Genomic DNA, 72,089 nt, shown 5'->3' with positions numbered 1-72,089 from the left:
ATCGTCCTTGGGCCTTATCGTCCCGGCGTTCACGTCTTACAAGCCGTCAAAGTAGCTCGACCGTTTTAACCCCTTGTCGTGCTTCAACGAGTCAGACTCGTGGCGGAGATTTCTAGCGATAAGCCGATGATAGGTATAATTAATAGTTGTTCGGTTCGTTTCAGTCGAAATCGAACTCCGTTCCCTTGTCATCGATATTTAACCATTTGCACTCGACTGGTGACCGCGAGGCACCACTAAAATTGTTACATCACGTTCCAAGAGAAATTTTATATTATAAAAGCTTAGATATAAAAAATTATTAAAAGTCTAATTGTTGTATGAGTCACAAGACTAAATTTTATATGCACAAAATGCACTTTGTCGTATAAAATAGAAATACCATAAGTCGGAAGAATGAATTTAGATTTATAGTCAAAATGGCTTCGAGTGCAAAGGGTTAAACGTTCGAGTAGGTGTATTATAAATACACGATAGATGTAAAGTTTCCTTTTTCTTCGAACAAATTGTCGACAACTATGAGAAGATCGAGCCACGATGGGACTCCAATAATCGTATCAGCTCTCTCTCTTCCCAAGATGTCCATTGTTGTTTCCAAGTTGACTCGAGAATTTATTGTATCTGTGATGAAAATGGTACGATACGGGGATAAAATGTCTCTGATATTGTGTCAATTTTTGGGAACGTGCATTTATCGCGTTAAGAAGGTATGCGGATCACGAATAAATTCTCTTCCACTAAGAAGACATGCAGAGTGTCTCAGAAATGCCTCGCAATCCGTAAATGGGGGGTTCCTGAGGTCAAAAATGTCTTCGGGAACCCTTCACTTCCACATTGCGAGATATTTTTAGGACACCCTGTACATAATAACCTTACCATTTAAAGAACGATGAATCGGTCGAAAATTTCAATTGCACAGATTTCATCTGGACTTTTGGGTGCCATGGGTGGGGCGCGTGGTCCCCGGATATGGGGCAGCGGCGCGGCGCGTAACTCTCGATCGGGCTCGCCAATAAGTCACCGGCTGAGTTAGAGTCGGTGTATGCATTTGAATAACACGCGGCCCGACACGACCTTTTTTCCACGAATGTGTGCCACGAAATAAATCGACGGCGGAACGGTGAAACTGGGCCCGGACCACCGCGCCGGCTGCCTAACGACGCTCGTAAAGTCCAAATTAAAGTTGGATTAAGCGGCACGGACGGGATTCGACGATCGATCCTTACCGGCAACCCCGCGGGAACGATCTCGCTGTTCTCCTTTTCCGGGACGAGGACTGCGCCTCGTGAGACTCGTGACGGCCGGTCGAGGATCGATCGCGAGCTGGGATCGAGCGAACATTCGTTCGATCGAACATTCGTTCATCCCTTGGAGTTTATAGCACGGAAATTTCTGAAAATAACTCGTATTTATACGATAAGAAATCTGTTAATCGATCAACAAAAATTGATCGTTACCTTTATAATTTTATATATTAATTAAATAAAAAAAATGCTATTCTACACGAGCCACTTCTTCTTTAAATAATTCAGGTACGAAGCGGTAAAAAAAGTTCGACGAATTCAAGGATCATTTCCTTAGATTTAGATTTTATGTTCTATTCACGATTATTTATAGTCGACGCGGACAATTCGTGTCTCATCCTTTGATCTAAAATCCTTTGATCGAAGAATCAATTTTCCCGTATCAATTAATACTCCTAAAAGCAGCACACCCTTTTTTACGAATCACGAAAAGCGGATCCAACGAAAGTACGACAAAATGAAAGCTTCACGATTACACGACGAGGATGGTCGTCCACAGGCGATCATTCTCAGCCGAACGTAACAAGTTCTCGAGCCACGATACCTACCGGAAGCTGTGGCGCAGATCCATCATCAACGCAGATCATAGATCATGGAGTATCGCGCGGCGGTAGTACGCGGGAATCGGTGTTAGCCGGACTGGTAACGCGTTTAAATCGCGAGCAAGCTGGATTCGAGGTTTCCGCTGGTGAAACGATCGCGTTTCAGGGAGCACGGGGTGGATCGCGGTGGATCGCTGTGGATCCAGCGATCCCCGGAATCCCGGCGAGAGGCGGCGCGGGGTCAAGCGATCCGCGCGGATCCGAGTCACCGGTTGGATCGTCGTTCACGGTACGGTGAGCAACATCGAGGAAGACGTTAGCAACGATATGATTAGAGGCGAGAACTCGAGGCACGGAGATCGATAGGCGAATGCTCGCCGCGTGGAAATCGCGGCGCGGCGCTGCGCTGCGCGGCGGCCTCTGCAATTTCCCTTGATGCTTCCTGCATTAGGGAGCCGCGTTCCAAAGCGGATTCCCATTGGCGCCTCTTGCTCGTCGCTTTTTCGCGCCCCCCTGCGAAATTGATCCCTCGGGTCTATTGATTCACGGCCTCGGACCGCGCGAAAGGAAGCCGGGCGAACGGCCACTTTTTCCGCGATTATTAGCCAAGCCGATGGAATCCGCGGCTGCGCGCCGCGCCGGGAAACCGCGATGGCGGATCGTGCAGGAAATTTTGAACTTTTCAGCCGGCGGGATAACGCGTTTGTCCAAGCGGGAAACTGCGAACAGAAAAAGCAACATATTTGACGTAATAGATGCACCGCTGACAGAAATTGTAGGGTTGTTTTTTGGGGGTTACTTGAATGCGCTGTAACTTTGCGGGAAAAAATCGCAGCCCCTTCTCCTTTTTTTTAAATTAAAGAGGAGGAATCGTTCTTTATTACGGTGGAAACGGCATCTTCGAAAAAAATTTTGCGAAGTCCGGGCATTTCTTCGAAGTCCGTGCATTTTTTCGAACTTGGCAATTTTCAATATAACAAACATGGCGTCGCATTCGAAGGATTACAGTGTCAAGAATGCATCAAACTTAAAATCGAGAGAAAGTGTCTTAAAGTAGAGGTTTCAAGCTTTAATTTAAAAGCAAAGTCATCGTTCTACGATAATTTTTCGCAGAGTTACCGTCGGTCAAAGATGGCCAATTTTTATCCAAAATTCTTCTATGCCATAAATTTGTCGAGCAGCGTATTTATTAACTGAAAACTGCAGAATTTATGCATTCGCGGCAAGAATGAACCAGCTGCAATTTAATTGCTGAAACTTCGACTGCCTCACATTTTCCACGATTACGATCAGCTTGTCCCTTCACGCCGGATCAAACCGGTCGATAGAAAGAAGTCCGCACAATGAAGAGACAAATTGCGCTCGTAAAAAGTAATCGCATCTGTAAAAATAATAGCAACCGTTAAAATAATTGCACGCGCAGAACTAATTGCAATCGCGAAAATAGCTGCGACTGGAAATGTGATCGCGACTGTGTAAATTCCCTTGCTCGAAGATGGAATGCCGCGGCGAAATTAGAATGATCATCCCGGTGCACGCGTTTTATATCGTCGAACGGAAGCGTGGAACGGTGCATTATCGAAGGCCGATGCACGGCAGGATTTTCCGGGAGTGTCGGAAAGAAGCGGCGAATCGAAGCAGAATTCCGTCGTCGGAAATTCGAGATTTCATGGGGAAACTTTCCGGCTTACCTGCGCGCTCTTCGGGAACATGTGTTTCATGTTTTTACGACTAGAGAGATCGTTTCCCGGGATTGCCCGGGATTCCCGTGCTGGGTGCTCGCCGGGCGCAGTACCCGAGGACCCATTTAATGTTGGGTCATCGGGGTTCAAGTGTCTCGTCCGCTCGCCAGGAGCGAGATCGCCGCGAGTTATCCGGCCCAGGACGAGATTACACGAATATTGCTTAATTCGCGACTGTTGATCTGGAACGTGAACAGGATGCACTTTGCCGGCGCTTCGTTCTCCCGGAGTATCGTTCGTTCGAGGAAGCTAGTTGCAACGTTAATGAAACAGTATTGGCATGCTTGTTAAACCAGCTTTTAATTCCACGGCTGCATATGGACGCGGGAGATAATCTGTTGCCGGCGTCGCTACGTTAAAAATCGTAATTATTATGTTTGCACTGCGCACGAACTATCGCATAAATTGATTCAATAACATTACGCTATTCGATTGTATGTTATATAATTGAATGCCTGCTCGGCCGATACTTTTATTCCAACAAAACCGTATAATCTTCTACGTTCCTAGAATCGTGCTTAGAAGACCGTAATTAATCTATTATCGTTATTATTATTATTATTATTATTATCATTGTTGTTATTTATTAATTAAAAGGGTAAAATACCATTTGGATTACGGAACTCTCGGGAGACGACGAGACGGTGTCTAATTCCTCGCATTTCACCGTTCAAAATTTCTGCATCGCTCGCCCCGACGATCCGGCCGCCTCGTTCCGCAACAAATAGCTTCATTCCGCGCGAACGAATGAATTCGCCGACGTGTACACGACTCGAAAGTTCCGAGCGGACTCTTGTCTTGTCGCGGACATTGTGGGCCGATCGCAATGACCGAACAAGAAGAAAAAACGGGCCGGAGGGGAGGGGGGGAGGAGGAGAAAAATTATCGACAATCCGAAATGAAACGAGGAGCGAGTAAAGTGGACCGTGCACACGAACAAATCGTTTAATCGAAGTCGGTGCCCGATCGAGGTAATGACGGCCATAAACTGCAGCAACAGAAGGGCGCGAGGAACAGAGAAAGCCCAAGGTTCCTGGACCCGAGCGGAATTGGGCCTGACAGGCGAAATGGGTTCCGTAGTCCCGGGCCAATGTATACCTGGGCCCCGCTCGTTCCCTCTCGCTCGCTCTTTCCTCTCTCTCTTTTCTCTCTTTCTCTCTCTCTCTCGCTCGCTCTTTCTCTCTCTCTCTCTTTTCTCTCTTTTTCTCTCTCTCGCTCGCTCTTTCTCTCTCTCTCTTTTCTCTCTTTTTCTCTCTCCCGCTCGCTCTCTCTTTCACTCTTTCTCTCTTTTTCTGTCTCTCTCCCTTTCTCTTTCTCTCTCTCTCTCTCTCTCTTTCTGTCTCTCTCTCTCCTCGTTTTCTTGCACCGTCCTCTCCGTCCCGCTCGCTCGGCTGGTTCTCGCTCTGGCCGTTGCAACGTGCGTGTCTCTTTCTCTCGTTTCTCGACGGACGTGCAACTCGGATGCCGCAAGCCTGGGATCCCAGATGGAGAGGATCCGGTTCCAGGAATCGAGCGTGTAAAACATCGGTTAAAGCCGTGCTTTCCGAGCCAGAATCGATGGGAAAACAATGGGCCGACAGGTCCTAAAGTGTCTGACAAATGTTCCACGCGTGTTCGCCGCGACCCCTGCTCCGGGGACAACGCGTCGCGGTGGGCCCGCCGGAATCCTAGCTGGAAAAAGTAACACATTTTCACAGGTTAGCATATCTGTCGGTTTTCAATTTGCTCGCACCTCCCCCACACGTCGAGACTATTCATAATATCCACGCTAAAGTTAACACTGCACTTTGAACATTCATGTACGTTCGCATAAATAAATGTCTGCGATCTATCGATCAGGTTTCGAACTTGTTCGACGTTCTTCGAACGGTTCGCAAGAAATCGCGACAGATCGTTTCACGTTTCCACGTCGTCGAAGCTAATCTCTGTGTTCTTCGACGTTCGTAAATATTGAATGGCTGCTTTATAATGCATCGTTACAGCATACAGAACACATTCGAGGCGAACATAACGCGAACGATTCGCCGAGGTAGGTCACAGAGGAGGCGCACTTCGGCGTGGCGTGGCGTGGCGTGGCCTGGCCTGGCGTGTCGATTACTATTATTCTAAACAAAAGGGGCGCGTATAGGGCGCGAGGAAAATCGATTTCGCCGAGGTTTCCGTGATCGTTCGCCAGCAGGCGACGTTTAGGAGACATTAGCAGGCATCGGCGAGCCGGTTTCCACGTCCCTGTCCATCTAATTACGGCCCGGAGACGGGAGCGTCGAATAAGCGTTCGCGGCACGTGAAAACGGCACGTAATAGTTTCAGGGCCGTGATCCGCCGAGATTCCGTCCCGATTATCCCCGGCTCTGCTCGCAGAAGCACCGCGGAAAGCGACTTTCTGCAACCGGAACGCGACTCGTCCGCTTAAACGCTTCGAAGGAACATCTGAAAATCTCTGAAATTCTTCTAGAAATATTTCGAAATTTCGCAATCCGATGGTATTACTCGTTTTAGACAGCTGTTCGACCAACGCCAAACCTACCGAGGTATGAAATTGACTGGCTCGCATTGTCTTGTAAAAATGAGAAGATCCAATTCGCTTAGATTTTGTACAGTCTTCTTTGTAATAGTTGCCGCGATAATGCGATTTATTCAAGCATTTCATTTTAAAGCATTTTTATAATATTTATAATTGCATAATGTGGGACCGGTAATTCGACCGTCGTAGATTCAACGTTAATAAACTGCAGTTTTCTATGCAAAATAGAAATTTGTTCGACGGTGTATAGAAAATGGAATCGCAACCAAATATATTCTTTTTATCGGCGGCCGTTCTCCGACAACCTTACGCGAATCACGAAATAATTTAACCAAAGAAAACGAGTTTTTGCAATAGTATCATTTTCGCGAGGACCAGCAGCGAGCAAGAGGGTCGAAAGAGCGTTCGATGCGATGCGCGTTCGCAATTTTCAATTTCTATTTCGTCGAATAAATCGCTTTCGTCCTGTGGGAAGTTCCGTGGCTGTTGCTTCTCGAATAAAAAAAGGTATTCCCGCGAGTCTGAAAAAAATAAAGACCGCTTTTATCGCCGAGGTGTGTTCGGAAGGGTCCAATAAAATCTCGTAGCTATAAAACATCGGTTTCGAGAGCACACGGGTGCGTCAGCATGCAGGAACGCGGCGCGTCGGGACGCGGAATCGTCAATTACCCGCGCATCAAGCGTTTCCTGAACGAGCCGGAGAACCGAGAACCGCGCGCCTTCGTGCCGCGAACTTCTTCATCCGACCGCCATGGACGGCGTACGCGCCACTTATCCACCCTAATTTACGTACGGCCCCGAGAAAACACCGTTTCGTGTCGCTAAATACGACCGGCAGGCCACCGGCTCTATTTGAATGACAATGACAACCGACTGTCAGCTTCCGCGGTGCCTCGGAACACCTCGACGACCCTCGGCCGCCGAGGACAATTAAGACGTCCGTCCCCCCCCATCCCCCTCCCCTTCCTCGCCGAACGATCAACTTCTGCGTGAAACGCAACGCGGCGATGCACACGTGCATCGCGCGAAATTGTTGCCGGTGCTCTCGAGTCGAACATTTTAACCGGTTCATCGTGTCGCGACGAGTATACTCGTCGTGGAGGAGCCGCGGTGTACTTTGCGTCGCGACGAGTATACTCGTCGTGGAGGTGCCGCGGTGTACTTTGCGCCGCGACGAGTATACTCGTCGTGGAGGAGCCGCGGTGTACTTTGCGCCGCGACGAGTATACTCGTCGTGGGTAAAAAGTGGCGAGCACTGGCTATTTAAATTGCGATTTCAGTGAAAACGATATCATCAGATTCGCAAATTTCAAGATGTTTAGAATATTTTGAGACCATGTATGTGCACGAAGGTGTTTGCATTGTTATGAAAATAAGATTGGAAAAAGAATCACGATATTTGTATGATCGACATGCTTCGTCTCTTGCTTTGCCGAATACAGTAATGTCTCTCTAATTGACGCTCAGGTTGTCCGCAAAAGTGAACAATTTGCGAAGAGGAACCGCAAGGCTCGAATAATCGTATCTCCTCTCCCTAAATTGTCCATTTTTCCGGACAATCCGAGCGTCAATTAGGGAGACATTACTGTGCCAGTCTACAGCAGCAATTTGAATTTTTAACTTTGACAAGTATTTGATTTGACAAGTATACGAGTAAATATCAGTAATAAAATGGTCAATTTTATAAAATAAAACCATCCCTTCGATCCAATATTTCAACAGCGACGCTGTGTTTCGTTTAACCGGTTACAGCCGCAAAAAAGCGCACGGCCCGATCGAAAAAAAAAAGATCAAATCGATCTTGAAATATCCTCCGTCATTATACGAACGAAAGAATTTTTAATACGTGCCACGTAAGATACCGTTACGCGCCGAACAGCTCCTCGCATAAACATTTTTCTCGTAGCTTCAGCCCATTCCGAGATACTTCACGGCACTTAATTAGACGAAACCGGCTGTATATTGAATAAATAGCTCGTAAACGTATCCCCGCGAACCGAATAACCGTGATTGAACGAATTAGCGTCCCGTCGTATCCACGGATTCCGTGAATCTGGCGTGAAAAAATTCGACGAACGGCCGCTTAAATGGCTCGCCCGAACGTCGGCGTTCGCGCGACCGTCGGTCTTTTCGAGGTCTCTCGCGAAGGCGAAGCGGCGCGCTGCCGCGGCTCGGACCATTGGAAATCATTATCCAGAAGCAAAACCCGGCATCTACGCCCATCGAATCCAAGGTTACGAGAAAAATCGTTCAATCGAGCGGAAAGCACGCGGGGCTAAGAAGGATCGTTACGGCGATCCGTGTTATTACAAGCAGTACGGCCGTCCGTGGAACGAGCGATGGCCGGGCGCCCGGTTCAGGGAACGCGGATCGAGCCCTAATGAAATTCAGCGTCCTCGCGGAATTAATACGGCCGCTCGAAATGCTATATCATTAGCTCTATTTTGGTGGATCGTCGGAACCGGGAGGGAATCGTAGAAACCGGTTGGCCGCCGCCGCCGTGCCTGCGCGGCCCTATTAAAGAACTCATCGTCGAGTCGATATGATTGAGTGGAATACCGTATCATTACCCCCGGTGGTAGCAGCGAGGAATTCCTCGGAGCGGCGAGCAGTCGTAGAAACAGTTTGGCGCCGTCGGCCAGCGAGAGGAATCGCGTGTACACCTGCGAGCGTATCGATATCGTTTAATGCGACCTCCGGTGGGTGCCGCGCCACGCCGCGCCACGCCGCGCCACCCCGCGTCGCGTCGAGCACGTGACTAGCTCTGTTCGGATAGCGGAGATGAAAAATGCCTTCTTCCGTTGACGTTTTAATAGCCTTCAACGTGACAGGCGATGGACATACCTTGGAACTTCCTTGGTTTCGCGCCGGGAAGAAGACGTTGAGATCGGATGATTTTTTTCATTTTTAAGTTATTTTATAATATCGAGAGAGTCGCGCGAGGAATTTTTAGAACTCTGCGTTCTTTAACGCGATGGAAAATTTACCGCGAAACCCTCCGTTTCTTGTCGACGGCAAAGTATCGACGCGCGCGGGGGAAGATGAATTTGTCAATCGATAGAATTAATCTCGAATTATTAATCAATCGAGTTGTACTATTTGTACCATTTGGCGAAGATTCGACACTGTACACTGCACTTTGACAATTACGTTAGCAACAAAAAATAAAGAACAAATACCGAGGAGTAATTTTAAAGCTTCAGCATGTAAGAGTCTCCGCGTAAATGTTTTCTTCGGAACGACAAATCGATGCAGTTGATATTTTTAGAGCACCGAAAACTGTTAAAGTCATCATAGTAAACGAGCACCCGGTTGCCATAAGGGTTAAATTAAGTACTCTTCTCTATCTAGCCAGCGTACAGGAGTCATAGTTCTCCGAACGAAATATGTTCAGCACGTGGAAAAATCGTGAGAGACGGTGAAATTGGCCTGAAATACCTTGGAATCGGTGTCTAAGACGGGGCCCAGGCTGCACCGCGGGGCGAGTGTCATCGGGGCCCGGTCGGCAATGAAAATATCCATCAGAGGCGAAGTTTTCATGCGGCAAAACACTGTACCCGGGGTACACGCTCGTCGTTGAGTACCGGTTATGACGAACGACCGGCGTCGGCAGGGGAACCGGGAGGATCTCGTTCCGTCCAGAGGGGCCCGAGGATCCTCTGGGTCCCTCTGGGTCCCTTCGGGCATCCCTTTCTCTCTCTCTAGCTCTCTCACTGTCTCTCTAGTTCTCTCACTCTCCCTCTAGCTTTCTCTCTCTCTCTCTCTCTCTCTCTCTCGCGCGCTCTCTCTCTCTCCGTCTCGTCCCGGTCCGCGTCTCGCCCGTCTCTTTCTCGAAGGAAGTAACAGTATCCGAGTGGATGGATTCCGTTGCGAGGTGTGCAGGGACCCGTGTGGATTGTGTGCAGAATGAACGCAAACTGTGAGGGTAATTTGCAACACCGGCAATTTACATAATTAGCAGTTCTGAACTCGCGGCCCTCGACGACCCCCACCCTGCGGCCCGACCATCTCCCCCCTCCCTTCCTCTCTCTCTCTTTCTCTCTCACTCCCTCGCCTCCTCGAACCCCTTCTCACGTGCCTCGCCAACGAGCACGTTTACCTCCTCCCTTCGGCTCACCTGTCCTCTCTCCCTTCGCCGCTGCGGATCCTGTTCGCGGCGAGGTGTCCTTATCGGAGGGACAGGGACGGCCTGACGCATCGCGCCGCGTGTCCTTATCGGAGGAGGAGTTGCTCGTCCTTCGGTGGAACGCTCTCTTCAAATATCGTCGGCAAATCGCGCGATTTTCCGCTCATCGGAAATCGCGAGGGACACTCTTTGAAAACGATGAGAATCACGGAGACGCCGGATTCGAAGCACGCGGAATAACTTTTGTCAAAACTGGTGCACATGATTCGAATTTTTGTGAAATTGTTGGATGGTTCATTGGACAATCGGTGAGAAAGTCTGTTGCGAGAACTGCGATCTTCGTTGCCTTCGACAACAGAACTATCAAACCGAAATGATCGGTTTTTTATTTATTCTTTTTTACGATTCTCGATGCTGTACCAATATTTTTAGGAGACATTTTTAGGCGCGCTTAAGCGAACCCAGTCTTGGCATTGTTCTCGTAGTGAACAATTCTAGTTTAGACCAGTGGTCGATGCAACAAAAAGAAAAAAGAAAATTCGAATCTCTTGCTCGAATTTCAAGGGGGTTGTTCTGCCTCGAAATTTCTATTTTTCTCAATCCTACCCTCTCAACTTCTTTCTCCGATCGTCGCGACAGATCCCGAAAACATATTCACGTGTCCCAGTACCTTCTGTTAGGGCACAAACTTTAAAATGACAGATACTTCATATCGGTATCGAAACGTACGATTCGCCCGAGAACATTGTAACACATCGAAGTTTCTTTGCAGGCCGTTCCAGAAACGGCGGGAAACGTGTTCGCGGTCTCCGATTCGATCGTTCCGAAAATTTCGGGGCAACGGGTAATTACGGTGCCGATATGCGCACGCAGAACGGGATTGTAGACACCGGGTTGGTTCCCTCCTCCCAATTAAGCGAGGCCGTCGAACACCGTGTTCGAGCATCGGGATTTCAACATTCTTCCCGCGGACCCGTTACTTTTCAGCGCCCTTCCAACGGAACAGTACCACCGAGATTACCAGCAGATACCAGGGGGGGGGGGAGGGTCCGACGGGGACCGGGCACGGCGCTAATTGCCAGATCAACGGGTAATAATCGATTACGTACGCCACGCCCAGAAATATTAATGAGCCGTTTTCGAAACGGGGCGGTCGCTTCGGAGTCTCCGATCGGGGAAACCGACGGAGAATCGGCGGAGAACCGGCGGAGGACCGACGGAGGACCGGCGGAGGACCGGCGGAGGACCGGCGGAGGCCGGTGAACAATGAGATCTATTAATTGCCGATCGAGGGCCGCGTCGATTTGACACAACCCCCCGCTGGGTTTAATTACCAGCCCTCGGTCAACGTTCCAATTAACGCGCTTAATTATCGGCCCGCGGCCGATTCTACCGGAACCCCGCGGTAACTCGCGGCGATTAATCGAACCGCTTAATTTATCGGCGATCCTCGCGCAACCCCGATCTACTCGCTGCCGCTCCGCTCCGCGCCGCGCCGCGCCGTGACGTTTAATTATTTCCACGGTGACGTTTAATGGAACGTTTAATTACGTCGCGTCTTACCGCCGCGGCGTAAAAATTTCCCATCCGGTTACCTCGAACGAGAACCTGCTTTTTCAGAAATTATTTGCACTCGCAGACTTCGGTCGAACAATCCTGCAAATTTATGTTCTATTTATTTATATTCTATTATATCTCTTACTTATGTTCACGTGTTCTGGTAGCTTCTGATAAAGCATAAACTTTAATATGACAGATGTTTCATTAGATTTTCATTAGTCGGCCATTAACCCTTTGCAGTCGAAGCTATTTTAATTCGAAATCGAAAAGACGCTTTCTGATCTACGGTACTTTTATTTTATTATTATTCGAGGCAATTTTGCATATGAAATTTAGCCTACTGGCAAGTACAATAGCTGCAATTTCAACGAATTAATTTTTAATATAAACAAATCCGGTACCGTTAAAATAACCTTGAAGAATGGTATAACGCGATTTTTAGTTCGACTTTTAGCCTCGGATTCGCCACTCGAGTGCAAAAGGTTAATGAATTACGCAGCAGCGATTTCACGGAACTTCGTAGCTTCGCGAGACAATCCGAACATCAATTGTATTTTGCCATCGAGCCGCAACTGTGTACGAAGTTCCGACCGAATGCGCGCATTCGTCTCGAAGTTATGAGATATTTAGATCTCGAAGCGGAGCGTCCGTCGAACAAGATGGCGGCCGCGCCGTTTCGTTCGCTCGGTCAGGGTGTTTCCTGCACCAAGGGACCGGCGGGGAGAGGCGTCCGACACCGTTGTACACGGAATCGAAGGATGGAACCGGCGAAAATAATGACTCTTTGTAGTCTCGGCGTGTCTGCATATCCGTTGTTTCGGCCACGAAAACAGACACGGACCGGTTAATTACGGGGGAGTCGGCCGGAGCCGGCGTAATTATTCGTCTCGAGAGCGGCGATTATAAAGCGATTATCGACAAGAATCGGCCGGCGGATTGCGAAACGGTGGCCGGGCCCCGCGAAGGGACACTTCCGTGAAAACGATTTGTCGGAAGGGGGAAGGGGGGGGGGACTAATAGCCACCGTCGAAAACGTTTTGCATGCTACGATCATTATTCCCGGCGTTTAAATAATCGCCGTAGAACCGACATCGAAAGTGCGATAAATTCGTTTGGTAATTCGCGCTGGAATCGTGGACGGTGAACAAAAAAGAAGAAATGGCGGTGAAATAAATAATGAAAACACGTGTGGCAGGTGTATCGTGAAGAGATGATATAATTTATTTCGCTATATCGTTAGAACACGAACTGAGTCATCCGATGATCGTACAATCCTACGCCTTTGCACGTCGAGTAAAATCACAATTCTTTTATATACAATCTATGTACAAACGGAGCCGCGCGCGGAGCCGATCGTTCCGCGAGAATCGGGCGACGTCGTTCGATCCGAGGGAGCTTCGAGATGTGATCTCTTGAATCTCGCTCGGATCAATTCTCGCCGGCGAAAGAGAATATTTCCGGGTCCCCTCGGGCCGGGATCGTTCGCGGGGACCGGGAACGATCGGAGAAACGGTGTTTGTCCTCGGGGAACGATCGCCTTCGCTCTGAGCCGCCCTCTAACGCTCTATCGATACAATAATTTAAATCGTCAGTACATTTTCGGAGACATCGATCGACAAAGGGAATACTGGTCGCTCGCGGGGCAACGACGTTAAATACAATCGCAAGTACAACTCGAGTTTACACTGGGATGATCCCTAAGGGTACGAAATTTGGCACTCTGTCCTCCCTCTTCGCGACACAATCGCACCGCCGACGGTCACGCCGACGCATACACACACGCACATACGTACTAGCACAATCACACGTTCGCTCTCTCTCTCTCTCTCTCTCTCTCTCTCTCTCTCGTCTCTGTCGTCATCATCAGCTATTTACACTCTCTAACCTCGGATTAAAAGAGATCCCTCTCGTCCCTCGCGGAGGACGCAGGATGGCCGATCCATGGGTCACAGCCACGGACCACAGTCTTCGATTCTTCTCGGTTATTTATTTACACGATCATGGGTGGGACGGGGGTGTTGGGCAAGGGTGGAGGGGGCTAGGGAAGGGGTACAATGTGTTCTATGGCAAGATGCAACTGCGCGGACGCGTCGACAACGATCGAACGGCCGGAAGACGCCCCCTTTTTTTTCTACTCTCGGGCTGATTGTGTCCTTGACGGGGCTCGAAAGCTGCTTTTTAACATCGATTTGCGTGAACGAAAAACCCTTGTCGCGTGCAACTACTGTGCGGAGAACCGAAAATTTCATCGTCCGTTTCGATGCTTCGATTCGCTGACGGCTCGCTCCGATATGGCTCTATGGTTCTTTCGATTTTTCCATCGATTTTTCCATCGATTTCTCGGTGATCGGCACCGTGTGATAATCATCGGAATTGCAAATAACGCGCACATTTCTTACTCGTAAAATACCTCTATCGCGCTTTTGGTATCGCTCGAACGAATCGATTCGATTTTATCCCGCCGACTGGCTTAATAATTGCTTGAAAAAGAATTGCCGCGATATTCGATTGATCTCGTCGCTGTAATTTAATGCGGCTTACTACCGGTAGACCGTGGATCTCGGCGCAAAGTAAACGTTGGCGCGAATAACCGTGTCTCCTCTTCTCAAATTGTCCATCTTTGTTTACAAGCTGAAGGAAAATTCGATAGAATTTGCTGCGATTCCTCAACGAAAAATTCGGGAGAATTTACTGTGCTACTCGGAATGATGCGTTGGACAAAAAAGCATAGATAAATTCATTGCGGAGCCATTTCGGAGTTAGAACCGAAACGGACAATGGTCTTTCGGAACAGTAATCGAAAATGAAGGTTCTTCATAATCTGCGTGAACCGGGATCGCGTAACAGTACGGAACGGTTGTTTTTCGGGGCCGTGTCAAGCCCCGATCGAAACATTCCCGGTGTCTTCTGCGCGACTGAGGAGAATTCGACTGAGGAACTATGGTAAAAGCGAAGAAAGGACCGGGCGGCGATTCCGTCGATGAGAACGGCGCGGCGTCCCCGTTTCCGCCGGAAACTCTGTCCATTTCGGTTCCCGAGGAACAATGCCTCCATTAGCCAGCTTCCGAGGCTCCCCTAACCTCGCGCGATTGCAGCCGGGGGTGTTCCTTTCCAGAGGACAAGGTCAGCGTCCTTCGATTCCGGCAATTCGAATCGATTTTTTGGAATTGCTCGTGCTCCGCACCGTCGCGCTCCGATCGTTCGAACTGTTCGAATGGATCCGATTCGCATCCGATTCCTCCTCGATTCCTGCTCTTCTTTGGATTTCGCGCGCGTCTTCACGCTCCGCGAGACCTTTCTTCCGAATATTCGAGAAAATCGAAGCTTCCACGACGTTTTGGTATCCTCGGAATTACCGCTCCTCCGTCTTGGGTCACCCGTGCGCCGCGGTTTTCCACGGAGTTCGTCTCGTTCTGGATATCAGAATTCACCGAGGAACTTCTGTAGTTCTCCGTAGTTAGCAGCTCCGTAGTTAACTCTCCGTATTTGGCAGCTCCGACGAGAAAATCTTCGATCCCGAACGCGACTAACGTCCGGGGCGAGTACGAAAAATGAAAAGTGGCACGCGGCGCGTTCGACGAACAAACGGTTCCAGAAGTTCGACGTTCGGTCGTTCTTTGGAGAACTTTTCGCCGAATGTCGAATTCAACCGTCGCCGTACCACGTCCGGGTTCTTTCGGACCCAGAGGCACGGCAAGACAACGGTAATAACAACAAAATTTTAGTTCGAATAGTTTCTGGGAAGCAAAGGGACGCGATCGTGGGGCTTCGCGCGAGCTCTTAATCGCTGCGAGGATCGAACAGCGCGACGAAGCGTCGGAACGTTTTTGAACTGCTTCGAACGACGATCGAAGTTCCGAAGAAATTTTGCTAATCGCTCCACAAACGAACGTCTAACCTTCTGTGCTTCGCTCTCGAGCATTCTTATGCGCCGAATCTAGGCGACGCGCGCAAAACTCTGAAAGAGCGAGCCGAATTTTCGACAATCGGAAACAAGCGAACGCGCGTCGACTTCAGTCGAGTGTTGTTGTCGTCGCATTCGCGTGTCGACGAGACAATTCTCGAGAATTCGAACGATTTACTAGGAACGACGGATGCGCCCGATCGAACGATTGTTGCCAGAACCGGCATGCGTCTCGTCGCGAGACGACGATGCTCCCGAATGTGTCCGCCCGCTTTCCGTAACTGTCGCGCGATTCCAGCCGTTCTCGCGGCTCTGTTTTCTGGCGTTGGTCGCCGCTGGTTCTCTGCCAGGATCGCGATCCCATCGATCCGCGGTACAGTTCTCGACTGTATCGGGGCCGATCGGTCGGCGTTCTCGTCGATCAGACGGGACTCCTGGCGCCTTAGTCCAGGCAGAGAACGTCTAGCTACGCCTCGGAGCCGCTCGAGCACTCCTCCGCCTCCGGATCGATGTGTTCCTCTTCCTCCTCCTCCTCGTGGTGGTAGTCACCGGTCTCCTGCTGCCACTTGCTCACGTGATGCGTGTTCTTGTTGTTGCTGTTGTTGTTCGCGTTCCCACCTCCCCCTCCGCCGCCTCCGCCACCGCCGCCGCCACCGCCGCCGCCTCCGCCGCCGGATTGCTGTTGCGCCTTCGCTTCTTCTTCCTGCTGCATCCGCTTGTGCTTCGTCCGTCGGTTCTGGAACCAGACTTTCACCTGGAACACGAACAGATTTACCCACGGTTACCTCTCTTGTCTATTCTTTTCCGTTCTCGAAACGTTAAATAATCGTTCTCTCCGCCGATTCTCTCGAGCGGTTCCGAGCGAGTCGTTCGCACCAGGTTTCTGGTACTCGTCGGAACGACGGGTCGCTGATCCTTCAGTTTTACGATTATTCAGATTCTAAAGGTACATTTGCGAATTATTCGTTCAATATCGTTGCGACAAATATCGCGACAACATTGGCTCAAAATCGGTACAAATGTCTCAGTTATTTTTGTTGAGGTGCTCGATTTCTTCCTTCTATGCCGGAATAGATGATTCATCGTTACTCTAATAAATTAATATGCAACAGCTGCTTCGTAAATCTAGTGTCAGACTTTGAAGTCGAAGGGTGGCTCCCGTTAACTGACGAAATTCGAACGGAAAATCGCGAACAAACCGCGCGACGATTTTCGCAGCTCGTCGATCGGCGACGCAACCGTCGCCGAACAGAATGGCGGCTCGAATCGAACCGTTCGTTCGACGGAAAGAAGAGCACAAGCAACGGCAAATCACGGCAGCGATAAAGCGTAAACGGTCGAGCGTCATTTCGTTGGCCAATCGATTCGCCGAGCCGAGCGGAGCCGAGCAGAGCCGAGCCGAAAGGGTCGCGCGACGGCGTCGACCCTCGATCTTTGCCAAATTAAGTGGCAACTAGTTAGAGAAGCCGGTCCCGGGGTTTGTCTGGAAGCCACCCCTAAGCAGAGTGTATCCGGTTACAATGGTCCGTGTCGATGACGCGGAACCCCGCCGCGCCGCGGAAAAAAAAGGGGGATGAAAAGGAAGGGCTGATCCGGCCCCGGCATTGTCCCCGAATTGACTGTTAGATACACATTCTCCCGGCCCCGCGCTTCCTGCGAGAGAAGGGTTGAATGGACTCCATTTTCGAGCTATCAACGCGTGAAATCGGCATTGTCGGCGACGTATGCGAAGGGGGTGGCAGGCGGGCCGCGGATGTTTGGCTAGCAGAGGATCCGACGCGGTTTTGACAAGACCCGGATTAAACGGAGATCACGCGTGCAGCGTCGTCGACGATCATCCTGCGACAGAAACTGTTTAGAAACACGCTTTGTGTGCTGGCTCGATCGTGGAATCGAATGGGGGCGAGGGTGGGTCCGGTTAGGCTGGCCGTGGGGCGCTAACCGTTCGGCTAATTCGCCTTTTTCGAAGACCGTTTGGCAAAGAAGAATAATTTGATAAGGAATAATTTGATAAGGAATAATTTGATCGAAGGGAACACCGCGCGTTCGATAAATTTCGAATTTAGGAGGAACGATTTTCTTTGCGAACGATTCTCCGGAAATTATTTATTATCTGTTTATTATAATAAGTTATTATATATATCTACCTCCTTTAGACCGCGGATTTTTGCGCGAAATTGTCTGCACGAATTGCAAGAAATAAAGACTAAATAGCAAGCTCATTCTTACGTTAATCCTTTCAACCCCTTGCCGTACTTTGACGAGTCCAAATCGTCGCGAGAATGTCTAGGAATAAATTATTGAGCACAGATGCTGTTCTGTCCTTTGAAATTGTAATAAAATTCTAATCTCTTGTCATCGATATTTAATCATTCCAAGAAATTATTGCAATCGAGAAATTCCTAATCGCAACGACCGCGAGGAAACTTGTACATCATGGGGTTAATAGATTAAAAATAATAAATCGACATTCTTAAATTCCTACAATCTTTCTAATATTTTAAATCGTAACTCCCCGATTTTGCCACAAATGCATAAAATCCGCGGTCTAGCGAAGCTGATTAAAACCTCCATGGTCGTTAACAATCTTCTCGTTACTATTTAACCGGTGGCTAAGTAAATATCGTCACCAGAAAACATAGAATCCCGCTTCGATTCGAACGAGACGTCCAACAATCCCGGACAAAGTCCAGCATCGAATACACAAAACGGATCACAATGCACCATGACCGTCGTCCGGTGTTCTTTCCACCAAACAAATCACCCCGATACACCCAGATACCTTTGTGCCGGCCACGTTTCGCTGTCCGCCGCGTTAAAAAACTGATTTGACTACATAGTATCCCAGCGGCCCGATTACCATTTGTCAGACGCCGTGTGTCCAGCCCGGCTGGAAAAAACGGACCGAACGAAATTCCCGGTGTTTCCCCGTTCCGTCGAAGACTTGGTTCCCACGATCCAGTGGACGTTCCTCGTTTCCGAGAGCGGCGTCGCGTCGCGTCGCGTCGGCGTGGCCGGTCGAATAAAATCGGTGGTCGGTATCGCGGCATAAATCGTCCAAGCTGTTCGAAGCTTTTATGCGATTTTTACAACCCGCGCGCCCCCGTAAAATACTGTCGTGGATCGCGGGTCTCACCTACGCGCCCCGGTGACGGAGGGTAAACTCGGTTAAACCGAGTGTAAATCCAGCTGGCTCGAGTGTGTAAATCCACCTTTAGCTCGTTCCGCGAGCCTGGAGAGAGCCGGATGGACGGAAATGCGAGACGGAGGGCGACGGGGCGAGGGTTGGAGGGACGGGGGCAGAAAGGGAGAGGTTGGGAGACAGCGTCGGGGAGGCAGAAACTGGCAGAGGGCGGGAAAAAGGGATAGGGGTAGTTAGAACACAAGGGGTAGAAGAAGAGAGAGGCTCGGAGAGAGAGAGACAGAGAGTTGAAAAAGAGATAGGGGTCAAAAAGAGAGAGAGAGAGGGAGAGAGAGAGCGATCGAGAGAAAGACACAGGGGACAGAAAGAGACCTGGGTTAGAACGGGACAGGGTGTAGAAAGAGGGAGGGCGCAGAAGGACACGGGGCGAGGATGAGACAGGGGGCGGAAAGAGACAGGGAGAGAAACAGACATTTGGAGAAAGCGGGGAGCGAAGGGTGAAGGGCGAACGCGGCGAAAGATAGCGGGATGAAACGGGGAGGGTTGAAGGGTCGGCCGCCGCAACGCGAAGCGACGAGCTGATCCTGGCCGGTAGGACGCGGCAAAGGGGTGGCCCAGGGTTCTCGCGTGCGTCAAGATCCGCCAATCGGGTTTCAGGACCGCTCGCGGTCACCATGGCAACCGGTGTCGGTGTCGGCGTCGGGGACAGAGGGCGATTACGAAATGGGGGTAACTCGATTAAACCGTGCTCCGAGGGTCCTGCTGGGAGTGTTAGGGAGCGGGTCGCGGCGAGGGTTCCAGGGGATGGAAACTACAGCGTCGTTAACCGGGCCGCTCTCTATTTGCCCTCTTAATCATCCGTTAAGTGCCACAATCCTCGAAAAGTTCCCCGGGGCACACGGAACCCCAGAAATTTCGCCGCGGTCTCTCTCGCCGGTGGCCCGGTTCGCCGCCTCCATTAATTCCGCGGCTAATTGCTCGTGGTATTTGGCAGACGGTTATACACCCCGGCCGGGATTAGGCGATCGTTTATCCTACGGCGAAGATCGCCGATGCCTCTCTGGCCGGCGAGGGCCACTCGCGAGGAATTCTTGTATCGATCCCGGGCCGCGTACAGTTTCAATTGCTGCCGATGGCTTGTTCCGGCGACGTGCTCTCCGACCTCCGAGTTTACTATATTCTAGTCAGACCTTCGACGTTTATCTGCAATTCACATTTTTTTGCGGATTAGAGGATTCGTTTCGGCGAATCTTGTGTCTTCCGCATATAATATCGTGCCGGTTCTCGTTACGACGACGTGCAGAGCTTACCGAATATGTTAACAGGGTTATATCACGGTTAAAAATTCTTCTTAACCCCTTGCCGCGACATTTTCTTCGTAGTTACAACGATTAGAAGTTTTTCGATCGCAATCATTTCTGAGAAGAGAAAAGATTATTTTTATTTATCGCGTGTCTACATTTACTTGAATGTTTAGACACTGACGAGAAGAAATCTGAATTTTATTCAGGCTGAAGAGAACAGAATTGCATTCATATTTACTTTGTTACTAGAAATTTTTATCATCAGTCAGAGTCGTCAGAGTATGGCAAGGGGTTAATTCGAATAACATTCTACGTTTCTGTTGTAGATGTTTGACCATTAGAATAAAAGTAGACACACAACAAATGCGAATTCTCTTTTACGTTCTGGGAAATATGCATTTTGAATTATACCTTGTTCAGTGTATCGAGTACTTAGACTATTTATTCTTGTGTTTATATTATATAAAGATTCTCGAAACCTTTTCGTACTAAGAATAGAATTTTTCGCACGAATATTGCTGTAAATTCGCGATTTTTCATCTGGAATTTTCATAGTGTTCAGAATAATAATGACGGACTCTGCACTTCTCTCTGAACCTTCTAGAGAACAAGATGCGAACCTTCTAGGTGCAATTTTTAGTCGACATTGAAACGCTTTTCGGCAAAGCACACAGTTTGTAGAAAGATCTTAGAGAAGATTCCCCTACGAAGACCGAATCCCTTGATTCGCCAACGGACCAATTACAATCCGAGCGGGCCGGTGAAAGGATCATTAAGAAGAGAACAATAAAACGAATGATAGGAGATCGTGCGAGATTAGAGATCGCCCCGGAATCGTCGGTTTCGAGGGGGTCGTTAAAGGCGCGTCCGTCGGATTCATAAAACCGGAGGCAGAAATAATTCCGGCTCGATTAACGCAGGGGACGATCATCTTCGTGTAAAATCCCGGCCAATAACAAGGCCCGGAGGACGCGGAGGACGTTGCGGCGCGATAAAGCCCGAGCGGCGGCCATCTTGGCCCGATTTATGGAAACGCGGTTCAATAAATTGGCGACAATGTCCACCGTCGGTTTAATTACGATAAAACCCGGCGGGTCCCGAGCGTCTCGAGGACCGGAGCGGAGCCGGGCATTTAAGATCGACGCCGAGAGAAAACTGCCGGCCGGGCACAATCGCGGTATTAATTTCCATTAGCGTGTATCCAATTTCCTGCGCGGCGGCCGCGGCCGCGCCGGCGAAAACGGCGGAATCGCCGCGCGCGAGCCGCCAATAAACGTAATTATATTTAACAGGGGACGTAAAAGGCTCCGATAGATTAGGCCTGGATACCCCCCGTCGTCCTTTTTCCTCTCTTCGTTCCCTGTCTATTTCTTTTTCTTTTTTTTCCCTTTTTTTTTGTTCGCGAACGCCGCCGCTCCGGCTTCGCGCCGCGACTCCGCGAGATGGAACGAGACCGACCGGACGCCGACACGGACGCGGACGCGGACGCAATTAGCCTATGAGTTATTAATCGGACTTAATTGAATCCTGCGATTAACTGGGAGACACGCTCGTTTCGCAGAATTACTTCGCTGTTGGCGGGAAACACCGCAATCGAGCTTCCGGATTCGCGAGCACCGATACACTTTTTCTTCGAGCTTCAGCGTTTATTTCAATCATGCGTAGCGCGATTATCGGACTCGGGAAGCTTATGCTAATTCGGTTCTTATACACGATCGTCCCGCCGCTACAGGAACAACGTAATTTTCCTCCGGCAACCTCAAAACTGGCTATTAAAAGGTCGTACGTACTTGGTTAACTGCCGGGCACCGACGCGATCCTTCTATTTCGTGGAAAACTGTGTATTTATACCATAAATGATCCCCGGTAACCAGCGAATAAGAGCGGAAGCAAAAATTGTCTTGTTCTAATAGGGAAATCATTGACGACGAATTACAGGAAATTCTCCCTAATTGATAGTTTTTCGATTTTATAGTTTCCAATTTTCAGCAACTATAAAAACGGGCCGCGAGAGGCTCGAATAACCGTATCGAATTTACTGCAGTGCTGATTAACGCAGCTGCGAAATAAATCGTAGCGTAAGGGGTTGACTATTTCCATTCGAAGCCGTTATAAATATAACGACTCTAAATCCGAAATAATTTCTTTTACGTGGCGCATTTTACGCGCACGAAATTGAGTCTCGCGAGGAAGAATGTTAAATACAAACAGATTCGACAGCGGAACGTTATTTAGCGAAAGATGCTGAGAAATGAATCCCGAAATTTCCAGATTACAGTAATGTCTCCCTTACTGACGCTCAGATTGTGCAGAAAAATTGACAATTTGGGAAGAGGAGATACGATTATCAGAGTCTTGCGTCTCGTTTTTATAATTGTGGATAATTTATAACTATACAAATAAATCGCAAGGCTCGAATAATCGTATCTCCTCTTCCCAAATTGTCCATTTTTGTGGTCAATCTAAGCGTCAATTAGGGAGACATTACTGTACTTCGTCAGACGTCTTCCACGCACGTGCTAATCTCTTTTGAACCATAGTCGAGTTTGATATTTGCAAAATTGATCGCTGTGAAACTAATCAATTCGCCGAGTCCACGATGCTATTATATTAATTGTACAGTAATTACTGTACACTCTCTAATTGACGCCCAAATTGTGCACGAAAATGGACAATTTGGCAAGAGGAGTTACGATTATTCGAGCCTTGCAGTTCGTTTCTATAATTGTTGATAATCAGTAACTATAAAAGCTAACCGCAAAGTTCGAATAATCGTATCTCCTCTTCCCAAATTGTCCATTTTTCTGGTCAATCTGGGCGTCAATTAGAGAGACATTACTGCATTTGGAACGAGAGTGTTCCACAGCGGTCAACCACCCCTAACTCCAGAGGTAAACACGTTCGCCGAAAGAACACGGGAGCAAAATCTCTCCGAAGTTCCGCGTCGCGCGGACTTAACTTTAATTAAACCGGTCGGCAAGGGTAAGAGAGTCCTAAAACAATCTGCCTCGTCAGATCGCACGAGTTCTTCGATGCTCGGCGCGGTCCGCGCGCCACGTTCTCTCTAAAATCCCCATCAAAGGAAGTCGCTGGCGATTCCGCACTTCGGTAGCGAAGATCGAGCTCGAAGTTTCCGCAGGTACATACATCAGGTTCCACGGTCTCTCCGTGGAGATATCTCTGGTCGGCGTAGTTTCTCTAAACAGGACCGGCATGGGAACGGCCGGCGATTCCGCGGCAGATAAACCGATCGGCAACGGAGCCTTCGCGGCGCGGCATGCCGCGGCGATTCGCGGTTCGGCCGATCGATCGAATTACCAGGAGGATTACGCGCGCCTTAATACCGATCGGCGGCGATCGGCCGCGTTAAACATCGAGCTTCGACGGAAAAGCATCGCGATCCCCCCGGAGATCGGTCAGAAAACGCCTGTCGATCCCGGCGAGCAGATAACGAGCGCGGATAACGCGCTGCACCCGCGGATCGAGCGGCTTGGGTGACGCGGGAGGGGAAAAGCGATCGCGTTCCCGGCTCCAGCGGGAGCCCGCGTAATTGAAGCTGTTCCCGGAACGCGTCTAAGTGACAGGCGAACACCTTATACGCGTAACCGGGGAACACGTGACAGTCGTCGCGGCTTCTAGACCCGGTGGAACGTCCCAGCGTCGCGTCTCGTCGCGTCTCGTCGCGTCGCGTCGGTCCGCTTTGGGCGCACAGCTGTGCCAGAGAGTCCGTTCTCCTTCTCTCCGTTTCCCGATTTCTCTCTCCCTCTCCTCACTCTCTCCTCTCTCGCCGTCGCACGGCACCTGCCCGTCATCGGGAAAGGAAGGAGCCGCCCGAGAATCCTCGAACTCGCGCCATATTTGCGTTTCGGATGCGTTTCGCTCCGTTTCGCCGCGACGTTCGATAACGCTCCGGGCGTAATTGGATGCTCCGATTGGACCGGACCGGCTCGACCTTGGATCCATGCTGGTTTTGAACCCGTCCGCCGACGGATCATCCAAACGCCGAGGGTTGTACATCCGCGGTCGCGATGATTTTGCGGGCGAGACACTGCGTTTGTCGTTACTTGTTCGGAATCGTAGGAAGAGGAATCGTTCGAGTAATTTCTGAGTGACTTACTTTTAACGTAACTTGCTCAGGGTCGTATGAAACGCAAGTGTTTGAAGCAATTTCGAGATTGCGAGGGTGCATTGAGTAAGTAACATAGAATTATAGCAGAGAAACATTTTGGATAAAAATTGGCCAACTTTGACTGACGATAACTCCGCGAATAATTATCGTAGAATGATGACTTTGCTTTTAAATTAAAGTTTGAAACCTCTACTTTGAGACACTTTTTCTCGATTTTAAGTTCTATGCACTTGCTACTGTAATTCTTTAAATGCGAGGCCGTGTTTGTCGTATCGAGAATTGCCAACTTCGAAGAAACGCACGGACTTTGCAAAATTTTTCTCGGAGATGCCGTTTACAGAAATATAAAGTTTGATCTTTTCTCTTCAATTTAAAAAAAGAGAGGCGCGGCTGCGATTTTTTCTCGCAAAGTTACAGCATTTTAAAGTAACCCTGCATATTCTTGAGGACCGTTGCGAAAAACCACCCCTTCCGAGTATCGGAATAACGCGCAAACGTCGTTCCTCAGTTAACCCCTTTCGTTAATCAAACGAACTAGATATCTTGGAGATTTTCCGGGTTGATTTTCTGCCTTTAATGTGCGCGAACCATTATTATCGTTTGTATATATCATATTTATTTGTATATACTATATTTATTTTTGTATATGTTACATCTATTTTTATATACGTTATATTTATTTATATTACATTTATTATGGTGAAATAACCATTTTTGACCGTACGGTGAACCGCTCCTACGGATCTTCTGGACCATAGAGTCGCGACATTCTCGAGCGCAAGGGATTAATTGACCATCCGTATTAGAGACATTACTGGACAAAGGGGCGAAAGGAGCGTCCGCAAACTCCGGAAGCGGCGCAGGAGGGAAGAACAACAGGGGGAGGAATTTTTTCGACGCGGCGCGCTCGCAGTTGCCGAGGGCCGAATAAAATCTCGGGGGTTGCAACCCCCGGACCAATCGCGGCGTGCTACGCTGACCCGTAATCCTCCGGGGGTTGGTCAGTCACGCTCGAAACATTATTTTTAATCCCCCGCCGTGCGTCCTCGCGACTATCCGCAACTCTCCGCGGCTCTCCGCGCGCGTTCCCCGTTCCGCAATGCCGCGCGCCCTCCGCGGCACAGGGGGTGAGAGAAGCGATCGCCACGGCTAAATAAACCGGAGGATATTATTTTTCAATTGTCGACGGGCACGCGGACGAACGGCCACCGGCGCCCGTGTGTTTTGTTAGGACGAAATTGAGCGTGATCGCGCGGCGAACGCCAGACAATTTCGCCCGGACGCGCCTCTCCGCGCCCGCCGTTTTATTACCGCCACCGAATCGGCCGGAATCGCTGCTTCGAGAGCGGAAAAAATCGTTCCTCCGAATGTTAAACGCGCGGATATTTTTCGATACAATCCGTTGTCACGATTATTTAGCCGCCGATCCGGCACGAATTTTCTATCGTAGCCGGAGTTCAACGATTTTCCATTCTCGAACTCGAAGCACTCGGTCTTCGACGGGGGGTGTATTCAGGGTTTAAGGGTTTAAGTATTCAGCGATTAAACAGATTTTTTTGTTGATTAACAGTGATTTCGTGAAGATGATTCTGCGAATGATCACTGGTTATATTTATTCGGAGCAATATCTAGATTAATACGGTCCTGTTATTTTTACAATTCGACGCAGATTAGTCGCTTTTGCTTGCACAATCTTGAAATTTATTGCAAAATTTGAGGCATCGGAGACGTCGATTGCAGTCGAATCTGCTTCGTTTCGTTACAGAAATTTGTTGATCTCCGTAAGCGCATAATTAAAAGACACTGTTTCTTTCTTCGGTCCCTTTTTAATCGAACATTTTCAACTGCTCCCTTGAACCCGAATTTCCATACAAAATAAACGAAATCTTCGTCACAACATCCTTTTGACCGTAATTAAATATGGTAAAAGATTTATTCGAAATGATCATTTGTCATTTACTTGACGTACAACTCGCCAATCGGATTCCGTATTTTTCAACAAATCATTGTGAACAATTATATTGCGAGAAATACGTTTCACTCGTCGATCCAACGTCATGCTAATACATACGGCTAACAGATGGATATTCGCCGGAAGTTTCCTTCGGGGAAAAATGTTCGCCGTGGCCGTCGTCGTACGTCCGCCATAGAGGAACGATTCGCAGGGGTGGAAGTCACGTTTCGTCCAATCGGGATCGAGCGTCGCGACGGCAGAAGGGGACGCCGATTCTCTCCGTCGAACGCGCTTCTCCCGACGGCCTGTATTTACCGACGACTCGTTTTTTTTTATCGCCGCGCCAATAAAACGGCCGGATCTCATAGGAGGATTAAAAATAGGGGATGATATTTTGCTAACAAAACGCGGAGCGTGACGATCCGGAGCGGGTCGCGACACCTGCGCGGATTTAGCCAGGTAGGGCATTCGTAGAGAGAAAACAGCGAGCCAATAATGGAGGAGGACTGATCAAATATTGGTCCCCGAGGCTTGGTCAATAATAATGTCAATATTTATATATACATATAGAAAAGATGATGGAATGGACCCGTTCTCGCGCTCGACGGGATAAAAAGCTGCGGAGAAAGTTAATCAAAAACTGCGCGATCAAGATTACTTCAGTGTTTGTCGCATAAACACGTCGAAATACAATTATTGTACACGGCTGTAATTTCATTTAATTTCGAGAATCCTGGATGTCGTTCGCTGGATAGAAAATTTCAATCTTCAGGAGCAAATCGCTTTACAAAAATCTCTAAATCGAACTACGATTTCAGTTCCGATAATAAGAATTCGGTTCCCTTTGCCAGTCGTTCTGACCACGATTTTATAATACTGATCAAATTTGCGTACACACAGACTTAAAATAATGCCTCGTCGTCGAGGAAAATGGAACAAACGTTCTCACAATATTTCTTTTCGCACGCCGGACCGAGAGAGTCGCAACTTCCGCGACTCTTTTCCGCAATCTTCAGGCACTTGCGCGACAATCGAACTTAAATAATCCGACGCAGCATAAGAGTTAGCAGTATTTCTGCGTCGCTTCGGACACGGAAAAGATCGTTAATAACTGGAAATTCGTGTAAGGATCGGCAACCGGACGGATCAACGATCCTCCGCGCTCTGAAATCGATCGTTTCTAAGCAGGGCGGCGGTTGCGAAAATCGTTTCGGCAATCGATGCGGCCGTAGGAATAAAGGCTCGATCGACCTCCCGCGAATGCATTCTCGTCTCGAAGTGTAACGATTTCTTCTCCCGATCTCGAATCGGCTCGAGGGAGCTTCCTCGAGAGTGGCCGAGGCCGACAGTATGCACACGAAGTCGACGACACACGACAGTGACATGCCGGGATCGTGACGAGAAAACCAAACCGAGGACGGTGGCCTCCCCACCCTCGCCGCCTCGTCCCATGCCAAAAGGGATGAGGAGAGAGAACCGAGCAGGAGAGAGAGAGAGAGAGAGAGAGAGAGAGAGAGAGAGGGAGAACCGAGAGGGGGAGAGGGAGAGAGAGAGAGAGAGAATCAGCATCATGGACGAGCCACCGCGCCTATCGTTTACGCCGATCGTTCGAATCGGGAATCGTTCGCGGTTCGGTCCCCTTTGACCAACCGGGGTCCACCCTTTGAATTCGCCGATCGTTTGGAACCGACCATGCTCCCTACGGGATATGACTTTTTCGAAAGAATGTATTTGGTATTGGGAGATCGGCCGGTGGCCGCTGGCTCTCTTCATTCGTGCGTTAACACGTTTCGCTGACGCGTCGGCCATATACGGCATACACAATGCTCTCTGCCCCTGTCGGAATGCTTGTACCGAAAACGCGCCACCTAATCGCAGGATTTCTCCTCGACCGTCCGAATTCTGCGCCGATCCTGCCGCCGCGCCGTTCGCCGAATGTCCGCTCGCTGAATTTTTATTTCGCAATTCAGAGCGCAGCGGCGTTACGAAACGCGGCTCTTAAACGCGTCCATTGATTTGCTGATCGAAAATTTAACCACCGTTCTGCACTTTCGACGAAAGTCTATCGAATTCTCAATCGATCTACAGTAATGTCTCCCTAACCGACGCTTAGATTGTGCAGAAAAATGGACAATTTGGGAACAGGAGATACGATTATTCCGGCTTTGCACCATCGTTGACAATCGATGACTATAAAAACGAGTCGCAAGGCTCCTCTTCCCAAATTGTCCATTTTTGTGGACAATCTGAGCGTCAATTAGAGAGGCATTGCTGTACCTATCGCTCTAATTTATCGAGCGAGATCTGTGCCTCAAAGTAGTTCGCGATAAGACGAAGAGATATTGCAAAAGGTCCTGTAAAATGTTGGGAGATTTCAGAGGTTCTCTCTAAAATTCAAATCCGAATTTATTCGCAATGGAAATATATCATCGCCGAAGCGGGTGCGTTAACTCTGTGCACTCTGTGAAATTTGTCTACGAGCCAGCACCCTTCTGCATTCCTCCAAGCGTACAGATTTCCTCAAAATCCCAGAAATCATTCGCATCGCAAAACATTTAACGCTGAACCTGCCGAGACGCTTGAAACGACCGGTTTCGTGTTCTCTCTTTTTTACAATCGTTGGATTTATAAAGAACAACTTCCATAAATAGCTAATTTCAGGTTCGGCGTTCAACGAGAAAACGCTGCGAAAAGAATTGCAGAAGTCATCCGCCTGCTAGGATTATCGTATCTTCGCTGTCTACAAAAAATCTCCACAGATATATATGTATATATATTTACACATAAAGACACGAAAAAACCGCGTAGCTAGGAATGGACGAGCAGTTTCCTTCGAACCGATATCTGCTTTATTAATTTCAGCCGGTTGTTTCCGGTTGCGGAAAGCAGGCCGGGAGAAGCGGGGACAGTCGATCGAGATCCGAAACGGTCGATGAGATCGGGGAAAGGAAAGAATAACTTACCGCACGCGGTTGTGTCGTCTTCCGAGCACCGATAATCGTGGCCGTAGAGCCACGGCGCGCGGCGCTGCGGACTCGTTCGCGCGGAGACTTTAATGCCGGCAGTGCTCCGATCGAGCGGGAAACGATTACCGTCGCCGCGGATTTGCATCCGTTCGCGACTAATCGCTACAACGTATTTGCCGGGGCATTATCGCGGCTCGTTCGGAACGAGTTACCGGTCCTCCTCCTCCTTCTCCTTCTCCTCCTCCTCTGTATCGGCTCGCGGACAGTTTACGAGCTGCTTAACGTTCGGCAATAAAAACGGTATTGCCTGTCTCGTTCTCTACGGTCCGCGGGACACGGGAGAGGGAACGCTCCGCCGAACAATGGGTAATTAAAGCGGGATTTGCATGGCGGACGCCGTCTCTCCCCCGTGACACACTTCCGATCCCTATCGGCCGATCGGCGAGGCGCGAGAAAAATCGTCGGAAAGTTCAATGCTACATCCTAAATCTTTTCAATACGAGTCGTTCTTCTTTTTCTTTTTTTTTTGCTTAATCGATTTTATTTCGTTGTGCGCGCGTTTCTTCGTGTCCATCTTTTGTTTCTTTTCTTTTTAAATTATGCCCTTCGTGGTCCTTTTGTAAAACCTTAACTTCTCTGCTCTACCAATTTGCCATTTTTCGTTCTACCTGATCGACGCTCAGATTGTCCACGAAAATGGACAATTTGGGAAGAGGAGATACCATTATTCGTTTAAATTTCGATCAAAATGCCCATTTTTGTGTAAGCTGAGCGCCAATTAGGGAGAATTTACTGTATTTTTAAATATATGGGACATCGCGTGCCTTTTATCTTCTAAGCGAAGCTAGAATATTTTATGCACTTCGTGGAGTGCCAAATGCAATTGCGTTTATTTATTTTTCAGCTATTTAGTAATGACTTTATTAATTCGAAGCTTCATCTTTTGGATGATCTAACATTTCTAACTAAAAACTAACATTTTCGACTAAAGGGCTGGGCAGACTATTTCGTCGTTATTTTCGACGATTAAACAAATTCGACTGCCGTGTAAAACGCATCTGGCAATCGTACGATATCAGCCATTCGTTGAATTCAATCTGTCCCTCGTTTCGGAATTTACAGGATGTAGTCGTGCCTATTACGACGGCGGCGTGGAATGTTGAGGATGACTTCCGGTTTGACCTGCGCAACGTTCTACGAACGTCTCTGAAGAATATTATACCATAAAACCGCGGGTCACGGTGCGAACATTCTTCTAAATAGATCCGATCGGTCTTTAATTATTCTCCTAAAGTCTGACAAAGTACCAAGCATTTCTAACAAACTGCTATAAAATGGTGGCCTCGAACGAAGCACGGATTACCAATTCGTAAAGCAACGATATCAACATCCCGATAACTTTCTGTCCAATCCGAAACTGCGAATCCGAGATTTCGCCGGTATCACTTTTGCACCGCGAAGAAAACGCGAAGCGATAGTCGATCGTTGAAAACGCCCGAGGCATTACAATACAAACGCCCATTATACCCACGCGTGCAACCTGTCGGCTCCGATAAAAATGTAGCCACGTACTCTCGGTCGCCGGTAAAAAAGAAAAGGAAAAATCGGTCGAGTATCGCTGTCGAAAAACGTGCGAAGCACGATCGGGCTGTCGAAGAGTTCGCGAATCGGCGTGTAGAAAAAGAAAGAAGGAGAGGGAAGAGGAGGAGGAGGAGGAGGGGAAGAGGACAGTATTAACCGACAATTAGCGGATAGCAGTAATTAACTTATTGGTATGCGACCCGGCTGAAACGGTTTCGCAGCGCCGATCGTTAATTCCTGTTGCGCCGAGGGCGTCGTGACGCTGACGATCCTCAAGGTGTTCGCGCGAGCGCGCCAATCGAAACTATAATTAGCGTGTAATGGTGGGGGCCGGCAGTCCGCGGAATCGGTCGCATAATTGCGGCCAGGAAGAGGAGGCCACGTTCACATACAATATATCGGATGACAGCGCATTCGCAATGCTTTATTCTTAGTCCAGCGACGACACGCCTCATTATGCATAGAGAATCCGCACGCGGCCTGCATAATATGCAAAACTCCTTCCATTACCGTCCACGGGCGAACGTAATACGCCGGCCGAAAGGGTACACGCACGCCGGATTCGACGGGAATAACAGGTCTTCTCCCGATATTATATATCGCGTTTCTACGTGTACGCACACCGTTCCTTCTCTCACCCTGCCCCCCTCGTTCCCCCTTTCGCCCCGCGGCCTTTTTCTCCCCCCGTCCCCCCGCGCCCCGTTCGCGTCGCCGCGCCCCGCGGGAACGCGGAATTTCGAGAAACCGAACGGTACAAACTGTGATTCATCGAGCGGACCAAAGCGTATTCCGCGAACGCGTGAACCTCTGTGTCGCGGCCACCTCTTCCTCTCGGCTTCGTTCGCTGAATTTCGAAATTTAACCCGACCCCTCTCTCGCGAGCATCCGCCAAGATTACCTCGCAGACAGCGCCGCGAACTTTCTTTCCAACATCGCCCGGCCGCTGTTGCGTAATCTGATTTTATTTTAATTCCGCTTGTGTCGCTTTCTTTCCTGCTCACATTTTTTCCTGCGGCATCGCAATCGCGCGCTTGCGCAACGAGCTCGGCCTACGGAATGAACGCGACAACTAATTATTATTATTATATCGACCTTCGCGCGACGAGTTCTTGCCGTTTTGATTTTTTTCTTTCGAAATTCAGCGATTCGCCAGCGTCTCCACAAATTTGACAGCAAATGCTTCCTAATCGACGCTCGGCTTGTAAAATGGAGAATTTGGGAAGAGGAGGTACGATTGTCAATGACCATAAAAACGAGCCGCAAGGCTCCTCCCAAATTGACCGTTTTTGCTTCCAAGCCGAGCGTCAATTAGGGAGAATTTACTGTATTTCACGTTTTCGCCATATAGGGTGACGGAACCGGTTGCTGCACCAATTGCTGCGCCTTTTGTTCGTTTCTCGCGCACAATTGACTTTCCATTTGCCAAACGAGACACGTGAAATTCTTGTATTCTTTCTGGATTAAATAATTTCATGTTTCTTCAGTCGATAAATCGAAAGTTAACTAACTTGCCCGAGAGCAAACCAAAGGCACAGTAACCGGCTCAGCTAGCCCAGCCGTACCAGAATTTTTCTTTTACCGCTCGAATCTCGCTTCGATTCCCGATTCTATTTTTTCCTGGGATCAAAACACGCGTATGAAATTCGTGAAAATATTTTCGTGTCCTCTTCTTCGACCGTCGACGAGAGCACGCGATTCGGCGCGGCGCGGCGCGACAATAAAATTGCGTCGAGGTATTTTATTTCGCTTGGACCACGCTCGTGACTCTGCACAACGGAGCAGCGAGATATTTCCCGCGGAACAACGATCCGGCGAAACGATGGATATCGTTTCCTTCAGTTTTACGAGCGGAGCGAGCGTTTAGAAATCACGCGCGCGCGTGGCAGTTTAAAGTAATAAAGCAGTCGAGCGATGTATCATTGTTTTCCAGTTAGCCGGCCGGCTGCTTTGTATTCAAGTAATTCGCCGGCGTTGTTGTGACATTGTTTCTTAACGATACGGCTTACGCGTTCGGCTCGAACGTAATCCGAGAAAGATCCCGGCGAACGATGTGGTTTATTTAGTTGCGACTGGCACGAGAAAGAAACGAAGAAGCGAAGACCTGCGGTATGTATGTATGTATGTATGTATGTATGTATGTATGTATGTATGTACATACGTAAGATATGTATGTATGCATGTATGTATGTATATCATTGCTTATTACAGCTACGATAGATACGGCCACTAAATCGTTCCTTTCAATAACCGGTTAATTCTTCATACCTGACATTCAATTACGGTATAATCGCCGCAGCGAACAACGAACTATAACGTAGGAGTCCCGAACGAGCGCACACCGTCGAGCATCTCCGAATTATTACGTACATTTCTCGACCGACTTTGAAACGTTCGCCGTTCCGTTGGTCCCTCTCGCACGAGTGACACCGATATACGATTCTTTGTTCGCGATCGACAATTCATTTCTGGCGTATAATTTAGGCCAGAAGATCGTTCGTTCGATCGCGTTCGAGAAATAATTGCTACGACTACTTTTTATACCAGGTTACCGTTTCGTAGCTCCCATTACATCGATGCCAATGTTTCGAGACTGTTAAAACAACTATAAAATAATCCCGAGTGACAGCAGTTATTATTTAAATTACAGTCGCAAGGACAAATGCATCGTTAACACGTTCGCTACCGGCGCGGCGCGGCGTCGCACACGCGCGACGATTTTTTTTTATTTAGCGTGAAAAACATCGAACGAATTTCGCGAGTGGAGTTATTGAAAATTTTGACGCATGGCGTGATACAGTAAATTCTCCCTAAGCGACGATAAGCTTGGAAACAGAAATGGAGAATTTGGGAAGAGAAGATACGATTATTCGAGGCTTGCGCCTCGTTTTTGTAATTGTTGACGATAGGCGACTATAAAAATGAGCCGCGAGGCTCGAATAATGGGCTCAAATAAGCTCTCAAATAATAATAGGCTCTTCCCAAATTCTTCATTTTTGTTTACAAGCTGAAGAAAAATTTAGGGAGAATTTATAGCTTCTTTTTGACAACGTTTTTCTCATATTTAAGGATACGATGCATTTAACACGATAAATACAGTAAAAATAAGAACTATTCCGGTGACTCTGATTAACCTAAATCAATCTAACTTGCTGAAGTACAAAATGAACATCGAAGACGTCGTTATTGACACAGCTGACGGCCACCAAACCTCTCGAATAACTTCTCAGCACGACGATTTCCTGCGCGCCTCTATGCGTGCAAGTTCGCACGTGCCAATTTGCAAGCTGCGTTGAAACGTGCGAGCAAATTTCACATTTACGGAACGGTAATTCTCTAGCCCGGAACGAAAAAGAGGAGGATTTATGGAAAAGAGGCGACGATCGTGACGCCAATAGCCGAAAGCTACCGTCGGTATGCACGCCCTAAGAAATTCACTTAAAAAACGATGAAACGTTCCAGCACCTAATCCGGTAAATCGTCTGGAAACGAGATCGGCGAGGGAAGCGATACATTGTATCGACCGGGATCATGAACCGCGTCGCCGCCCAGCCCCCGGCGAGCTCGCGCAAAAAACCCTCGCCACCCGGCAAACCCGTTATCATCGCCAATTTGCACCACTGTGTTCCACAGCCGAATTTTATTAGATGCGTCTCGGTGATCTGGCCGGAGGTGTTGGCAGAGCCGAGAACGATAAGAGCCGAGGGAGGGCAGAGAGATGCTCGACGAAGGATAAAACGAAAGGAAATCTATTCTAATTTCTACACTTTTTTCTGTGAACGGGCAAGACGGCGCGCGGTCTAATTTTCTGTCAGCAATTTTCTTGCCGATAAAAATTCCAATCACGAGCAGGAAAGCCAATATACATATACAGGTATGCAACAATGTATAATGTTATCGCCGGGCGAAAGAGAGCTCGTCAATTCCGCCGTAAGAACGCGTATAAAACGCGGCGGCGACGTGGCGCGGCGTCGATCGTCCACGAAGATTTTCCATCACATTAGGCGCATTGAAAAAGAAGAAGCGTCGCCGGCCGTGGTTCTCGCGGGCAAAATGAACGCGTCCTCGGCAGGTATTCCCGGCGCGGATCGCTCGGTGATATTTACTGGAACGTTATTAGCATGCCGGCCTGTATATTACGCCGTAATTTGCATCGAGTTTCAGTTGGCAGAAAACAGAGCCGCGCGCGTCGTTAACAACCTTATAATCTCGCGGTCCGCACAGCCGCGGTTCTTTTCTTCCTCCTTTCGTCGCGGCCCGCCGTAATGCTGGGTCCGCGCGGACCCGCGAGAACATTGTTTCAACGGGCTCGCGGCGCTATCAACTCTTTCCTCCGGCTTTTCCTCTTCCGCCAGCTTCCCGCTCTTGTTCCCGATTCTGTAAACACGGGATCGACGAAACGCATCGCTCGCGCGTCGGGTTGCCGATATTTGAGCCGTTTATTTTGAAAGTGGCATAAGTCACTTTGTTTTTAAGTCGATACATTTAAGGGTTTGCGTTTTAACACGTTTCAAAATATGGATGCTAACTTTCGAGAAGATTCACTTGTATTCGTTATCTCAGGATACTGATATTTTTCTCAGTATAAATAATTTCGTATAAACATTAAAAAATCACCACTTTTCATCACGGTAAAGTGACTTATGCCACTTTCACAAAATAAACGGCTCATTTAGTTGGCTGACTATTTATTGCTTGCGGCATTATGCTGGTAGTCTCTGATAGAAATGACATTTTTACACCGTTTCGTGGTTCGATTCGTCGAAATTGTTACGTGCAGCAGAAATCTTAACGATCCGTGACACGGTTTTATCCTCGTTAATGATCTCTGAAACCGGTGGCGAACGAACCAAAAGAAAACAAAAGAGAATAGTCTCGCGCATATACGTTGAAATTATTCGACGATCAAAGTATTCTAATAAAAAAAGGAGAAGAAACGATTGCGCCCGGTTTCCGAATGCAATTACGGGGTACAAAACGATCGTTGATCTGTACAACTTCTACGGGCACCGATGAAGACGTCATCCTGCTGGCGATATGTCTCCTCGTTTATGCGGAGCTGAATAATCGATTTTCACCGCGCAGCTGCAGTCCCGCCGAAGAATTCCTGTGTAAAGCCGAGGCAGAAAATTGTGTATCCACCTTAGAAATTAGTCGAACATATAAAATGTGTAACGAAGGTGACACGTGCGAAACGAGTAACGTCCCCGGTTGATACTGGTACCTTCATGACGCTGTTAGTAGCATTTTAATTGCTTTTCATTTTTAATTGCTCATTGATTCTTTTAATTACTCCGGTATGGTGCTACGTTTAATACATGCAGGGTAATTAACGACACGTGCATGTATGCGTATGTACACGTGTACGTATACATATATACACGTGTACGTATGCGTATATACACGTGTACGTGTACATACGTACACGTATATGTATGTATGTATGTGGCACGAAGGGTCGTTCGTTGGGCCAGACGAGCGACCGCCATTGTCATCCGTGACAACGAAAGCGAAAAGACAGTTCTGTCGTCCGCCGATAGCCAGCAATTAACCGAACGATTTACGGACCCGGCATGGACCTCCGTTTCGGCCATGCTCGACCGATTATTTTGTAAACGCCGCGGCGGACAGGTAAGCGTACAGGCGCCGCGGCCGAGTCTGATTTACTGCTGACCCTCTTTTTCTTTAATTATTCCCGGTTAACGGCGAACCGTGCTCGAGCATCCGAAATTTCGGCGTTATCGCGACCGCCTCCGCGCCGCCGCCATTTTGGATCCGCGCAACTCCATTTTAATTCAGCGCAGTCGACAGATCAATAAATTTGAATCCTCGACGACCTGGGATACTACGCGTCTTGATTGTAACCAGGAAAGAGTTGAGGAAGAAAAAAGACGCGAGTGATTTGAGGGAATAACCGACTGTTAGATGATCCAACCATGCGGGGTATCTCATGATTATGTTAACTCCAGAGACGGAGTGATTCCTCGGGTCATTTGAAGTAACTTTTTCCTCAGCGAAAATGCAATCCGCGGCTTCGTTTACGAGTTATTAACGAAAAACGCTGGCCAATGAGAGGAGAGCTCGGCTGGCGAGAGGCGGGCCGAGCCATCGAGCGGTCGAAGCCCAATTCCGCTGATTGGCTCGGTTACCTAGCGCTAAGCCAGCTCGTCTCTCATTGGTCAGGGTTTTTCGTTAATAACTCGTGAACGAAGCCGCGGATTGCATTTTCGCTGAGGAAAAAGTTGCTTCGAATTATCTCAGGGACACGCTTGTACATTTCCCACTCGTACAATAATTTTTTTTACCAACGCCGAGTCGTGATAAAAATTTCCAGTAATAACTTATCAAGTATAGATGTTATTCTGTCCTGTTCCCTGCGAAGAAAATGGTACGTCAAGGGGTTAAAAAAATTGTTGAATATATTTCTTCGTTCAGGCACAGGCTATTATAAAAATTATGAAAAATTTGCATAAATTCTATCTTGTAATCCTTACTGGAGGCAAATCTGTAACAAACAGTGCCTGTAATATACTATCTTGAAATTATGAGAACGATGTAAGCTTATCAGTCTGCAAAACAAGCTACGCAAAAGTTTGTTCGCCGCTCGACGGTTGAAAGAGGAAGAACGATGCTTTCAAGTCGCTCCTGGTTTTGCGACGGACAATTTTCGTTTTGCATAAAGCTCCGCAGTCGAGTGATTATACGCGTTGCAATAAAAACCAGAAGAACGAGGGAGCAGAGAACTGCGAAAGTTCGAAACGGAGAGGATGTCGGTTGAATTATCGGAGTAGCCGAGCGCGCCGCGACTTGAACCAGTTGGAGGAACCCGCGGCGAGGACGGACGTCGTGGAAACGGAACGACGTCCCGGAAGATCGGCGACGTCGAATAGTTCCACACACCCCCGAACATAGAACCAATTGCAGTCACGACAAACTTGTAATTAATTCGCGGCGAAGAAACGTTATCCGGCCCGGGAATGATCGATTAATCACCGGCGGACCGTACAAATTGATTAAATCGCTTCCCGGCGAGCGTGCAGAGCGATTATAAACGACTCGGCGATGTCCCGGACTAATGAACGCGCTGAAACAGATTAGGGTCAAACCGCGGATTAAGCGGTGTCCACGAAAAAAAAACCGTCGCTTCCGCGAGATCCGCCGGGTTTGGTTTCGGCGCGCCGTCGCGGACGCCCGGCGTCGCGCGGCGTCGCTTCGATTAATCATCGTTCCGTCCTTTCTTCCCGCCTCCTCCCCACCCTCCCCCCTTGATTTTCATTTTCGTTCGACGCGGTCGCCGGCGCCGTTCGTGGATTTATTGGAGAAAGTAGCCGGCGGCCTATCATTTTCCTGCGACACGTCCCGCGGAATCATCAATGTTACGGAGGAACAGGCCGGCATTAATCATCCGCGGGACGCTGATCGAAACCCGAGCCGGCGGGTTTATCGTCTTCCCGCGGTCCTCTAATCAATTAAAGTCGTCGGGCTTGTATCCGCCGCGAAAATCGAGACGATTCGGCCCATTAATCCCGACCAAGACGCTCGAACGTGTGGGAGCGTATCGCTACTCGTATTGTTCGCTTGTCCTCGGCTCTATCGTAAATTCCAGCCGATGGTAATTCTCTTTTTAAGCAAGCCTTTCAGGATCGTTAAGAAAGTCTCTTCTGGCCGAGGTACTTTCAGACGCCCACGCGGTTTAGAGAATTCACGAAGACGAAGAAAATCTTTTCAGAAGCAGAGGATGAAAGCCAGAGGTTTTTAAACATCCTTTCGAAGTAACATTGCTACTAAGATTTTTGTGAAGATCTTTGTTTTAAATAAAGATCTTGTAAGATCTTTTTAAAGATTATTATTAAAAATGAAGATCTCAGAGGGGTTCTTTTAAAGATAAACATTTTATAAGAATTCTTTCAAAGATGATCACCTTGGAAGGATTCTTTTAAATGTTCTTTTAAAAATTATTTTCAAAAATAAAGATCTTGCAAGGATTCTTTCAAAGGTATTTCCAAAAATTCTTTGAAGATTGAAGATCTTACAAGGGGATACTTTTTTTGTGAAAGATATTTTCAAGAATTCTTTAAAAATTGTAAATCTTACTTTCAAAGGTATTTCCAAAAATTCTTTAAAAATTGAAGATCTTACAAGGAGATACTTTGAAAGATATTTTCAAGAATTCTTCAAAAATTGAAAATCTTACAAGGATACTTTCAAAAGTATTCTCAAGAATTTCTCTAAAAATTGAAGATCTCACAAGGATTCCTTCAAAGCTATTCCTTCAAAGATTCTTTCGACGAATTTGATTCGAGTTTCAAGTATCATTGTGCAACTGCGAATCCTCGGGTCTCCATTTGATCGACTTACAATAGATAAAGCGTCGTCTTCTTGTGCAAACACACGGGGCACCGTTCTTGGATCGCGCGGTAGGCGATGATACGGCAAGAATGTAGAGTGTAGAGGGACGCCGTAGCAACAGTTGAACAACAGGTCTTGCTACCCGGTCCTGTTAATTATCGTCGGAACACCGGTACTCGCAGGTCCGTGCGCGCAGTTCCTAGACGTTTCCTTTTGGTTCTGTTCGGTTCCGCTGATGTCAATCATGTCCTCCTTGGTCCGGTCACTTGCTTCTGATTTATAACCGTGTAACAGGTCTTGTTGGTCGCGCTGCCATAGTCCGCGAACAGTCTCTCGGCTCGGCTCGGCTCGGAATTACGCTTGACGGCCGGTTCTGTCTAGCGAACATCGAAAAATCCAGATAACGCTGTGCTGCCAGTCGGAAAATCTTTTCCCGATCAACGTATAGATCATTTCGGTGGGCGCTCATTTGCATCGGCCGGTGTAATAGCTGGCTTAATGGCTTTCGAATTACGTATCCTCGCGAGGAAAATCGGCCGGTGACGCTCGCTTTTTTTACCTTCGTTCGCGCGGAAATACCGCGGCCGAGCGAATAGTCTTTTTTTCGCGTATTCGATCATGGAAATCGCGACGTTGTATCGTACAGTTCGTATAAAATTCGAAATAACGTTCTATCGGCACGCGCGATGTTCTGAAACCGCCGAGATGGTATTTCCACGGGTCGAGTTGAACTTCGTTTCGATCGCGACAGATTCGAAGAAACTGGTTTCGCCGGGATATTTGGAATGCAAAAGAGATCGAGCATCGTCCGCTATGATAAATTCGAATTCTTCGGTTTCGGTTTAATTGAATTACTTTCGCGGCGATTTTTCGCGCCGATCGCCGATAGCTAACGCGTTAAGCCACGGCTAAATATAAATTTCAACGTAATCGGCATCCTCGGCGCGAGCGTATTTCGAGGCTCTTATTACGATACACTCGAGATACCGTGCTTTCGCATTAATTCCGTTCAATTTGTTCCCCGTTCCGCGCATCCGACTTGCAACGTATTCTTAATTGAATATTAACGAGCAATATTAATCCCGCGGAAGAGACGAATGGCATCGGCGCGGCACGAAAGTCCCGCTTAGCAAATTACATTTCCCGAAAACATCGATGACAATCGTCCAGAAGCCGAAGCGATCAGGGTTCCCGCATTGTCCACCTGCCTTGTCGTATCGCGAGACTCTCATCTGTTTTGTTAATAGGACGTCTTTTAATTGCACGTGGCTAACGCACCGCGTCCACGGTAATTGCGATGCTGCCGGAGGCTCGCTGCCCGACGGCCAATAAAAAAACGCTATAAAAGTGCGTTTGCATAATGCCTACGACGCGGCTGGCGGCCGCGAACCGGGGAAAACAGAAGCAGCCTCTTTCATTTAGACGCCCATCAAATTATTTACGATTAAGTTGCTGCGTAAATATAATTAAAAATTGCGTGTCAGTTATCGCCGCGCCTAATATCCTCTTTTCACGAGAGGAATCGAGGTGCTTCCATTAATTACAATTTTGTAGGAAGTTGTTAACGGGCTGCTGCGATCGTTCGAGAATTTCAAGAACATTTATTTTCAGGTAATTCGATGCCGATTAACCGTCGTTAGCAAACTTTTACTTTATTATTATTAATTTTGTTACATTATATTGTATTATTTTATATGGTATATCATTTTATTGTATTTAATTTTATCGTATTATCGAGTTTATCTTTTTAGATTACTTTCGAGGAGTTAAGAGGAAACAGACGCACGAATATTTATAACTTTTGAGAACGAACTTCGACGCGGCTGAAACTTTTTTCACAGGTACTTCCAACTGTCTTATTCAACCTGATAAAAAGTGAAAAATTTTCCTGCAGTCGTTACGCCGTAAAAAAATATCTGAAAGACGTCTCTCGATGTTTCCATAGTTCAAATGTCTAATAATCGCGAGAGTGGCACGAACAGACGGGTCTGCGGAGACCCGGCCAGTGCGATCGATGAAGCCCACCGACCGATGGCGTGCAAATGGCAACGATCGTCGCGAATTTCACGAGCACGGCAGGGATCGGTTCGTGCCTCGCGAGTGGAAAACCGAACGAAAACGGCTGCGTGATCGCGATTCGCCGCCTCGAACCACGGCTAATGTATTCGCCGGGTAATTGCGGGACTAATCGCACGTAATTAGGCCCCTAATGAGGGCCACCGGGTCGCGTGTAACGCACGCTCCGCTTTATGAATCCGAACAAGCGCGAGAACAAGGCGCGCGGTGCCCTTGCAGCGCGCGTGTTACTATATTCGAGAGAGCCGAGACGCCGAGACGCCGAAAGAGAGAGAGAGAGAGAGAGAGAGAGAGAGAGAGAGAGAGAGAGTCGGCTGCGAGAAACCGGCGAGATCGAGCCGCGCGCAAACCGCTAATTAAGGAGCGTCTGCGCGTTGATTGGCCGCCGGTCCGACCGATTAGAATCGTCTTTGTTCAAATTGTTTTATAACAGTGTTTATCCCTCCGGCGGTTTATTAATTGCGGCGCGACCGCCGGCTAATTAATCTTCGCCCGGGAAAGTCAACAATGCGTTTGCGATTCATCAATGGACACGGGTCATTAATGGAACCTGTCGACATCCGTTGCCGGTTTTATTAATCGATTCGCCGGCGAGTCGACTACCGTGTTCGAATCACGCGTCGATCATTTATACGCGAAAGTCCGTTAAAACAAACACGCCGTTAATGTCTCTCAACCCTTTGCGCTCGAGCGGCGACCTCGAGACACCGCTGAAATCGTTATACCACGTTTCAAGATCATTTTTATAGCATCAAAGTTCAGATTTAAAATATCGTTAAAAGTGTAACCGTTGTACCAGTCGCGAGACTCAATTTTGTATGCGTAAAATGCGCTTCGTCGTATAAAATGGTAATTATTATAAGTCGGAAAAATTATTTTAGATTTACAGTTAAAACGGCTTCGAGCGAAAAGGGTTACACGCAGATACAGTTCGATAAATCCTATAAAAGTCTGATCGTTGGTTCGCCGATGATATCGGCGCTGTTCTCGAATTGTTTCGAGCAAATATTTATCACGATCTTTTAGTCGATTATAATATTGTTAAATATCATTACATATTTATTCGAACGAATTTGCTAACCGACTCTTCTGACGCGGAACAGCATCGAATAATTTACAACTCGAAGCGAACGGTCACCGAGGTCCGTTTTCCGCGCGAAAACGGCTGTCGGCCGTTCGCAAGAGGGTCCCCGCAAATTGAAATAAATTTCCGCGAGTCGGCTAGATTTGAATTGTAGCCGGCGAGGCGGTCCCATTAAGCTGTTCCCGAGAAATAGAAGCGATTCGAACGGTCGCGCGCCGAAAGCCGCCGGAGCGGCGAGGAATTATGTGACATCGGCAATCGGAGGGGGGTCGTAAAAAGCCGGCGAATAAACTGATTTAAATGTTTACCTTGCTTATCTGCCGCAAATTGCAAGCGTGCATAATAAGTTTAATTAACGGTCGAGTTAAGAGCCGACTTCTACAACGTTTAACACGCAACCAGCTGCCGTTCGGAGGGCCTCGGAGCGGCCGCGCCCGGGGGATGCAAATCGGTGGTTGCGCTCGACTTGTACAATGTTAATTAAGCTCGGAACATAACTTTAACGGGCCAATCTTTTCTAATCTCACGGCCGGCAGAGCCAACCAGTTTTCTCCAGCGGGGAAACGTCGTACGGGAACACGTTCGCTCCGAGCTTTTGTCCACGATACGGACGGATTAAAAAGTAAATCATACGCCTCCTCGACCCACACGGAGAGCCACGTGAGCGTGCAATAAGAACCGTATTAGCGGTGCGCGGCTCCGCGTGCCGTCAAGTAATCCACTGATAAGAGAGAATTTATTTGGAAATGCTTTCACCGTTCCGGAAACCTCCAGCGAAGAGTTTAGAACCGATGTAAGACGTTTTAGACGCGTCGTCGAGTCCGCCAGAATGTCCAACACTGATCTGTTAATTAGTATTTTTGTAATTCGATGAAATCTGTTCATTATACGACTATTATATTATATTATATATATTATTATATATATTATTATTATTATATATACTATATTGTAGTATATATTATTATAATTATATACATATACTGTGTATTATAGTGTTCACATTATTATTATTATATATACTATATTATAGTACATATTATTATTATTATATATACTATATTGTAGTATATATTATTATAATTATATATACTGGGGTGTTATAATACATATTATTATTATTACATATACTGTATTATAGTACACATTATTATTATTATATATACTATATTGTAGTATATATTATTATAATTATATATACTGGGGTGTTATAATACATATTATTATTATTATATATACTGTATTATAGTACATATTATTATTATTATTATATATATACTATATTATAGTACATATTATTATTATTATATACACTATATTGTAGTATATATTATTATAATTATATATACTGGGGTGTTATAATACATATTATTATTATTACATATACTGTATTATAGTACACATTATTATTATTATATATACTATATTATAGTACATGTTATTACTGTATACAAATATGTATATAATAGTTACCGATTATCTCCTCGTCCCAAATTGTCAATTTTTATGTACAGCCTGAGGGTCAATTAGGAAGAATTCACAATAATTAGCAACTGCCTAAATATTGCTTCATCAGACTTCGAACTCCTCATTTAAGGACCACAGTCCGTCCTCCTAGATATTAAATGTTCGACAAACCTCCCTCCACCTCGCCAAGATGCATCTCCTAATGCACCCCGATCCTAACGGGGGTAGAATTAGAAAGCGAAACCCGTTCGTGCGAGAAACAACGCGAACGAAGCAGACTGTTGAAATTCCGCGGGGTGTCCGAAGTGAGACCGAGATTGTCGGCTGGCAAGAGGGTGATGGGGAGGGTTGTAGTCGCGTCGAAAGCCAGTTTCCAAGATGGCGTCGTTCCTCCATTCTCCTCGATTCACAATGCCACCCTCCTGCTTGCTCCCCTCTGGCTCTTTCCCTTTTTCGGAGCGTGTTACGCCCATGGAATACGTAACGCGACGCCCGTGATATATGCACGTAATGCATCTGGAGCGTCCGGCACGCACTTTCTCGCACACGCGCTCGCGAATCGCGTGCGTAATGCGCGCCGAGCCGAGCCGAGCCGAGCTTGCGTCGAGCAAGCGTCGCGCCGAGCCGAGCCGAGCCGCGACGGAATACGCGGTTCGGCACCCCTCGTGTCCCCCAATTAGCATATCAATCCCCTCGTTATTCGGAGCCGAGCCCCGGCTCGTTGGGAACGTGGCGTTAAGGGCTGAAGGCTACTCTCCACGATCGGCCGGCGAGGAATGCGTGTTGCGTAACCTTTCAAATAAATTTCGCGCAACTGCCTCTTACGTGTTGCAACGTACGATGAAAACGTTGGGCAATTTGTTTGTCAGCCGGGTGGCTTACGAGCGGATGTCATGCCCCGGCGTCGTTGGAAAATTTCATTTCTCGATGCGCCGGGCTAATTATGTCGATGGATACGATCGCTGATCTCTCGATAAATTGATCGCCCGAATTTTCGGGGTCGCGCGTTCCGCCTTGCTTTCGCCCTTTTCCTCTTCCGCCGTGCCTTTTTTGTTTGTAAAAAACGACTGAATAAAAGAATTGATTTTTAGCGTTCAATGTTCCACGACGCGGATCGTTTTAATTCGAGTTTCGGTGTCCGAAACTAACCTGGAAGAAAGCTTTCGTTGCCCGCTTTTTTGGGTGGGGGGGAGGCGTTTAGGCAAATTGTGCGTTGTCCGATCATCGTCGTCCGTTTCCACTAGCTTGAACCAAAGAACCGTGCTCGAGCAAGTTAATCGATGATTAGAACGGGCTTCGAAGGGCGACCCGCGATACAGTGCGTGAGATAAACGCGGAATTTTGTCTGTGTACCCGATAATTGACTGCTCGCTCTCCTAAACGATATAATTTGAGGCCGGCCGGGCTCGTTCGCACCCTCGCCGAGTAATTACTCAGTTAATTATCGTGCAATTATCTCCGGCAGGATCCTAGGCCGCGAACGTTTCCAGCAATCCCCTTGATTAAAAAGAAAGATCGAATAAATCTCGGAACAGAATCCGCAATCTACGATCTCAGATCCGTAATCTGGCAATTGAATGCAATAACCGCTCCACGTGTAAGCAAACTTCGATGAGATTTATTCGCTGGAAAGATTTATGGTTCTCGAAGTTTCAGCGAAAATCTCTGCTAAAATGTTTAGACACTTTCGTCCATTAGCCGACCTGGAAATTAACAGCTTCGAACAGGATGTCGATCGTTTGCTCCATGATGTACGGACGTCTATTGCAATCTATCGTGATCTATTTCAATCTATTCTAATCTATTGTAATCTATTGTAATTTATTATAATGTATCGTAATCTACTGTAATTTACAATCTACTATTATTTCAATTTATTACAATCTATTGTAATCTATTGTAATTTATTATAATGTATCGTAATCTACTGTAATTTACAATCTACTATTATTTCGATTTATTATAATCTATTGTAATCTATTGTAATTTATTGTAATCTATTGTAACCTATTGTAATCTATTATAATTTATTATAACCTATTGTAATCTATTATGACCTATTGTAATCTATTATGATCTATTATAATCTATAATACATATACATATCGTAAATATACGTCCGCAGCAGCGGAAGCGTTAATCGAAAGTCACAGAGTCGCCTATCTATTAGAGGACAGGTTCTCGATGAAACGACGAACGAAGAAGACGGGTTACAAGATCGAGGCCTAATTATCACCTGTCCCTTTCTACGGATATTTACGCCGTGATCCGAGAAAATGGCGGCAAATTCGCGACTCGATTACAGGACACCACGTACCTGCGTTTCCGTCAACGAGAGCGCCTGCGCCAGCTGCTTCCTTTCGGCGCCGACCACGTAGTGATTTTTCTCGAACGCGTGCTCGAGCTTCAGCAATTGGCTGGGGCTGAACGCCGTCCTTATTCTCTTCGGCTTCCTGAACGGTTGCAGAAGGAACCCGGGGATGTCGGGACCTGAAACAATTTTCTTCGCTAAAGAAACAGCGCCGAGAACCAACTGTTCCGCCACGGTCCATAGCGTCGTCTTAACGCCGAGCCGGGCAAATAAAGTAACGTTCTCGATGCTTTAAAAAAAAAGATAAGCTTGAATTTATGTAAACATCTTTGCGATATTTTTATTATAATTTATCCTTAACCCTTTCATAGGCATTAAAAAAGCAAGCTACCCACGCCAAGCACAAATACGCCCACAGTTGAAATGTGCTGCCATCTTGAAAATTCATATCGTGTCCATGAAAGGGTTAAATCAAAAAGTTTCTATGAACGAATCATAAAAATTTTTATTTTAAGACAAATATGAAATTGTGCGTTTCAACTCGCACTGCAGGTTTAGCGTCAGATTAACAGCAATTTATCTTCGCGGATTAACCCTTTGTGTTGTAAAACGTTTCAAAATAATTTCAACGTTATCAGTGTTTATATCATGAAAACTGTCAAAAGTCGTACGAAATGGAAATACCGTAGGTCGGAAATGCTAGAGTAATGTCTCTCTAATTGACGCCCAGGTTGCGCACAAAACTGGACAATTTGGGAAGAGGAGATACGATTATTCGAGCCTTGCGGTCTATTTTTACAGTTATAAATTGTCCACAATTATAAAAACGAGCCGCAAGGCTCTGACAATCGTATCTCCTCTTCCCAAATTATCAATTTTAGTGGACAATCTGAGCGTCAGTAAGGAAGACATTACTGTACTTCGAATTCGGGGTTTAAAAATGGTTCCGAGCGCAAAGGGTTAAATCGCAGGGGGGTGAAACGGGTGGCCGCGTGTGATCGCGACGATTCCGGCCAATTAATTAGGGCCTAATTAATTTTGGAACGCGGTCATCGCGGATCCTGTCGGCGCGTCGTCACGAGGGTGAGTAACGACACGCGAGGCGGGCCGATCCGCTCGCGAGGCGGACCGATATGCATATAACCGAGGAGAAAACGAGCCGCACGAGTAGCTAGAAGTCCGCTCGGGTAATTGAGTATTCCGCCTCGAAAGAGTCATGTCGATCGACCGATACCCACGTCTGCCGGAAGTCGGCCGAGGATACTTTGCCCGGAAAGCTCGCCACGATAAATCGCTCGATCCTCGCCGCTGGCTCGAGGCCGAGGCCGAGCCGGCCCTGCCTCCGCGATCCCCCTTGAATTCCAAATTTTCCGAGGATCGTTGATCTTTCGTTGTCTCCACCGTTTGCCGATCGAGAACCGCCGATCCCCGGTACGCTGCACATTTTTCGCGTCAGACAATTTCTGTTTCTTTACGCGCAATTTCGAAACAAAAATGGACAATCTTGAAAGAGCGGAATAACAATTATTCGAGCCTTACGATTCATTTTTATAGTTACCGATTGCGAATAATTGTAAAATCTTCTTCCCAAAAAAATTAGGAAAATTAGGGAGACTTTACTGTACTCTAATTTCTAGATTTCGACAGCAGGAGAATGAAATTTTCTTTATTTATTCAGATAATAATTTGCTGGTAATTATCTGCTGTTCTCCTAGATTGTCCTTTTTTGTTTACAAGTTCAGTGATCATTCAAGAGAATTTACTCTACCCGTTTTCAGTAGATTATTAACGAAATATTTGTCGCGAGTCCGACTCGTTGCTACAGTGCAAGAGGTTAAAAATAAATGCATAGACTCCTCGGAGAATTGATCTGGAATGTTTCACTGGAGAAACACAATTATAACTAAATATTTTACAACGTCCCCTCGATATATCTTAAACTAGTTCGGAGAACGATAAACAATTTTAGGGAATAAAAATCGTCGTTGATCGCTGGACGATCGAAAACAGTGCGAAACATAGAAACAAAATTAAATTGGAACGAAAGCAAAAGGAGTAAATAATTCTCGCAGGTTTCTCTCGCAGTGGATCGATATCGTTGAGCGCTGTTAATAAACGCTGTTCCACGAGATTCTTGATATAAATAGCGAAATTGGAAAGAAAGCGGCGCGACGCGGTGGCCAGGGAGGATCGGTAAAACGATCGAGAACCGCCCGGCCCGGATCCAGCCCGCGACGTCCTCAATGATCGCATTGCTATGCAAAGGCTCGGGCAAATGGTTGAAATGTTAACTGGGTCTTTAGGCGCACGCACGGTACGCATATCTCGTTGGCAGAAGGTCGCCGGCGATGCCCGCTTTAATGGCCACATCACGTATGCACGCGTAAGCCCCGAGTAAGATGCGTTTCCACGTGCGAGCATTCTTACGAGCGCCGCGTAAGTTACATTCCTCCATCCTTGATGGATCGCCGCTGCCTTGGCCGGCTGTAAACAATGGCTCGGCGATCCCGATCGAGGGACGATCGCTTGTCACCGGCACGATCGATCCTGTCGTTCTATGAAGACCCACCTACGCCGCATAGCTTCCATACCTCTCGCTCCGCGACCAGGGCTTCGATCGCTTCCAACTAAATCCTACTGGAAAACTTTGTCGAGTTCTCTCGGCTCTGATTTTCTTACCGGAGCCTGTCGGCGCTTTCACCGCCGCGCCAGCAGCCTCGAAAACTCGGTGAAATTTGAGCAGTTCGTCGAAGGCTGAAACTACCGAGCTTGAGTCGATTCGATGTAAAGATTAAGTTGTTAGCTTCTATCATTTTTATTGTAACGTATAGACTGCGAGTTTTATGCGTTTATGCGAAAATTCAGTACATAGTTGCTAATCAAAATGATTAAATGATTAAAATAATTCAGAAATGTCGATGTACTATTTTTAATTTATTGCTGAAGAAAGAAAGAAAGAAAGAGCTTTAATTTCCATTTATATTCCATTTGTATCCACTTATTCATTCGATTTAATTTCGCATCAAAATCCGCAGCCTAATAATATATGCTTGCATCAAGTAATTTGATCAATCATTTTCTACGAAATAGTCTTCAGAATTTCAGCAACTTTCAAAGAACAAATGTGAAAAATATGTTTCGAAGATCGTCGAATTGTCGTCTGAAACGCGTCGGTCTTAAACTAGCGTCTGAAATTAGCGTATCCTTTTCGGTTCCAGTTTGTTAACCCTGTTTCAAATGGCATTGGTTCTGCAGCGTACTTCAGTTCCAGAGATAATGGGATCGCGCGTCCCGGTGTTAAATGTCACATTCATTTACGTAATGCTAGAACTATAGACGATCGTGTGTAACGCGTGGCTATCTATTTTTACCGGATCCGGCGCGATTGAAACCAAAAGAGGAATGTTTTCGCGTTAATTCGGTCGCACGATGCAGCGGCAACGAAATCATTTTCAGCCGAATCTAGAATTTGATTTCCATTATGTTTCCATAGGTCTGCGATGCAGCCTGCGGGACGGCGTTCGCTTGAAATTGCCGGCAAATAGCGGCCACTCGAATGTCCCTGTTTCGCTGGGATTTCAAAACGTCGCGTGCGTAGCGCGACAGTTCTGGAAGTCGCCGTAAAAAAGCCGACCGCCAATTCGCCAATTTCTCACACTTATTGTCAGTTCGAGCAATTTTCTTATGTCGAAAGGCCAATTTTAGTTTGGAAAGTTCTTACGGCCGCCTATAGCGAGGGGCCGGGCTCAAAATAATTGATGACAATGCTCTCTAGGATGTGCTTATAAGAAGCTCTTTGTATTCCATAAAACAATCGAAATTCATTATTGAACAGATAACGGCCGGCCGCGGAGTGTTGTCCAAGCGGTGTTATTATTTATAGAGACGCTCTTATTTATCGTCGAACCGCGCGCGAGAAACGTCGGCCGCTCATGGTCGACGCCGTGGATCGTTTTCGATCGATCGATCGATCGCTCGGTCGCTCGAGAGCTTTCCACGGAACGACGCGACGCGGCGCCGATCGTTCGACAGGTTTCGTCGAATAATCGTCGCAATTATTAATCGATTATCGGACACAACTCGCACGGTTCGCTTCGCGCTAATAAGCGTTATTACCCGGCATAATATCTCCAATTCGAAGAATCGACGGAGCGTAGTATGTATTTCCGATACGACGTTGGCTCCCGAAAAACTGTCCAACTGTGCACCATCGCCGTCGTCTTTCGACTCGATTTACAATTTATTGCTAATTAACATGTCATGCAGGTACCTACATGCCGTTCGTAACCGAGCCGTTGGGAACCGTAACGATGTAAGTCGAGACATGTTAATTCATGGTGTTAACAATCGTGGAATTAATGGTTTCGTACAATGAAACGATGCGAAAACTTGTTGCGGGTCTTTTATGCGAGCCACTTTCAAGGTTTCACGTGAAATAATAAAAAGGAGATCGAATAAGATATTAAATTAGATATGCTTCGACGATGTTAAATAAATCTAGCAACGATATGAAATAAATCCAGCAACTGTCTTTCAGTTTTAAACGTTCATCTTTATTCCAGTTTACTTCCAATCGTTGTGCACATCTGTACTCGCGATATCTTACAGCATACAGAACGTAATGAATTTTAAATTCCGATGTTGCATCGGGCTGCCACTTTGTTTGCTTCGATACAAAGCAGGAAACATCGTTTTCTTCAGAACTCGACAACAATTGCGTGGTTCCGTGGAACCACGGCTTTTCTGAACTGCAGCGTACAAGTCAAATGACATTTTTACTTTGGTCTACTTTTATATGTCATTTGACTATAGCGTTCCCTAATGGCCGTCTATTTCTCTGCGGCGCCTCTTGATCGCTCTTTTGACCTTTGCACCCTGCGAGAAGAAACGGCTCGCGAAGCGGACACATTTCCTCGTAATTCCCGGCGTGTTTCATTAACGCTTTTAATCGGCTCTATAGACACTTAATGTCCTCTAAACCTTTCAAGTTCTCGCCTCTACTCCATTAATCATAGCTCTCTAACTCGATTGGATCCACAGAACCTTATACTCCACGGAAACCGAAGAACCAGCTGAAGCCACGCTTCCGCGGCTCACGGATACCAAATTGGTCGCATTATCAGCTCCGTTCGACCATCCTCTAAACTCTGAACCGTCGAGCGACAGCACCATCATTTTCTCACCCTCCGTTCTCGTTCTCCCTCGAGAAGTCCGCAACCGGCCGGTTGCCCCGTTCCCCCGGTCCCCAGGCTTTTTCCAGCCCCCATTCGTTCGACGCAACTCCCCCCTCCCACTCCAGAAAGCCCCACTTAACCTCTCTATTCCTCATCCGGTCTCTATCATTTCCTACGGGCCGAAAGTCGCCGATTCCGTCGTTAGCGGATCTCTAGGCGCTTCCTAGACGTCGCCGGGGGCACAGCGTTCCCGGCTGCCACGGGACCCCGGGCCCGAAACGGGCACCGCAGGGCCCGCGGGGGCCTAGGCGGGCCTGTAATTACGCTCTCGAGTGTGTGCGATCGCAGCTGAGCCGCCCAGAGCGACTCGAAATTACTGGCAAACAAGAGCAAACCGTGAACGTATCAAATTATAATCCCGGGCCCCGATTCCCGCTGAACGCCACGGCGTTTTTTCGCGGCGATCGTGGCCTCGCTTTCTGTATGACAAACGTCGAGAGACTATGTTCCCTCGACGATTTTTGCCAAGATCGAAGACACTCGATCTGATCGAAACTGATAGCAGTCTTTTGATATGTTGGATACGTTGTCTCGGAGACGAGGATTTTCCTGCGAAATTGTTTCGATCGCAGGAGCTGAACCATCGTCTATTAATTGATTATTAATAGACAGCGTTTGTTATAGACAGTATTCATGCAGAATAACAATCGTCCGAGTTGGTTACAGGAAAGCTAAGTCGGAGGATCTTTCAATAATTTTCAGAGAATGTGCACAATATAAAAATGTCTTCAAATTCTTTCGGGCCTTTTTTGTCAAAAATGCGTCAAATTCGCAGGGTAATTATCACAATGTGGATCCTCCGAGAGATCCTCTCGATAGTCCGACACGTTATTACAAAGCGAGCGGTCCAACCTGTTCGATAACTCTAGCAAAGGAAACGTATCGTCGCGAATTTGTCGCGAATCTGCGAGCATAAAAAATCGCTTTCAATCGTTACGAAGTACATTTCGAATCACATCACGAATACTTGGGAAGTTTCCATCGTTCGACGCAGCCCGCCAATCCCGGCGGTCTGAGAAGCCGTCGACCCCGCGGCTAATGCGTTTTTAATTGTTCGAAACGCGGCCGTAAACGCAACGTGACCGCCGATGCAAATGCAAATTGTGAACGAGATACAACCGATAACCCGGATTATTTTTATCAGCGGTTTAGCTCGATAGGAAACTGCGGTGGCCGGCGGTGCGGCCGTCGCCGTGAACCGCAGGGGTGGGCTCGTATCGGGCGACGTTTCTCCTAGGGTGCGAAGGCCTGTCGTGTGCCGCGACGCGGGCTCGGTTTAATTAACCCCTTGTCTAGCGGATTCGTTCGGCGACCGAACGGGCTCGGAACGGTCTGCATTCATAATCCTTCGCGTGGAGCAAACCCGCGGGCTCGATTTCGACCCACGTCTGTTTCGCACGGGGGTCCTGCCGCGGTCGTTACCGCAAGAGCTAATTACGCTCTATCGAACACCGCTCAATTGACGTAATTATTGTTTTCTCGGCGATTAGATTGCCCGGTGATTAATGCGACGCTTTGCCGCGTTTGTCAGAATCGGTCCCGCGGATTCGCCTGGATCCTGCGATCATTTTCAGTCGACGCGTCGATTTATGCAATTTCCGTTGCCGAGGATGCGACAAAGTTGTGCTCGGTGAATTATTCTCTATCGAATCGCTTGGTTATTAAGTTGCTTGGTTGTTAAATTGCCTGGTTATTACATTGTTTGGCTGTTAAATTATCTTGCTCGCTAAATCGCAGGCTTACAGTAATGTCTCTCTAATTGACGCTCAGATTGTCCAGAAAAATGGACAATTTGGGAAGAGGAGAGACAATTATTCGATCCTCGCGGTTCCTTTTCATAGTTACGAATTGTCAACAACGATCAAAACTACAGCTAAAAGGCTCGAATAATCGTATCTCCTCTTCCCAGATTGTCCATTTTTGCGCACAATTGGAGCGTCAGTTAGGGAGACATTACTGTACTTCGTTATCGGACCAATCAGTTTTTCGGATGCTGCGTACAAAAAGCATACGGAAGATTTTCGAACTCTGAAAATACCTGTAGCTAACGAGTCGAGCCACGATGTCACGCTAGGTTCTAACTCGTTGAAAGCTGCGCAGGTATAAAAATAAGTCCCACGAACAGGATCCGCGGTGTCTTCGTCGACTTCGTACGAAATTCTTGACTACTAATAACTCTTTCCGCACAATATTCCGCACAATTTTTCAGTGCCCACGCAGAAAATACTTTACGAGCGACGGCCAGCGATCAATTATTCAACGTCCACGCCGCGAAGTGAATCGCAATCAAGAGAGCCAGGCGTTCGAGGAGCTCCGGGCACCGAAATCGTCCCAGAAAACGGGGCCCCCGCCCCCGCGCATAAATATACGATGATTTCTTTCGATCTCGCGATCGGCCACAGACGGAAGAGGCTCACCCGCGAGCCGAAAAATGTAAATCCCGGCTGTGTAACGAAGAATGATAAACGCGGTTACCGTTACGTTTGAACGAGCCTCGAAAAATTAGCAAGCTACAAAAGGGCTCCCGATCCCCGACGATTCAACGAGGGGGTTCCTCCAGTCGAAGGGAGGAATGGAGGAAGCGAAACGGCTCGGTTTTCAGGAAATCGGACGGTCTTGAACGGCTGTCGCGTCACCGTCGGCCATTAACGAATTCGGTAACAGCCTCTTAACTTTCTATCGGCTCCCTGGCGTTCCCCCGTAAAATATGAAAATAACCATTGCGTCGAAAATGCGCGAAATATTTTGGAACATCGTGTCGCGCGTTGTCGACCCGAGGCAACGACAGGTGCGCGATTTGTTAACTTGATTTTCGTCACGAAGGCGAAAAGCAAAGGTGCAAAGTAAACGCGCTGAAATTTATGAACGCGTTGAAAAAACCGCTCGAACTTCGTCCTCGGCGATGTATCGGACAGGGTTAAAGAGCAGAAGGGAGGGAGAGGGGGAGAGCGGAGGGCGAGGAGGGTGGATAAACCGAGTGAGTTACTCAGTGGACTAAACAATTAAGAAGCGCCAATTACGGAATTAAGTATGCAAATCAGCCGCCGTATATTACCGGCCCCGGCTCGTAATTATGCAAATCCGCGACAACAATCGGCCAAGCGCTGACCAAATACACGACAAGACAGTGAAAAAATGCCGGCGGCCTGGCGGTTGAGTTATCGCCGGCGCGTTAACTCACCGAACAACCCATTCGAAACACCTAGGACGTGTTACACGAGTCGAAACGGCGGGAGACAATACGGCATATACCGAGCGCCCCGGATCCGCTTTATTAGATTATAATTACCGGCCGCGAATCGTTCCGGGAAATCTGAATTCGTTAGCGGCGATTACGGAGATTGAGATCGGGACAATTTTTAGTTCCGTCGAAAGCACCGTCGCGATTCGAACGAAACAACAGCTGATGCGTCGTGCATCGACGAGGTCTCGGCAGAAGTTGGCTTTTTAGATTTAATATTCCTTTTCGCCTGGGAAAAAATACGTTCGTTAGTGCTGCGACAACCTGTCGATTTAATAATTGCATCGAGAAAATCGAGAACTATTTAAATACGAATTCGATCGACATTCAAGAATTCTGGCGAGTGTTGGCATAACAAAAATTCCTCTTGGATCGTGCACTTGTGAACAAAATTATTAAGTGTAACTTAAAACAGCGGGGAATTAATGATATCAATATAGCTCAATATAACTAAATTGTTAAAAGATGAGTGAATGTTTCAATGTTGCAAAAAATCCACCTACTGCTCTACATATAACTGGACACGAATTATTAGACTGCGGATTTCATGGATTTATAAAAAAAGAAATGAGTACATCGAATTAAAAATTGTAGGCAAATTAAGAGAATTTCAGAGTGTCATATTATTTTCAAGTTAACAAAATTGTTGAAGAGAGGAAGGTGTTGGACACGAATTATTAGACTGCGGATTTTATGGATTTATAAAAAAAAAAGAAATGAGTACATCGAATTAAAAATTGTAGGCAAATTAAGAGAATTTCAGAGTGTCATATTATTTTTAAGTTAGCAAAATTGTTGAAGAGAGGAAGGTGTTGGACACGAATTATTAGACTGCGGATTTTATGGATTTATAAAAAAAAAGAAATGAGTACATCGAATTAAGAATTGTAGGCAAATTAAGAGAATTTCTGAGTGTCATTATATGTATTATTTTCAAGTTAGCAAAGTTGTTGAAGAAAGGAAGGCGTTTCCACCGGACAACCGGTTGCTGCAATTCACGAATACGATTTTTATTCCGCACAAAGACCCGCAGTCTGCTAATTATGCTGGTCGACCGCTGACTTGCTTTTAGGTACAGAATTCGTTTCGGTGGGTTTTATCCCGTGTATATGCGACACAGATGAATTCGCGGTAAATCAAAAGACGGAACTCCTCGGCAAACTGTGGCCCGGCGAATGATATTTTTAATTCGCACACGTTTCGTGCTCGGCCCGAGAAGGTATAGTTTGCGGTTCGCAGACGTTCTACGATGGTCGTTTTAATAACGAAACTTGTTAGCACGCCGAGAAAACGGCCGCTTCGTATTTCTTCCCGTAAATTCCCTAATTAAAAATGAGACCCGGCGCGAGAGGGAGAGAAAGAGATCCGCGGAATTCCCGGCGCAGCGGCCGCGCTGTGGACGGGAGATCCAGAGATTTATTTCGACCGGAGATCCAGGGAAAAAATTACCATTTAAACGAAGTTACAATACTTAGAGGCGAGTCCATTTTTCAGAAGGTAACGGAAGATTAATTGCCATCGTGATCGCGGCGTTCGCAGTTGAATTATTTCAGCGTATTAAAGGGAACTGCTCGCCGAACGGCCGGCAACGTGAAATTTTCAGAATTTCTACATCGTACACGAAAAGATCCGCGATACTCGCGGCTTATTACGCGCTCGTTTCCTTGAAAAATCCATCAACGGCGCCGGTCTCTCTTTCTGATCGCAACTTTTCCGGATGATTAACGACTGGCGGATCGATTAACCGCCGCGGCGATGTTTCTATTTATTTATCGCGCGCGTCTCCGCTGTTTCAGTATACCCGACGATATTCGCCAAAGTTCAAGCGAAACCAGATTGGCGACCATAAATTCTGTCTCCAGTAGCTGCGCGATAACAAACTCGCATTCGGAGGACAAGACCGTTGGTAATTACGGTACTTTCGAGATTAGGAATTCTATCGGGGAACAGATTTAACGCCACTTTATTATTGCACATCGAAGCGTACGATAAATTTATTGCTATTAAATGTATTATTAAATTATTATACGATAAGTTGTTGAATTCTTCGTTATCCGAGCACGTTCCACGATCCGTCGACGACGCTAATTATAGTACAAATCAGCGGAGGATTAGCGTACAACTGTTCTATTATCCGGACACTTTCCCGATCAGCCGCGTCTCGATGAAATCGTTCGAATCGAAGTTCGTCATCGAACGCTTCGCGAATTCGCGTCGCCGATCCGAGAAAGTTCTTCGAGCGCGAATCGTCGATATTTCGAGGAAGAAGCGCGCGATTCTCGGCGTTGCTCGACGGTCGGAGCGCGTCACGGACCCATTGAAGCACGCCCAGCTCGTCGCGGAGTCCGACCACGTCGCAGAAAACGCATTTTCCCGCAGTTCATTGAGACCTTTGAGCCTGGTAATGCTCGGCGAGACAAGGGAAGACCGGTGCGGAATTACCATTTGAATCGACAGGCTCCGGCGAAGACGATTAATCAGCCGCGGGCCGGCCGGGTCTGATTAATTCGAAGGTGTACCAATAAACAATCCGTCGCTCGACGAAACCGGTAGTCGTTCCGATGGAAATCGAACTTCGCGGCACCGCCGATATAAGAATTCTCAAATATCGCGCGAACCATTTTCGCTCGGCGAAAGATCGGCCAGCCGGTATTTTCAATTTAACAGTTGACCGCGCTGCGCACGAATTATTCGAAGCGAGCCGAATTATTCGCGCGCTCCCTGCTCCCCATTGCGCGATTAACGGCGATCGGGCTGCGATATTTCACTGTAAAACAGATTTTCTAGCTGCGTTTTACGAGAGGGGACCAGTCGAACAAAGGTTCGCCCGTATAAAACGCGCCGAGCACCGTGACAAGTCCGAATTTAGAATTTCCGTCATTTTTATCGTGACGCGATAGAATCGATCGGATCATTTCTTACGAATGAACCGCGGATTTTCATGCGTTTATGGCAAGTATTAGCGAATCAAGTGCAAAACAGCGGAATCATTTTAAACGACTCGAAGATATCGCATTGCCGACGACTCGCTGATATTATTCAGAAAATGCATAAATGTCTATATAATTCGTATATCTCGCAATTAACGAAGAGAATTATTATTTTGTATACAAAATTCGCAGTCTCTGACTCTCAAATGTTATTATTTTTAACGATTAATTCTTATAGAACGTCGTGTATATTTTATCGCGCACCTCGCGAACAAAGTAAGAGCGATTTATGGATTCATTTGCCGATCTTCCGCATTGACAATTATGGTAACGAGGCTGCGCGAAGCGTAATCATCGCGTCGAGTAGTAAATTGTCCACCGGCGTTGGTTTCTTTGTGTTGGTGCGAAAATACGAGCCGACTGGAATTCGCTTCTTTTCACGCCGGACGGAAAGTGAATATCTCCGCGTCGTCGCGGGCAATTCTTTCCTCGACGTTTTTTTTTTTTTAATCGATTATCGAAACCGGTCGTTCACCGGCGATCCGTTGTAATGAGCGATTACTATTTAATTACCTGAACGGACGGACAGACGGACGGACGGCGAGACGGCGGACGACGCCGGATATCGGGAGACGATTTTTCAATAGCGCGCACGGAATTGAAAATGGCCGCGATTTGCATACGAGCCGACGGTGATCGTGCCTAATTGCCGCGAGTAGGAAGACGTCGAATAATTGGCGCGACAACGGCAGCCGGAATGCCTGTTAATGGACGATTCTGTGATCCTTTCCTATTTCCTTGCATTAATAAAGCGATATCTCAGGCTCGGGCAAATAGATTGGAAATCCGCGCGCGAATTTCCGTTTTCATTAAATCCCGAGAACGAAGGAAAATGTTTTATTAATCCAGAGGCTTTTCAGTTCGTTCGTGTAAATACATCTGGCATTCGAAATTCTTGCGTATACGCGGTGTTTCATAATTCATGGTACAAATTGGGTCAACACCTTGGCGAAAAATAATAAGCAAAATTCAGCGAAAAGTACACTAATTATTTTATCTTCCCGCGTTCGGTATATTCTTCGATCGTGTCCCGATAGCAAACAGGCCCTGACATCTTATCGCGTATGCAAAACGATCGTATTAACGATCCATAATGATCGGTTATTAATTAGGTACACGTATACACGATTGATATTCAAATTCAATTTTCTCGAGGACGAGGGACGTCTTACTTCCAGCCACGGAGTCTAGCTGGCCCAGTTTGGTATGACGAATTATGAAACAGCCTGTACACGCAGGTATGCTAATTATATAGTAATATTTCGTTTAATTTTGCAATACATATTCCAAGCGACGAGACACAGCTGAACGAGCTGAATCTCTGTGTACAGGTGAATTCTCGCCGGGCCCGGCGTTCAATTGAATTTCGTCCGAATATGTACCCGTTTTAATTAAGATTAGCGGCGATTGCATAAAATTTAATCGGACGCGCGCGCGCGCGCCGGCACAACTCGAAGATATTCGAACGAGTTATTATTCCCCTTTGTCTCGCGGGAAATATTTTAATAACTCATTTCTGAGGGCGTTTCGATCTTATCTGCCGCAACGACCAACAATATTTATCGGCGCGGCTATAATTTCAGTGCGATGCGTGATAGGGGATGCTGGTAGGCAATACCAGATGTCTTGCACATTTTACCTGCGCGCGATTCGATTTGCCCGTGCACGGGCCAGCGAATGTATAATTAGATGTCTACGACAGATACAAACGACGGCGCACGGCCGTGACAAAAGTGTAACATAAATTTCGTTAACTCGACGAACCGTCTGTATACGTTCTCCCGAAACTAAAGCGCTGCCAACGTAAACCATTGATACGTTACGAGGAATTGATTAACAGCCGTTCTGAATTATTGTTCCGCATTGGAAAACATCCTGCAGGATCGATTCGTATTGCACGGAGTTCCACTTAGGTACGTCATGAAAGAGAGACTGTCGCCGATAAAAATATGCTGGAAAATCGAATTTTGAAAATTCTTAAAAAATCCTTATAAAATCATAGCTACGTATTTACTACCATGCTAACCGGTTAGCTGTGTTCGACGAGTATACTCGCTTGATTCTCGCGCGCTCTGAAAAGAAGGCGCCACAGCTAACTGGTTGATCATGCTAACTGGATCATCTGATCGCTACTATAAATCGCGTCAGCTAAATCGACAGAGATTCCTGAAGCAACGTCGATCCGTGTCCGCGAAACAGCGAACACAGAAATCTCGCAGGAAACGAACGATCGTCGAAGGGAACGTCGCGCCAGAAGTTTCGAATGGCACCGAAATGAAACGTCGGATAAAAACCGGGATCATCGGAGTGTACGATTTAACCGTGACAAGAGGATCGACCGATCGAGCAGCGATCGGGTGTGACGATCCGCTCAATGAAGACGTCAATCGCGTTCACAATGGATCTAGTGGGAAAAAATGGCGCGTCATTGTCAGCGAACGAGATCACCGACAGGGAAGTCATTCGATCGACGAATCGAGAGGAGCGGAAGAGAACCAAAAAAAAAAGAGAAGAGAAAATTGTGCGAGAAACACGGGGACCCGTGAGGTCGACGGTGTCCCTCGACAAAAAATTGCCATGGGGCTACCGAGCGCCATTGACGATCGCGGACACCCCACGGCGAGGACGTCACGGGGGTAAACGACGCTTTAATAATGCTGATTAACTCCGCCATTGTGCTCGACGGTGTTTCTCGGCGGCCACGTTCGGAACGCGGGCGATTTTCGTCGGCCACTTTCTATCCGAATTTCACTCGGACCCCCGTGGACTTTCAATTTGTCTTATTGGCCGAGAAATGGTACTGAAATTCAATGAAACGAGAGTCGTGGCAAAGCGACTGACAATTTTTTAGTTGGATCGTTGGACGCGAACTATTTTGGGCTGAGTGCGAGTTTCACGTCGACTTTTTGGGAAGCTATTGTTTCACACTGAAAATTATATGTTTGCTGTTTAATTAGCAGATCGCAGATTTTTCTGAAGACACTGGAGTCTCGCATTCATTACTGGTATTCTTAATCGTTTCAACGAGCTAAGAGCAATATTTTTAAATTGAATAACAGTATTTTGAAATTCGTTGATTCGTCGATTCATCTGGTCATTATCGAACAGCGTTATATCTCTTTTGTATATTATAATTGTAATTATGTAATGTATTTCGAGGTCTCTGAAAATTCTTTGCATTAACTGCAAGACACGAATCTCGCGTTCATTAATCGTTTCAATTTTTAATCCTTTCAACGAGCTAAGAGCAATATTTTTAGATTGAACAACAATATTTTGAATTTCGTTGATTCGTCGACTCATCTGGCCATTATCAAACAGTGTTATATCTCTTTTGTATATTATAATTGTAATCGTATTTCGAGGTTTATTAAATTGTGAACAAAAGCAACGTGAATTGTGACTCCGATTAAAGTTTATTGCACAAAGCACGATCCGGTAGCAGTGAACAGTGCAATTTTCTGAGATCACTGTTATCCGAAAGATGCCCGAGAGTGCGGAACGTCACGATTGGCTCGGATAAAGTCGTTCGAAGAAGGTAGACACAGTAAATTCCCCCTAATTGACAATTTGGGAACAGGAGACACGATTATTCCCATATTGTCCATTTTCGTTTCCAAGCTGAGCGTCAATTAGGGAGAATTTACTGCGCCGTTCTCCGACAATGCCGCGCGAAACGATCGTTCACCGAGATTCTAATACCGACAAGAAGACAATTTCGCGTTTAGAGAATCAGCGTTTGCGATAATTCAGCAGCAGTTTCGCAAGGGCAGGCCGCGCGTGAAATGGCCACTTCGAATCACTCGTGCCAACTTCTAAGCCGGCCATTAGCTCATTATCCGTGGCATTTCGTGCTGTCGGTTAAATTTTAATAGGTGCATCCCGCGCGCCGTTCGAGGAGAAACATGTGCTCGGTGTGTAATTTCAATGATCGCGGGCGTGCCATTATTATCCCGTTAAATATCGCGAAAAGAGTAGCATTGTGCAGCGCCGCGCGACGACAATGGCGCCCGACAATGAATTCCTTTTCATTTCGAGCGTGTCAATGGACGCATCCTCGGCCGCCGCAACAATGCGGCTCCGCCGTAGTCTCGGCCGCGGAGCGACCGTTTCTCGGAAACTGTCACTCATCGTCAAACACGCCGTTAAATTACCATTTTCAAGCCTACCGGGCCCCGGCGTTCACGCCTAGCGAGAAGCCTCGTTCACGATCCGTGCCGTTCCGCGTCTCGCACGTTTCACTTAACAAAAGAGTAATTACTCGGAATGGCTAATGGTAATTGCTCGTGACTTAACTACAATGGTAATTCCCTTTCGTAATATCAATTCCCCGTAAACAGTGTCGACGCTGGAAACCGGCTCGGCCCGCTATCACGTTCATTCCGTTTGCGCAACCACAGGTATTAGAGGCAATTAGTATTGCAACTGTTCGTTCGGTGTTCGCGGATGTCGTTAAAAAATCAGTCGGTGCCAAGCCGCGAGCCGCGGGACGAATTCGTCACGAATCGTTACGTCAAGTTTATCTACATTGTGGCGTTATCGTCGCGGGCATAATTTCCAATTAAATTAACCTAAATCACGGCCACGTTTCGTTCGCCCCGCGCAATAAATTACCGGGCCGGCGTTACGCAACCCCGTGGCCCCGCCGAATTGACCCGTTCGCGACACTCGACTTTAATTATCGAATTATTCGTTCGATCTTAATCGTTCCTCGCGCTACCGGCGCCGGGGCTTCCATTAAATTCGTGTAAACTCGCGTAAATTCCAATTAACCCGTATGCGTATCGTTTCCTCTGCCGGTTGCAACTTCTTGTTCTCCAAGAGCCGCTACAAAAAAAAAAGAAAAGACGAAACGACTCCTTGTAACGCGTTGCAAAAACATTCGTACATCAGCCTGTTAACGCGAGGAATATTTTCTTCGCGTGACAGATCGTGCCGGACATCTCTATCGGCGTAGTTCCGATTAACACGGGCAATTAAAAATTCGATGAAAACGGCAAACCCGTATGAGAGGATGATCGAAGGGCGAGTATCTGCGAGGGATCGAAATGCACCGATGAAGAAAAATTAAGGAGACCGGTCATTAAGATCGGGTCGCTTCCTGAACGCTTGCTTATCGCGAAACTAGCAGCCTGAAATTGCCATTAATTAACCACAATGTCACGGTGTGGCAGCTGGCCGAGACGAAGCCGCGGCAGCCTCTAATGGCACCCGAGAATTCCAACGTTGGGTTCGCGCGGCGGCGGCGATGGCAGCGGAACGATGCAGCCGGGCGAGCGGCATGGAAGGGCGGAAGATCGGTTTCACGGCCGGTAATTATCGATACCGACTAATTGCTAGATAAGCGGTTGCCTTTTCTGCACAGCCGGCGCGCGTCGCGCGTTGCTCGTTGCACGGCGATCACCTGATTCGCGGGCGTCTTCGATATCGTTTTACCGAGCGGAGCTGCTTGCTCCGCGAGAGACGCGTGAAATCTCGCGCGATCTCCTTTCCCCTACCGGATACCCTGGCGCGAAGTTATGCGATTGCTCTACTCGCGGAACATTCAATTACCGGGGAAAGAAGGGGACAAACACCGTGTGGACGACGTTTCATCGTGAGCATAACCTCGAGCGGACCGTTGCCCGAGCGGTCGGATCCGGCGCCTTTTGCCTTCCGTTCGAATTCCTGTCCATTAGCCTGTTACGCGTGAAATATACCCCTTTTCTAGGCGATCACCGGCACACAACGGTCCATTATTCTGTTAGCCGTTTCTCCTCGCTTGTCCGACGCGCCTTTTTTCATAGTTAATTTATTGAGGAGCCGATCGCTGTGACCTGTTCGCAGCATTCGTCGAGTTTTCGCTGGCAAACGCAGCTTTACCGATTCGAGCGGCGTTGCTTAATAACTTGAGGTTTCTTTCGTCGACAGATAATTTTCCCATCGCGCGAGTATCAAATCTCTCCTCTGAATATTAGGAGAAAGCAGAGAAAAAACTCTGGAGCCAGTTACCGTGAGCTTATGATCTACGAGTACCAGTTACTGCGTTTCGGTTACTGTGCTCCCACCCTGAACACTGTGCTCCGATTACCGTGCCTCAGTAATCGTGCTCAATAACAATTTAATGCTTGTCATATTTTCATAAATTTTGCAGTCTATGAAAAAAGAATTTAATACAATGATATGTCATTTAGAAGTTCACAATAGGGATTACTGCTTTAAACAAATTTCATATTTGCACTTCTCGTTTAAATGTGACAGGGTTGATTTGAGATTTGACATTATGTACCTTATGTATGCATTGTGCGAGGCATTGTCTTGTTTTTCTGAGTTTTAATACGTTTCACCAATGCAATCAACATTGTATTGCAGAAGAATTTCGCGAATCGGGTACCAACAAATTCGGATCATTTCTGCGGTATTTATCTAGCCTAAGGAGCCAATCGTGACAAAATATCGGCACCCGAGCGATCCACGGCATTTCAAACAGGCATAAACAGCCGAACTTCTGCAAAAACAAAATCCCAAAAAGCTCGGGTAAAAGCCCCGTGTAATCGTCCTGCGAGAACCGCAAATTCGTGACGCGTCCGAAAAGTCTCCGGGCGGTGAAAAAACGGTCGGATCTCCGTCGTCGAATTTACATTTCTCGTATTACACAACCGATAATTTGGAGAATTTGGCGATGTTCGGCCAGTGTCATTATCCGAGAACGGTCCGGTTATTACGGTCCGGTGTCGTCCAATGGCGTGCGATCCCGTCGCTTCTGTCATTCCGGCCGTTTTCGAGCTTCGTTTTTCGTTAAGGAACACCGCGAAGCGGCCGCTCGGCGTCTTGTTCGCCGGACACGTTCGTGACTGCGGAGATTAATCGCTCAATCGAAAAATCGTGATCGAGAGGCTCCCGGTGGAACACCGGAAAATATCATCGGGGACCGTGGTCCGCGACAGCTTCCGGTGCCGTATAAGAGCGACGCCCGTTTTCAGCCGGGACGCGGTCTTCGAGGGACTCCGATACCTAATCGGGTGGCAATCAGGCATTATTGAGGCTCGTTTGCGGTTAGTTACGAGGTCAGACGCGGCAACCGGTAGCGGGAAACGAGGGAAAAGGCGAAACGTCTCCGGCTCGCGGAGACAATTACCATAAATTTACCGGGATCGCGTATACGGCGCGAGCGGCCGCCACCCGGTAGAGAAATGCGTCCAGAAACTCGTTCCCGGGGCGAAAAAATCGTCGCCATGTTTGCCAACGATGCCTCCGCTATATGGTCTTGCTGATTGTTCGCGCATTTTTTTTCCCCCAACCGTTTCCCGGCTTCGATCTTCTCGCGACGCTTAAAACACGAAATTAATGCCGGCCGCGGCCGCTTATGGAAATGCGGGTTCTTCGCGAGCAATTTGTGGGAAGCAGATTCTCTCGGTCTGCTAAAAGGATCGTTGTTCCCTAAGCGATCGAGGATCTCGAGGCTGTTTAGAATTTTGTCGAGACCGTTTTACAATTTCAACCTGTTCGCAAAATCGGTTTCAACGCGTCCGAAATACCTGCCGCGGATCTGGAAACGTTGCGCGCCGGAAAACACGAGCCGCTCGGATCAATAAATTAATCGATCGATCAGAATCGTCGATTTCGAACGGCGTGCGCTCGGTCGTAAGTACTCGGTCTCGCGTCATAAACGCAAGCGATCCGCGGTGCGCTAATCGCGGATACTCGTTGGCCCGCGGTGCCGAAGGAACGCCGCGAAACAATTCCGAGGAATGATTGAAACTTCGGGGCACAAATCACGCGAGCAATTTACAGAACGAACGCGACTTCTCTCCGGACGTACGGCGTTTTCTTTCCCGGCGTGGATAAACAAAGAAAAAGAGAAAAAAACCATCCCGGTAATTCATATTCGACGAGCAAAAGAGTCCGCGAGTTACGGCCGATAAATAAACGAGCATCGTCTGCAACAAAATTCCATCGCTAATGCCTAGACCATTACAAGTTACGATTGATGATTTATGATCGAGCCGTGATCGCAGATAAAACTAACTGGCAGCCACGGATGAACGAGGCGACAAGCCGTAAAATTCGAAGTACCACAAGCCCGAGATCTCATGCGAATGCTCGCGCGCAACGTTACTCCGCATCTTCTTCGTCCCCGTGTGTTCTCCCACGAAAAACAAAGGCCACGCCAGCCACGGAGGGAAAATCTATACCGCGGAACGTTGCGCGATTTCGCGCGACCGGGAGGTATCACGACCGGGATATCCACGGTAATTCCGCGTGTCCCGGTTAATTACGGTTGATTTACGCCGATGAGATTGGCCGCGGAGCGCGCGATGGCAAGAAGCGAAACACCGATTGAGACCTCAACGTCCTCCGTTATGGAATATTTCTTTTTTATCCGCCTCGCGGTATTATTACTTTTTTGCCGGTTGTTTCACATCTTATTAATTTGCGAAAGTGACAATAATTTATTCCTCTGTTTGCCCCTCGGGCGTTTTATTATCTAGACCTTTTCGTTAGCGTCGGCACGGAGATCGGTCGTTCGTTAACGTCTCCACGTCCGCGGGTATTAACTTTTTGCCGGTTGTTTTGCGCGATATTAATTTGCGAAATTGACGGTAACTAGCTTGTGCCGCGTCGCGTCTCTTTCGAGTCGCTTCTTCCAACTGTTTCGAGCACTGTCACGTCGGAGACCGATGGGATTTTGAAACCGATCGATCGGTCGTTCGGCAGATCGCGATGTTACGAAAATTCTTACGAAGATTCTTGCGAAGATCTTGCGAAGACGCGATCGGCGAGACCGAGATCCAGAATACATACTTTGAACTCCAGCCCTTATCGGCGCCACTTCGTCAGCACGCGTCGCGTTACTGACGTAACACGAAATCTCGGCGAGCATCCGAGGAGCAGTTTCATAACAGGTTTCACAAGATTTCCTTGTTCGATTATCGAATTTTCCCGGAGAGCGAGCCCCGGTTCACCGTACCGATCGGGACGGCGCGTCGTCGTCGTCGCGCGATGACTGGATGGAACGGTATCGCGTATTACGATATCCCGTATCGCGGGATAATTCATAATTGGATGTTATCGGGGCACCGAATGAATCAATTACGCTCGGAGGAGCGGTGTTTTTGCCGCGGAGTGGCTCGTGGCCGATAACGAGGGAGGCCGTTCGGCCGGGATCGTTACAAAACCAGCGCGCGCGACCCGGTTACGAAATCTTTGCGTAACGTCTTTACTACGACCCGCCGTTATTTACCAACTTTTACGCGTAATTATCGTGCCGAGCCGAGACAGAGAGAGAGAATTCCCTCTCTCGCTGGTGCGGCAGCTCGTGCACGCGCGATTCCGCGGCCTGTTTACATCGGCGCGGCGCGCCGGGCCCGAGCGAGAGAGCACGGTTTCGAGGATCGTTGCGAGGAAACCGGTCGCGCGCGTTTCAGCCCCGGGGAGAGAAGCGAAAGAAAAAGGGACAGAAAGGAGGAGAGGGATCGGCGCGCGAGTTTATTAACTCGCCTGAAAATGACGAGTTAACTCGGCCGGACCCTGCTCGGCCGGGCCCGAGTGGTCTAGCCGGGTCGGATCCTTCGATCTCGATCGCCGGTCGCGGGCCACTTTTTCCCGCGACGGTCTCGTTAAAGCCGGCAATTAACCGGACCCAATCGAATTCGAGGAACTCGCCGCGTCGGGAGAAATACGCCTCGGATAATGTCGCTGCGGCCGGCTCGCGAGCTTCGCGAGAAGAAATCGCGCCGCGGCCCCGTGGAGAAAGTACGCGCGCGATTCGGCCGCGTCGCTTTTTGTCCGAGAGACGGCGCGCGGGCCCGGGTAATTAGAGGCATTGACGGTGCGGATTCGTTTCGGAAATTAATCGCCGATCGATAAGCTCTTTTCAGCGACTGCTCCTCGAACAGATAATCTCCTCTTGTCGCTGCTGCCCGAGCGCCGCTTTATTCGGACTTTAATTACTGGTTCTTGCGGCCAGTTTCTCGGAAGCTTGTCTCTACGGCCGAGAAGCGTGAGGCCCGCGATCGATCCAAGGAGCCACGACTCGGTAGCAATGCGGCATTAAAGTGTCGTAATCGGATAGAGCGTGTGTCGCGGCGAAGTTACAAGCGGACCGCGATCTAACGGACTTCAACGCGTCCGTGACGATTAATTCGCCGCTGTGCCGAGAAACGTGTGCGCTTCGAACCTTCTTTCCCTCGATAATCGATAAAAATCTTGGCTACGACGTTGCACGGAAACATGGACAGCTACTCGACAGCGACCAAAAGCCGATGGACTGCGAGCAATCGCGTGATTTTCCAAGCATCTTAAGTTACATACGACGTTGCAGCAAGTCCCAAAACAAAAGGTAGGAGCCCCGAAGGATCGAACTCGATAATCAATATCCCAACAAAGCCGCCATCGTCGCCCATTTCGTCCTTCCCTCGACAACCCGGAGATACCCGTTTCTTCGGTCAGATAAGATCTCCGGGTTCCACGCGGAACATCCCAATTCCCGGTGGACCTCGATCCCGAGGTTGGTATTGTTCCGAAGCAAGGAAAAACGGTACGTACCTCCAGGAAACCGGTGCGGAAAGATGCGCCCGTGCCTGGAGAGCAGCCAGGGGTAGAGCGGGTAACTATCTCTGGGCGGTTGATGAGGATGCGGCGGCGGATGGGGTCCGCCGGGCGCGCCGCCATGGGGGTAGGGCCCGTGCGGCGGTCCATGGGGCGACGCGCCATGGTGGGCCTGTAGCGCGACCGCGAGGTTCGCCGCTTGGAAGTGCTGGGCCGCGGCCAGATTGGCCGCCAGCGCCAATTGTTGCGTGTGGTACTCGTTCTGGCCGGTCTGCGGGCCCGTTGGGCCGTGTCCGGGTAGGCCGTACAGCGATTTCAGCTGTTCCGCGGCTACGGCGGCCGCGGTCGCCGCGCCCGGCGGCGGCGCGAGATAGTTGGGACTAGGTCGGACGACCCCCGGGGGCGGCTGAGGGTGCGCGCCGACGGGGGAGTCGCCGTGCGATATCCTGTGGGGCGGACTGGGGCTGTTGTTGGGCGTGGAGCCGCCGCTGTGGCTGTGGACCGTCGTCCTGCTGAAGTCCAGGTGCGTGGCGGCGGTCAGGTGATGGTGATGGCCGTGGTGGTTGCCGTGATGGTGATGCAGACTGTGGGAGGGCGTCCTCCGCGAGTTCGGGTACGACTCTATGGAGGAGCTCCGTGACACGGGCCTGTCGGAGCCCTCGGAATGGGCGCCGGGCGATCTGGCGGTGACCCGACGACTCCGCGGCGACGAGGAGCCCTCGACGTCCATCGGGCTGCCATCCCTCTCGATCTCGACCCGCTCCAGGCGGTCCAATCTGTCCTCCCGACCGCCCTGGCCTCCGCCGCCCACGATTGAGTCGATGCTGAAGCCGATCTTCGGCTTCGAGGGCACCGGTACGATTGGCGTCGGCGCGAGCGGCATCATCGTACGATTATCGTACGCTTGGCGGATAGACGCGCTTCGGTGGGTCGGCAGGATCACGAGCGGGCTACGCGGAGTCAGGTCCGCCGCATCCCTGCTACCACCCGCTTCGGGTGTCGCTCGAACGGCTAGAAACACTTTCGATCCACTGCCGATATTTCCTTTCCGTTCGCCGTTTACTCGGCCAACTGGCACTCGCGACGTCTGGCGGGAGCTGTCCGATCGAGAACGCGATCTAATCGACGCGTAACATGTCCGGGAACGAACACACTGGATCCGATCGCTCGCGCGACACTCAGTTCCCTGCACCGCGAGCACACATCTTGCGACAGTCGATTACCGGCGAACGTCGCCCCCCGAGAGGATCACCCGAGTCCGCGATCTCCCCGAACCATCAGAGGCGAGGCGCAGAGTGTGTTCACCACTTCGAATACACGGCACTCCGGTACACAATCACTGGCAACCAGCTCTCCATCGGGAGAGCCGATCTTCGGGACGGCTGCTGCACACCGTGTTAGACGCGATCGACGGGGCCTGGGGCTGGTTACGGTTACGCAGCCGGTGTCCGTGTCGCCTAAGCTGGAGCTAACTGGCTGAGTGTGCAGGCCGCGTACAGTTCGAGACTCCAGCAGGCCACAGAGCTCCGCGGCTCTGACGGATGTTTCTGGCACGAGAGCTTGCTAGTGTTTGAGCAAATTACAGGCTAAACGAGGCGCTCTTGGCCGGTGGTGGGGGCCGCGAGTCACCCGTCATCCCCACCGGCCGGTTCGCCGCGGTTCTTGGTGGGGGGAAGGTCCGAGCGACGGTGGGCGGGGCGAAGCGTCGCGAACGACGAGTCTGGGCGGGCATTAGCTGGCGCGCGATTGGTCCGTTCCTCTGCTCGGCTCCGCTCGGAGCCCGCTACCGCGATTCCTCGGGGTACCGGCGGGCTGCAGAGGGCCGACGCATTAGTCGCCGATGGGCGTTAAACTCACGTTTTTGTCGTGCGATGAAAATGAGTCGTTTAATTAATACGTCTGGAGCCCCCACCTCGGCCCACCGCTCCTCCACCCTCCACCCTACACCCCTTCACAACGCCTCGCGACGTCGCGACCCCCTCCAGAGGCCAGCCTCTCTATCCCTCTTCCACGGCCACCGTCTTCTCGCTGCTCGTCCCGTCTCCCGTCTCCCGTCTCCCGTCTTCGTTCGCCTCGGCGAGCTTTCTTTCGTCCCACAGGAGGAGGAACACCCGGGAAAAGTGTTCACCCGACGATGTTCCTCGGAGGTGACTTTGTGTATCTTCACGCCAAGGCGCACCATGCGAGTGGGGGCTCCGCTGGAAAGGTCCGAGGAGGTTGGCCGCGGATCCTACGAGTCTGTTTTTCCTCCGCTGCAAGCTCTGTCTTAGGTAAGAGGCTGGATTTTAGTCCATTTCGGTGGCTTTTCGGGTCTTAACGTCTCCCCTTTCCCTTGGTCTATCGACCTTGTTGGAAATACTCGGTTAGATCGATCGATCGATCATCCGCCGCGTAGATCTCCGTGCACGGAAACAATGTGCACCAATGTCCGTTGCTAGTAGCTGCAAGCGAGCACAAATATATTTGTTCATTCAGTCGTTTCCAAGTTGACAGTAATCTCTCTTATCGTTTGGTCTCTTTCGTCCATTTTATTAGCATCTTCTTGGAGTTTCCGAGCTATTCGGGAACACGAACGGTCGTTTAAAATTGGCCTAAATGTTGTTGCTCGTTCGACAATTCGACAATCGGGTCATCGAGGAATAGAACGTGTCCCCGGGAATTTTGGAGCCGTCAAGGAGAATTTTGCTCGCAGATCGAGGTTAATGTTCTTCGATTGAAGGGCGATCCGAGAATCCGAGTTTCTAATGGATCCTCGGCGTGCTAACGAGCGATCGCCGTGACAGATCATTGCACGGCACGATCGACGCGATCGCGTAATTTAAGGTGTCGGGGCGTACACGGGCGACACTTTCTTCGGAAACGCGAAATCTGGAGGGACGTGTCCCGGCTAATGTCTGTGTTTAATCTAATGATCCAGCGGATCGGGGAAACGGTGTCGAAACGCGGCGAGAAATTACGCGATCGCGGCACGATCAAGGTAATTGTCGATCGTTTACGTAATTTATCATGCGCGCAGGCTTAATTGATGAGTTACGCAGTTCTGTTTTACGGGGGAAAAAAGGGAATTCGATCTCTGCACAGATTCTGGGACATTGTACTGGACACCTGTCGAACGAGAGCATTTTATATTCTTATCAGGATCAACGATTTTTGTTCGAAAGTCGTTCATCTGTTATCGATCGCGTTAACAGCTCCAAAAAAAAGAATATAAAAATGACACCGAAGAAAATGTTGAACCATTCGAAGGAAAAATGCACTTCGCATCTCTCTGATCTGATAACCGTGCAATCGAATTGAGACGCTGGGTATCGTCGATCGTCCAGAAGGTTCGATAAAATTCGAGAGACTCTCAGAAAATCGCGTGACACCGAAAACGCCATAATTTCCTAAACGCTACGAATTTCGATCCCTCGAAAAAGCTGCGCGGCCAAAGAAACGCTGTTACCCAACAATTTACGTAAGACCGATTATCCCGCGTAGATCCTAATTCGCCGGCGAGCACAGGAAAACGCGAGGCTCCCGGAGACGTCGACCCGTCGTCCGCGTAGCAAGCAATAACTATTAGGCCTCTCTAATCTAATTAGCAACAAGAAACGAGTCAATTAGCCCGGGGATCATCATCGACAGCAAAAACCGGGCGGCCGGAGTGGCTCCTCCGCAGTTTTCTTACGTCGGTTCTTGATACCGTAATTGGCGAACGGGCCCCGGCTAATGGTAGAAAGTCCCTCGAAATCGTCAGAAGCCAGGCAACCGCCAGGAAAGCCGAGGAAAATGTTAAACCGGATGATTGGTACCCGCGAGGATAATTCGCGGAATCGGTCCCGATATATCTTCTTTTCTCTTAGCCGGTGGACGCTGAAATTGCCGCGCGAAATGCCCGTTTGATCAGCAATTTTTCCTCTCTCGCCGTTTTCGCCTCGGATCACGGCGCGGCCTGAAACCGGCTGCTGCTGTCCCGGGCAACGTGAAATTCTAGACCGCGCTGCCGAGCATTGTAATGCCAGTGATCTGCGCGTCATTTTCTGAGTCGGC

At 48.3% G+C, this 72,089-nt stretch overlaps 1 protein-coding gene across 1 annotated transcript; it reads right to left on the bottom strand.

The window, feature by feature from the left end:
- Positions 1-12,996: 12,996 nt before the first annotated feature.
- On the bottom strand, positions 12,997-69,623 carry LOC117218178 (uncharacterized). The gene is made up of 3 exons (XM_076520603.1): positions 68,055-69,623; positions 46,069-46,241; positions 12,997-16,456 (listed from the first exon to the last, which is right to left on the bottom strand). The coding sequence occupies exons 1-3, from the start codon at positions 68,941-68,943 to the stop codon at positions 16,169-16,171; spliced, it is 1,350 nt and encodes a 449-aa protein (XP_076376718.1). The 5' UTR covers positions 68,944-69,623; the 3' UTR covers positions 12,997-16,168.
- Between the last annotated feature and the right edge of the window lie 2,466 nt (positions 69,624-72,089).

This window comes from Megalopta genalis, chromosome 3 (genome assembly GCF_051020955.1).
Source record: "Megalopta genalis isolate 19385.01 chromosome 3, iyMegGena1_principal, whole genome shotgun sequence".
Classification (NCBI taxonomy): domain Eukaryota; kingdom Metazoa; phylum Arthropoda; class Insecta; order Hymenoptera; family Halictidae; genus Megalopta; species Megalopta genalis.
Note: the sequence above shows the minus strand (reverse complement) of the source record. Positions and strands in the feature narration are given on the sequence as shown.

Bases quoted from the DNA above. Each gene is read 5' to 3' on its own strand.
- LOC117218178 (XM_076520603.1), bottom strand. From the start codon at position 68,943: ATGATGCCGCTCGCGCCGACGCCAATCGTACCGGTGCCCTCGAAGCCG. The intron at 46,242-68,054 runs GTACGTACCGTT...AAATTGTTTCAG, and splicing joins TCCGCACCGGTTTCCTGGAG to GTCCCGACATCCCCGGGTTC. The intron at 16,457-46,068 runs GTACGTGGTGTC...TTCGTGTTCCAG, and splicing joins TCTCGTTGACGGAAACGCAG to GTGAAAGTCTGGTTCCAGAA.